This window comes from Bufo bufo, chromosome 6 (genome assembly GCF_905171765.1).
Source record: "Bufo bufo chromosome 6, aBufBuf1.1, whole genome shotgun sequence".
Classification (NCBI taxonomy): Eukaryota; Metazoa; Chordata; class Amphibia; order Anura; family Bufonidae; genus Bufo; species Bufo bufo.
Genome location: NC_053394.1, coordinates 299,567,936 through 299,628,201, shown reverse-complemented (window position 1 = coordinate 299,628,201; position 60,266 = coordinate 299,567,936). Strand labels below are relative to the sequence as shown.

The window sequence follows — 60,266 nt, the reverse complement described above, 5'->3', positions numbered from 1 at the left end:
AATGTTAGTGAATGGCGTTCATCACACCTTAGTCATAGCATAAGAGTTCCGCCAAGGATTCACGGTATGCTGCGGATTTCCAGACCCACGGCATGCCTTCTCTATAGCAGAAATGTCAGTTTCATCGCAGGTTACATTTATTGCAAAGCAATGAGTAAAATCCACAATCAAAGCCGTATGTAACACAAGTGGATTTTGGTACAGATATTCACCTGGATTTACCTGCAGAATAAATAGTGTGATCTCAGCCTAAAGGTGCTTTCCAGGTCTAAACATTCATGACCTAGTCTTAAGTTAAGCCATACACATTATACGTTTATCAGCCGAACCCACCAAAACCATCTGGTTTGGTTGGCTGACACTAATATGTGTTGGGATCTCCGACAGATGATGCTGGGGGAGACGAGGAATGGGATCCTTTTGTTCTCTCAGCAGATAAACTGCCACCAGAAGTGTCTGGCAGTGGCTTTCTCTGCTCTCCACATAGAAAACACATACACGTTTTGCCGAACGTGTATGTGTATGGGAAAGTAGAGAGAGAGATAGCTGACCGTTCGGCTGACAGCTATTGAATGGGTATGGCCGCCTTAAGGGTCCATTCACATGTCCGTAGTGCATTGCGGATCCGCAATACACCCAGCCGGCACCCCCATAGAAATGCCTATTCTTGTCCGCAAGAATAGGACATGTTCTATTTTTTTCCAGAGCCGTGGAGCGGAAGATCAGCAGTGCGCTCCGGAAATATGGATGCGTAGAGCACTTAGTGTGAATGGAGCCTTTTAGGGTGGGTCATCAATGTATAACTGAAATAGGATTGCCCCCAGAAGAGTGAAGGTGCCACTGCTGTCCTTCTGATTGGTGGAGGTTCGGAATGTTCTACCTGCATCAATTACACCTTGATGGCCTAATGACAGACCATTCATGTAAAAACTCCGGAAAACCATTTGAAACGTATCTGCTTCAGTCTAATATGAAGACTTTCCAAAGAGCCAGGTCTGTGAGCTGCAATTGGAGCACAAGCTGTAACCCCTTGCTTAAACACTACTCCACCTTTTTAGGCTGCTGATAGGACACAAAGCGGTGGTCTGCAGAGCATCAATAGTATGCATACTCCACTACTGTGAAGCCTAGAGTGGTCTGCATACATCGCCCTTATTGGCAAGAAAAGGGTAAACATTGAGCAAATTTGGTACTTATTCTTTTCTAATGTATATTTTACTCTGAAATAATCTGAACTTATAGAAACTGAAGTCTATTTTGTATGTTGTAAAATAGGACTATGAGAAAATGGTTGAAAAATACTAAAATATAAATATATCTATATAAAATAATGTATTCTCTCTTAATGGAACGCTAACCTTTCCTTGGTGTCTGTGTAAAGTCGATGTGTCTAGAAATGCTGGCTAATGGATTGAGCATATGCTATTTATAATGGGGCAAATAGATAACAAAAAGTATGCCTTATAGAACACTCGCACGTCTGCGTAGGTGAGGAGCAACACGGTAAGGTCGCCCCTGTCACACAGTGAATTGTGGACGTGTGCTGTCTGTGGCCTCCACACACCGTTCATGTATCCATTGAGTTTAAAGTGTGCATTCACACATCAGTGGTTCTCCATGGACAGTGTGTCTGTGTAGACACCACAGAGGTATGCCCCATTTTTGTCTGTGATTACAGTCCACAGGTCTGTGAAAACCATGAACACAACACAAATGGCATCTGTGTTTGGTCTGAGTCTTTCACAGATGGTTGCTAGGACATGCTCTGGAAATTTTCAGCCTGGCAGTGTCCGTGAAATACAAATGACACACGGACCAAACACAGATTCCTCATGGACATCTTCATGGATGAACCATTGACCATCTGGTCACAGATGTCATCACTGAGAAGAATATGTGAGAAAGGCCTCTTGGCTGCTACTCAAATGAGTACAAGCCTTAGATGGTTACACTCAAGTCCTTCCAACAGTAATATCCACAAAGAAAAAGCTGCACGCCAAGAAAATCCATTGAACAACGTTTCAGTTCCTCTATGGAACCCTTTTCCAGCAAATATCTGAGTTGCCAGTCCTTGTATATGTACTAGACCAATGCATTATAAATTGTCAATCAGTTACATAATTTATCACTAAAGTGATGTACTGCATACAACAAGTGCCTTGTGCATCGGCACCTATCAACCTTGTGGTCCTCCTGTTTGTGTCCTCAAGCATGAATATGTCCAGGAGGACACTCAAGTTCTTGTGTGTTGATGCACATGGCATTTCTTGTATGCACTGTATTACTTTATTTAGTGAAAAATGATATGATTGACAGCTTATAATACATGGGTCTGGTACATATGCAGAACTTAAACTAGCACCTTTGATAAATGCTTGAAATTGGTTCCATAAAGGAACTGAAACGTTGCTGTTTAATGCTTTGAATAAACTGGGATAGCAGTTAGAAGCACCAAAAAGGTGACCGAACTCTGTGTCCTCCCACCACATGCTTTTACTTACCAAGGATTCCGTCCCACACATTTACCGGGTGTGGGACATGAATGCCTTTTCTCTGGTGTCATCTGTCTAGCTGACTCCATGTTATCTGTATTGAGCTGGTTTGTTCTAATAAGATTACATCCATTTTTAGGAACTACAATTTGTGTATTTATGTATTCTTCTTGATTACTGTTGAGCGAAGTTAAATCAACTACCGAAGTTAGTCAACGAAGTCACGCGCGACTTTGCGAATAACTTACTTTGGCTCATTGGAGCCCATACATTCTAATACTGTACAGAGACAGATCTCTGTACATTATTATTCCAAAGTATTGAATGAAGTGACTTTGGATGAAGCGTTTGCTCAACACTATTCTTGATCTGTGGAGAACCTTCTATAAAACAGCCCGATGATTATTGGCTGACTGTAATGCTATTGTCCTAAATATATAACGCTACATAGGAAGCATATTGGACCTAAGTTTAAAGTCTCATTGACCTATCAGTGATTGTGAGCCAAAACCAGGAACGGAGCCTCCGCAGACATAAGGTATAATCGAAAGATCTGTTCCTGTTCTGTTTAGAGCTGGTTTTGGCTCACCTTCACTGATGGAAATCACTGACCGAACACTGACTGTGTGAATGAGGCTTAATCCTAAAGAGAATATGAACTATTACTTGTCTTTCTCTGCTTCATATGGACATTGACAGCACTGTAACAGGACAATTTAATACTTATGCAAACGATTTGGTATTTTCACAAAGAATTGGCCCCCGATGAACCAATAGTATTGGGGGAAACTCGTAGGAACCTGCTGGAAACGTATGACATGATTCCCATGGTTTGGTTCTAGGTCCTCCATTGATGATTCCTTATTGTCATAATTGTGTGTCTTTTTTTTAAATTATTTTTTAAATACATACACTCCTATGTCCTGGTATGGCACCATGTCTGTTGATATAAAAAGTGTTTTAGTGCTTTAACTACTATCTGGGGCTACCATTATGTGATCCATGTAGCTGAGGGTGAACCGATACTCAGGAGTGATGTATTCTATGATCTGCGTCTAGTACACCACTTATAGTCCTATCCTGTAGACAATATGTCTGATTGAAATATGGTTGTATTTTTACAGTGAATTCCGGCAGAAGAACAGACAGCTGGAGTTCTATGTATATTGCATAACCAGAAACCACCGTGCATCGGCATTCACTATAATGGGATCCGTCTGCTTTCCGGCATATATGCTGGCTTTTGGCCTGACAAAAAAAATGCTGCTTTTTGTCTGCCCAAAAGCTGGCATATATGCCCGATACAGTAACCAGAACAGAGTGCCGGAGTTCACAGTGCAGATGTGAACCCAGCCTTACCTGTCTCAGTAACGCGCCTTCACTAAGGCCTCATGCACACGACCGTTGTGTGCATCCGTGGCCGTTGTGCCGTTTTCCGTTTTTTTTCGCGGACCCATTGACTTTCAACGGGTCCGTGGAAAAATTGGAAAATGCACCGTTTTTCAGCCGCATCCGTGATCAGTGTTTCCTGTCGGTCAAAAAAATATGACCTGTCCTATCTTTTTGACGGACAACGGTTCACGGACCCATTCAACTTAATGGGTCCATGAAAGAACACGGATGCACACAAGATTGGCGTCCGTGATCCGTGGCCGTAGGTTACTTTCATACAGACGGATCCGAAGATCCGTCTGCATAAAAGCTTTTTCAGAGATGAGTTTTCACTTCGTGACAACTCATATCCGACAGTATATTCTAACACAGAGGCGTTCCCATAGTGATGGGGACGCTTCTAGTTAGAATATACTACGAACTGTGTACATGACTGCCCCCTGCTGCCTGGCAGCACCCGATCTCTTACATGGGGCTGTGATCCGCACAATTAACCCCTCAGGTGCTGCACCTGAGGGGTTAATTGTGCATATCATAGCCCCCTATAAGAGATCAGGGGCTGCCAGGCAGCAGGGGGCAGACCCTCCTCCCCAGTTTTAATTTCATTGGTGGCCAGTGCGGCCCCCCCCTCCCTCTATTGCAATATCATTGGTGGCCAGTGTGCGGCCTCCCCCGGCCCCCCCTCCCTTCCTTTATTGTATTATCATTGGTGGCCAGTGTGCGGCCTCCCCTCTCTCCCCCCCCCCCCCCCCCCCCCCCCAATCATTGGTGGCAGTAGGAGGAGCTCCCGGCCGGTCACAGACAGGGCAGCAGGTAAGTATGAAGCTTCTAATATTGTAATATTGCTAAGTAACCATGGCAACCAGGCCTGCAGTAGCGTCCTGGTTGCCATGGTTACCGATCGGAGCCCCAGCGATTAAACTGGGACTCCGATCGTAACTCTCCGCTGCCACCAATGATTGGGGGGAGAGGGGAGGCCGCACACTGGCCACCAATGATATTACAATAGAGGGAGGGGGGGGCCGGGGGAGGCCGCACACTGGCCACCAATGATAATACAATAGAGGGAGGGGCCGCACACTGGCCACCAATGATATTACAATAGAGGGAGGGGCCGCACACTGGCCACCAATGATATTACAATAGAGGGAGGGGCCGCACACTGGCCACCAATGATATTACAATAGAGGGAGGGGCCGCACACTGGCCACCAATGATAATACAATAGAGGGAGGGGCCGCACACTAGCCACCAATGATATTACAATAGAGGGAGGGGGGAGGCCGCACACTGGCCACCAATGATAATACAATAGAGGGGGGGGCTGTACACTGGCCACCAATGATAATACAATAAAGGGAGGGAGGCCGCACACTGGCCACCAATGATAATACAATGGAGGGGGGGTGGGGGCCTCACACTGGCCACCAATGATATTCAAACTGGGGAGGGAGGGGGGTCTGCCCCTGATCTCTTACGGGGGGCTATGATATGCACAAATAACCCCTCAGGTGCAGCACCTGAGGGGTTAATTGTGTGGATCACAGCCCCCCGTAAGAGATCGGGTGCTGCCAGGCAGCAGGGGGCAGTCATGTACACAGTTCGTAGTATATTCTAACTAGAAGCGTCCCCATCACTATGGGAACGCCTCTGTGTTAGAATATACTGTCGGATATGAGTTTCACGATCTAACTCATATCCGACAGTATATTCTAACATAGAGGCGTTCCCATGGTGATGGGGACGCTTCAAGTTAAAATATACCATCGGATTGGAGAAAATTCCGATCCGATGGTATAATAGGGACTCCTGACTTTACATTGAAAGTCAATGGGGGACGGATCCGTTTGCAATTGCACCATATTGTGTCAACGTCAAACGGATCCGTCCTCATTGACTTGCATTGTAATTCAGGATGGATCCGTTTGGCTCCGCACGGCCAGGCGGACACCAAAACGACTTTTTTTTCATGTCCGTAAGATCCTCCAAAAATCAAGGAAGACCCACGGCCGAAAAAATGGTCACGGACCAACGGAACCCCGTTTTGCGGACCGTGAAAAAATACGGTCGTGTGCATGAGGCCTAAGCCTGGACTTATACATTAAAGTAGTCTGAAACCACCGGTTTTCTAAGGGGGATAAGCCAGAGGAGTCTGGTGTCTGGTAGCGTCTTGACTCTCCTCTCCCCATTGTTTGAATGAGCCCAGTGTTCATTGCTATTGGGAGGGTTAGGAGAAATGGTTGACAGCTCAATGGGCGTTTGAACAACAGTTATCGGAAGTGTACAGAAGTGGCTGAAGGCATGGAAAAAGGTTACAATATGGATGTGTAGTACACATGTTTTACCAGAATTGATGTTTTTGCATTTGTGATTTTTCAACTCTGTAATTCGTTTTTTATATTGCATCTACTACTTCGGCTACTTTCACACTAGCGTTTTCCCTTTCCGGTATTCGAGTTCCGTCATAGGATCTCAATAGCGGGACAAAACTGAACTGAACAAAACTGAATGCTGCAAAATGCATTCTGTTCCGTTTAGTTGCGCTCCCATCGCGGACAGAATAACGCTGCAAGCAGCATTTTTCTGTCCGTGATGTGGTGCGGAGCAAGACGGATCCATCCTGGCACACAATGTAAGTCAACGGGGACGTATCCGTTTTCTCTGACACAATAGAAAACGGATCCGCCCCCCATTGACTTTCTATGGTGTTCTTGACGGATCCATCATGGCTATAGAAGACATAATACAATCGGATACATTCATGCTGGATGCATGCGGTTGTATTATTGTAATGGTTGTATTATTGTAACGGATGCGTTTTTGCAGATCCAAGACGGATCCGCAAAAAACGCTAGTGTGAAAGTAGCCTTAAAGGGTTACTGAGTTTTCACAAACCTTTTGATATTAAGATGGGCTCAGTGGAAAGTCTATGGCTTGTTTCAATTCAGTCTCCTGCACCGAGGAGACCGCATGTACTATGTGGGCGCTTATCTCTCCTGATTCTATGGATCAGTCTTGGCACTTGGACCCACATAGATCAAAACCTTTGATATGTCTCTATCAGTGATGGCCAGTTCGCAGTGTTCGCCAACGAACACATGGGGGCTGCCATCTTGACTCACAAGTCCGGCGATGCACAGGTAAGCCCTTACCTGTGCCGGGAGCCGGTCTGAAACAAATGCGGTCACCGGGAGCAGGCAGTTCCGAGAACAGCCCGATGAAGGCCCCCGGCGGCTGTTCTCGGAACTGCCTGCTCCCGGTGACTGCATTTGTTTCAGACCGGCTCCCGGCATCAGGCTGATATTTTTTTCAGTTTGTCTTTATTAAAAATATGGAATCCTTTTAACTGTACAGAGCTGACATGCTATGACAGGCTAATTGAAAATATGATTGTATTTTACTCAATTTTTTTGGGGGGGGGGGGGGGAAATCGTAAACAAAAATTGCCTCAGAAGGTGTACATAGCCTTTAAGTTCCTAGTCCACCCCTGCTGAAGATCTCCATGCTGTTCCTGCTTTTGGGACTGGGAAATCTGCTCTGTGAAGTGCCTGGGAGACACGATTGCAGCTAGGCTCCAGTCACCAGCTCAGGAGAAAACTGGTGGTGATGCGCTGACCAGCAGGGGTGCTGGGAGTCGGACCCCGCCACTCTGATATTGATGACCTAATCTGAGGATAGACTGTCAATAGCAAAATCTCAGACACCCCATTTAAAGGGAACCTGTCATCAATGTTATGCTGACCTCACTAAGGGCAGCATAAAATAGTGACAGAAATGCTGATTTCAGCGGTGTGCCACTCATCAGCTAAAAGTCAGTGGTTGCCGAGAACCAGCATCATAATCACTGCAGCCCAGGCCTTGAAAAGAGTCAAATCTACTATTATGGTTATTCATAATCTCCTGCTCTCCTCCCCCATCTGCTGATGACTGGCAGTTCTCTCCTAGAGAGAAAGGGAGAAAACTAGGTAGAAGACGGTCAGTCATCAGCAGGTGAGCATGGAGAGCAGGAATTCATGAATAACCATGACTCTTCTCAGGTGGCCGGACTCTTTTCCAGGCCCAGTCTGCAAGGATTGTGATGTTGGTTCTCAGCAACCACTTACTTTTAACTTCTAAATGACAGACCGCTGAAATCAACTCACCTGTCTACTTTATTCTGCTGTTAGTGTGGGCAGCGTAAAGCTGATAACGGGTTCCCTTTAAAGGGCTGTAATGTGAGCCTGGGCATGAGCCCTACACATTAGACTGTCCCCTGATGGGCAGAAGTCTGGGGTCCTTTGTTGTTCTTGGAGATGAGGCCCTACTGGAAGCGAAATTAATATGCTGAGGTTATCAAGGGATCGAGCTGGAAACCTGTGTTTTTGTGATCACAAACTGTATGGTGGCCATACAGTTGTAGCCAGAGGATACATATAATGGACATAGGGATCTGAGCTGTATGGATCCACAGTGGGGTGCCCATACTGGACCTGGTGGGTGGGGGATCCCTGCAGTGGATCAGGGACGAGTAAATGCCCCACATGGAGGCATAGTGCTGCCACCTGTGTGATTTCTTACACAATGTACAGTACTCCAGGGAAGGTGGATAAAGACGAGCACACTGTAGTATGTGGCCCCCTGCTGGGCACCAAGTGGACACGTCACCTTTACCCAAACGCTTGGATGTGAATTGTGAAACAGTGAACGGTCTAAACAACAGCCTTCTATTTCCTTCCCAGTAATGGCCGCAGGTTGTGCACACATTACAGCAATGCCAATACATGGCGTTTACATATAAAGAGCTGCTCGTCTAAACAGAGACTCGGTTCATTCTACCCCCGACACCAAATAAATGGCCACTCTCTGCTGATGCGACATTTTAGCAAAGGACTTTTATTGGTAGAAGGCGTCATCAGTCTCGCCTATCGGCGCCATCTCATTGGTTTAGGGTAGGCGGGGTGTTGACGTCACTCGCTTTGGTTCGCAAGGAGAACAGCAAACTCAAGTGGCTCTCAAACATCCAATCATGTTCTGACCAGAGGAGAGGTTTGTCCAATCAGAGAACTTGGCGCCAGATTCTGAGCGCGCGCTGTAACTAGTAGCTTGAGTTTGGCGCGCTGGGCTCAGTCTGCAGCCGGCGCTCTGTGTGGACTCTTCGTGTCGCCTTCTTTACAGTAAGTAGGAGAAAAACCCGGTTCTGTCCTGTAGCAATGTGTTTTACATTATTATGTTCTAGATCACAGCTCTAGACTGCAATGCATATGGAAAACGCCTATGTAGAGCAGCCTTTTGTATCCAATGTATTTACCGTGTCTTTAGGCTTCTGGACAGCGGTCTATTTAATACATTATCTTTGATGTGAATGTGTATAATGTATTACATTGGAATGTAGTTTATATACAGGGGGTATAAATGAAAACCGTGCATGATCAATGACCCCAATGCATGTACAAAATGTGCCGCATACCTTTACAACAGCACACTTGGCTGTATACAGCTGGTATATACTGTGCAGGTCCCATATGCTTTAGCATGGCTGTGCTAGTGACGGCCTCTCTGCCCTTCCCCCTCTTCCTGATAGTGATCAGCTGATCCTCAGCAAATAGACTTTTCTCCCACTCCAGCCAGACACATGGAGCCTGTATACATCTGCATAGGCGTATTTTATTTATATAGTGCCAGCAAATTCACATAATCTAGCTCACAATCTAGATTCCCCATCAGTGTAGGAGAATACTGGGTGAAGTCCATACAACCACCATCCAGGACCCCAGTGCTGACCACTGAGCCCCCATATAGGCCTCAAGATGTTTTGAGGTCCCTATTGCAGGACAATGTGGTATAGCGCAGCCTGCTGCTGTATTTCTTTTAAAGGCCTTCTGGGGAAAATGTATATTGTGGTGCCATATATATATTTTTAAAAATGTGGCAGTCTATCGGTGAAGTGTGGGCAGACATTGGTATACGTCCGTTTTTTTAAAGGGAGTTTTTCACCTAAACTGACAGAAATCCAGCGCCGTTCACAAGATTCGCCACGCCTGTGCACTTTGGTCACGATTATCGGCAGAGGCTATAAGAGCGTTTAATGCGCATGTACCAGCCCGTCCATAGAACTCTGGCCTTGTGCCTCTGCCCATAATGGGAATGAAGTGCGCAGGCATGGCGAATCTTGTGAATGGTGCTGGATTTCTGAGGAACCTAGGGCGGGCCAGAGGGGTGAAAGGGGAGGGGTGGTTTCATATGAAAAGTGACGAGGGGCCTGGCACCCGGCTGCATGAACCTTAAAGGCCCTTGGGCACCTTCCGAACCTAATTAACATATTGAATAAGTGTTTTTTTTTTTGCGAAAATAAGCGACGGACAGCTATGCGGTAAGTAGCATTCCAATATGGGGACTATAATGCAGATCATGGTGTTAGTGTTCTATTATGGTCAGTTTAGGTGAAAGACTCCCTTTAAATAAATCCAACCATTGGCTTAGGGCTCATTCACACGACTGTGTGAACAGGTCCGCATCCGTTCCACAATTTTGCAGAACGGTTGTAGACCCATTCATTTCAACGGGGCCGTAAAAGATGCGGTCAGCACACTGTGTACCATCCACATCTGTCGTCCCGTTCCACAGCCCCGCAAAAAAAAGAGCATGTCCTACTGTTGTCCACAATCGCGGACAAGAATAGGCATTTCTATCCTAGCGCCGGCCATGTGCGGCCCGACAAATGCAGATAACAGATTGACTATAATGGGGATGGGAGTGGAGCTCCGGCGCAGTTCGCGGTGAGAGGCCGCCAGACTAAAAAGTCGGACATGCAGTACTTTTAGTCTAGCGGCCTTTCGTCGTGCTGCTCCGGAGCTCTGCCCCTGTCCCCATTATAGTCAATGGGACGGAGCGACAAGACAGATCCGACAGGGTAAACAGCCTGTCGGATCTGTCCTGCCGCTAGTGTGAAAGTACCTTTAAGACATCTTAATTTGGAACTTTTACTTTTAGATTAGAAATTAAATTTCTGTTGTGATGCCGAAAGGGTTAAGCCTTGCTGCCTGCTTTCAGCCCCGGCTGTCTCGTTCATTATGTTAGAACTGCTCCCTGTCGAGGACTGGGCTCATTACATTAATGCGGCCTGAGGATCGCGCTGTTAAATACAGGCCATCGTTGTTGGCGACATGCGGCTTTCCAGCTGTGGAACCAAATTTTCCAGCATTTACAGAATGTTTTTCTTTTTAACATCACATCTTGTTATGACTTTTCCTTAAAATAGGTCTGGGGTTTCCCTTTCTATTAGTGTCTCAATGTTGCATGAATTTCAATTGGTCTAACCCCAATAATCACTGACTATAAAAAATATATATTTTTTTTATATATATCTATTTTTTTAGCCATGCCAAGCACACGGTCAAAGTCTCAAAGCTCCATTCAGTTCCCCAAGACAAAAACGGCCAAAAATCAATCCAAAGCCGGACTGCGAGTTCGTTCCAAATCGGAGATTATAGCTGCGGTGCCACCTGTGTCCAAGGAGTTGCCACTTAGCCCACGGAAGAGGCTTGGTAAGAATCTTTGAACCTGCTGATACTGGGGGTCAGTGGTCCACAACCTTTGGCTTCCAGCATGGCCAGTCGGGAAACATTTTAGCTTTATATCGGCTGTAGAGCTTTAGGTTTTGGACCACTGGTGGAATTTGTTTCTTTCCAGGCCAGCATCTTACATATTTTCTCCTCATTAGGTGACGATAATCTGTGTAACATCCCCGAGTCTCTACGATGTTCCCCACCTAAACAAAAGTGTAATGTGAATAGTCCACTTAGTCCAGCCAAAGGGAGGCGTCTTATTTTTGATGAGAACCAAGCTGCCGCCACTCCTTTGTCCCCTGTCAAGAAGCAAGAAGATTCTGTTGTGTTATCCCCTCAGAAAAGAGGTCAAGAAACCCCAACCAGCTCATCCCACCGTGGGCTGCATGCAAGGAAGAGTGTGGGTACCCGTCTGTTCAAACAAGAAGGTGAGAACCGTTTAGTGCTGGTATAAATACATCACCCCATTCAGCCAATGTGGGTTACTGTTTCAGTTCAGTAGCAGTTGCTTTTGCTCTTACTCCTGAACGTTTAGCAATGGTGCTCTACTAGTCCCTGCGGAACTGCTTTGATTATCCGAAGCTCATGCATATGTAAAGATGTTGCCCTCTGCCTCCTGGTATTAATTAGTAGAGCATCCACTTTTATATCCATTCAGTCAGTACGAGCCCCTTTCTCATTTGTTCACACTGCATGACCGTTCTGAATTGGGGTTTATGGTTGCGTTGCCACAAAACATCATGGAGATATTAATGCTTTTTATTTTCTTCTACTTACAGCCTCATGTTATCAGCAGGTCAAGTGTGCCCTTAACACTGCTGTGCCTGAACGTCTCCTGGCACGGGAGAAGGAGACATCGACCATACTTTCCTTCTTGAAGGCCCATGTGTCTTCGCAGAAGCCCGGCAGTCTCTACATCTCTGGTGCTCCAGGAACTGGCAAAACTGCCTGCTTGAGCAAGCTGCTGCAGGAGAGCAAGGTTTGGGCAAGCACATTTTGGCATTTTCATAGAATGTTTTAGATGTGAAGATTTGTAATTAATTTATGAAGATATAAACTTGGGTCCAGTTAGAAGAGAAATTGTGAATGAGTGGGGATAGTACCGTAATGTATATTAGTATGTGTATATTTGCTATGCGTGCACTCTGATTTTTCATGACTTGTATTTCAGGAAGTTCTTGGCGACGGCAAGACAGTTTATATCAATTGCATGTCCTTACGCAGCTCCCAGGCTATCTACCCTGCCATTGCTGAAGAGATCTCAGGGAGTGGAAAGTCTTCTCTTCCTGGGAAAGATGTGCTCAGGCAACTAGAAAAGCTGGTCACTTCCAAAGGTCCAATGATGTACGTATATCCAGCTACTATTACAGGGTCTTCCTATGTATGTGTGTGTGTGTGTGTGTGTGTATATATATATATATATATATATATATATATATATATATATATATATATATATATATATATATATATATATTCCGCAGCACTCCTTGAAATAAAAAATGTGCAGTTTATTCACACATGTCCGACAACGTTTCAGTTCTCTCACAGAACCTTTCTCAAGTCAAGTGAAATATATATATTTTTTTTTAAGTGAACCTGTCACCAGCATTTTGGGTATAGAGCTGAGGACATGGGCTGCTAGATGGCCACTAGCACATCCGCAATACCCAGTCCCCATAGCTCTGTGTGCTTTTATTGTGTAAAAAAAACGATTTGATACATATGCAAATTAACATAAGTCATATCTTACTTGTGTGACCAGAGAAGAGTCCTATTTTCAAGCTCTGACTCATCTCAGGTTGATTTGCATATGTATCAAATCTCTTTTTATACACCATAAAAGCACACAGAGCTATGGGGACTGGGTATTGCTGATGTGCTAGCGGCCATCTATCAACCCATGTCCTCAGCTCTATACCCAAAATCCAGATGACAGGTTCTCTTTAAAGGCTGGGAACGCTATAAAGTCTTTAAGCGTCTGCCAATGCAGTCCCTGCAAAGCTACATTTACTATGGGGTAATGATCACATACTGTCTCGGTGAATGACCACAGCAGAAGGCACAAATGCTTTTGTTTCTTTGGGGTGTTTGGTTTAGATTACAGATAGGCAATTTTGTTGAGTGCACCTGTGTTGCAAGATGGGTTTCTTACCAATTTCTCTTTTCCAGCCTTCTAGTGTTGGATGAGATGGATCAGCTGGACAGCAAAGGACATGATGTATTATACACAGTGTTTGAGTGGCCATGGCTGACTAACTCTAGAGTTGTGCTTATTGGTAAGTCGAGTCTTAAGGTTTCAGTCTTCATGTTGTATATGGTTTGTAAGCACTGCCCTCTTTAAACTCTCAAGTGTGATAATTTGTATGGTCTTTCCAGGGATTGCAAATGCCTTGGACTTGACTGACCGAATCTTGCCCAGACTTCAGGCCCGGCCCCAGTGCAAGCCGCAATTACTGAATTTCTCTCCTTATACCAAAGACCAGATTGCCACAATCCTACAAGACAGACTTACACAGGTAAGAAATTTGTGTTGCTTGCTGTGCCTATATGGATGTTCTTGTCACTCCACTAAGACTCCCCAAGCCTTTTCTTTGCATGTGTTTTTGCCACTTATGTCCCTCTGAATATATAATTATATATTCTATTATGCCAGGGCTCGACAAATCCCAGGTCGCCATGGCGACCGGGAATTTAGTCCTGGCGCTTGGGTATTTGTCAGCCCGTTTTCAAAAGTGCCCGGGCGATGGGTGCCCGGGAGCTGCCGTTCTGTCCGGAGGCAGCACCGTGTGAGTCAGCTCCGTCACAGCACACAATAGCAGAGACGCTGGCAGCAGGGAGGGGAGGGGCTGGGGAGGAGTGTAATCTGATCCTAGAGTGGAAGCTGCTTCTGCCAGCCCCTCCCCGCCCACCAACCAATCAGAGCTGAGGCAAGGCAAGCACTATCAGCTCTGAGTCACTGACACAAGTACAGGGAATCGAATGAGTCTCAGGTTAAGAATCTAAAGATCCGACTCAGTTAGTGACTCATTCGATTCTTTGAGTTAAAAGAACAGTCAGTCAGACTCTAGAACAGTTTACACTGAGGCTGTGGCTGATGCTTTCGCAGAAGTGATAAGATTAAGGGACCTGAGCAGAGAGATAAGAGAAGTGACAGGACACAGTTTAGATTACAGTTTGAATTAACCCTTTAGGATCAAATTGGCTTCTCAAGGAGATCTATATGTTAAAGGCATCCCTTCTTCTGTCTCATTCAGTAGCTATAGAACTAAGGCTACTTTCACACTTGCGGCAGGATGGATCTGGCAGGCTGTTCACCCTGTCGGATCCGTCCTTCCGCTGTTTCGCCGGACCACCGCTCCGTCCCCATTGACTATAATGGGGGCAGAGCTCTGGCGCAGCACGGCAGTGCATGGTGAAAGGCCGCCGGACTAAAAGTACTGCATGTCCAACTTTTTAGTCCGGCGGCCTCTCACCGCGAACTGCCGTGCTGCGCCGGAGCTCCACCCCCGTCCCCATTATAGTCAATAGGGTCCGGGGACGGAGCGGCGGTATATGTAACATGGTATACAGCATTATTGGGGGGGGGCTCTATGGAGAAGTGGGGGGGGGGGGGCACCTACTAGGGGCTTTATGACGCGGCTCTGCCTGGCTCCTAACTTTTTTAGCTGGCTCCTAGATTTCAAGGAAATTTGTCAAGCCCTGTATTATGCTACAGTTCCAGCACCATTTTATGTTATGGTGCTCTGTGTAACCCTCAACCAGGCTAAGCCTTTTGGCCAAAATCTGATTACTGCATATTTGATTCCTTGAAAGAGTTGAGATAATTAAGTGAAACAGGATCTTAATCACAGTTAGGGCTCATGCACACAAACGTATTTTCTTTCTACTTCCGTTCCATGTGGGTTTTTTTTTTTTTTTTGCCCGACCATATGCGGAACCATTCACTTGAATGGATCCGCAAAAACAACGGAAGGTACTCCGTGTGCATTCCTACTCAGTTTCACATAAAAGTAGTGCATTTCCTATTGTCTTCATATCACGGTCTGAGGCTACATTCAAGTCAATGGGTCCACAAAAAATACAGAACGCACACGGAACACATCCGTATCTTGCTGATCCATGATGTAGATGCTATGCCCAGCCCATATTGCTCGTGTTTGGTGATTAATAAGTTACTGTTTCCAATCCGCAAAAACGGATGACATACGGATATGTTTTGTGAAGGAACGGAAGAACAGTTAATCAGAGGGAACAAAACTCAGATATGGAACAGATCTGTGAAAACTGACCGCAAAACAGTCATGTGCATGAGCCTTTAAGGAGCACCCGTTTCACTTAATTATGAGGAGCATGCCTCAGACCATCGTACAATTCAAGGGGGCCATTTTTAATTACCATATTATGTTATGGTCATTCTGAATATTCTGCTTTTATGCTGCTTCAGGCCTCTGCACAGCCAGTTCTGGATAATGCTGCCATTCAGTTTTGTGCCAGGAAAGTGTCTTCGGTTTCTGGGGATGCTCGGAAAGCATTGGACATCTGCAGGTAATATATGCTTCCTCTTTTATTATGGATACACATGGTGTTTTTGCTGTGTGATTAGATACAAAAAATGAATGGGGGTCATTTATCAAACTGGTGTAAAGTAGAACTGCCTTAGTTGCCCATAGCAACCAATCAGGTTCCACCTTTCATTTTTGACAGCTCCTTTGGAAAATAAAAGGTGGAACCTGATTGGTTGCTATGGGCAACTAAAGCAGTTCCACTTTACACCAGTTTGATAAATGACCCCTAAATGCATTAGTTGTAAAATGTGTTTTACATCTAATAAGTATGTGTTTCTCACCTGCAGGCGAGCTGTAGAAATGGTGGAGTCAGATGTCAGGAGCCAGACTGTCCTGAAGCCAAGATCTGAATGTAAGTAGAGTGTTATCTTGCTGTGTATGTAGCATAGTAACTGGACAGGATCCTGCCCTCTTCCTCCGCTTGTTCTTCTGTGCTACACTTGTCACCTGCATGAATGTGGCTAAAAAGCTGGAATCTGGGATAAACTGTGCTCCAAAGATATTTTATTGCTTTGTCTTCTGTAGTAGATCTTGAAAACTTTATTGAATTGCATTTATTTGCACACTTGTAACATTGTCTTTTTCTTAGGTTCTTCACCAGCTAAAGAAGCAGTGTCTACACCAGTGCCAAAAAAAGTTAGCTTGCCACACATTTCCCGGGTTATCTCTGATGTGTATGGTGACAAAATGTCCGCAGGCAGTGGAGAAGATGAGACCTTTCCTCTGCAGCAGAAACTTGTAGTGTGTTCCCTTCTGCTGCTCACACAACATAGCAAAATAAAGGAGGTCACCATGGGAAAGGTGAGTACATCTTAGACCGCCCAATGCAGTTATATAGTGCCAATAATAATTATAATGCTTTTACTACTCCTACTTTGCACTTTATCTAGACTCTATCTTGATCTTGCAGCTTTATGAGACTTACAGTAAGGTATGCCGAAAACAGCAGATGGCGATGGTTGGCCAGTCAGAATGTCTGTCCCTGTGCCAGCTTCTGGAGACTAGAGGGATTTTGGGTCTCAAAAAAGCGAAGGAAGCCCGCCTCTCAAAGGTGAGTGTTTCAGAAAGTGGTTCCTGTGTGTTCATTTCTGTGCAGTGTTTATTTTTGTAGGTATGTTGACTTCTGATAGCTGTACAGCTTTTATATTGGTTAAAATATTTCCGCTTTTGCATTTTCAGGTGTCTTTAAAGATAGAGGAACGTGACATAGAGCACGCATTCAAGGACAAGGTTTTAATGGGAAAAGTCTTACATGCCGGCATTTAAATTCTGTTTTATCTTTTTAAATATTTAATGTATTTTGTGTGAATCTTCTTAAAGGCAATTTTAGTTTAATTGAATATTTATTGTACAGTTATAAGAGCAATGCAACATTAAGTATACTTTTTATGTGATGTGACAAATAACAATGTTAGCAGAATCTCATGTATTAGCTGCTAAAGCAATCTGCAAAATTTATTGTTTACTGTATACATGTCACATGTTAGTCTGCTCTGGATTCATTATCACAGTGACACTTAGATGTTGCATAGTATTAATAAAACCAACAAAAGAAACATTACCTGTTCATACCCTTTGCCTGGCTTTTCTGGGAGTACGAAGTTGATGATCTATCTTCAGGATAGATCATCAAGATCTGTTGACTGGTGTCCAACACTCCCTGCCGATCAGTTGTTTGAAGAGGCCCCGGTGCTCCAGTGACTACTGTGGCCTCCACAGCTTAACAAGCACTATCTATTGGATAGCGACTGTGCTTGGTATGGCAACTCAGGCCATTCAGTTGAATAGGAATGAGCTGCACGTAGGACATGTGACCAATGAACTTGATGTCACTGGCCTAGGAAGAGGTTGTGGCACTCATTGGAGGAGGGCCTGTGGACTTTTCAAACAGCAAATTGGCAGAGCTGGTGGCATATGGACCCTGACCAAACAGTTACTGATGATGTAACTCCCAGAAAATCCTTTTGTAACTGAGTGTGGTAGAGCTGTAATACCAGGCATGACACGTGGACAGGAGTGATGTTTCTGCAAATCTTCTTGATTTCAACCCTTTTATGACACATTGATCTAAATTGTTTTTAGACTTGTACTTACCGTTGTAATTAGTACATAAATGCTGTTGGTTTGCCGCGTCATGTGGCAGATGTTAATGGGTGTTTTAGTATCTGTGAGGTACGTCCTGGATTTACAGATGCAGAGTCTGCATTTATTTAAGAGTGTATTATACCTGCCATTTTTTTTAAATAAACGTGAAACATTTGTCTACATATTGTTTATATTTTCTGAAGGCTGCGACAAGAACTTATAATCATGTTATATTGTGGCCTTGTGATAAAATAAAAATTCCCCTGACATTCTGCAGTAAGGCATAATGACTAATTGAAAACAGAATGTTCTAAATCTTTGCTAATTTTTTTGTAAAGGTAAAACTCGTTAATTTCTAAAGATAAGTTGTTTTCCCTTAGTCCTAACAGCAGCACAGATGGGGTTAACCACCCCCCGTGGACTGGTAGGACCAGTGGAATGTTTAATGAGCCCAAGCATAACTCAATTTAACAATTAAGTATCCCCTTTAAAAGGAGGGAGTCAACCCCACTGTGTTTATAGCAAGAAAAAACGACTTACTAGGGTGGGATATTTGTGTGCTGCTGTTAGGACTAAGGGAAAACATTTATTGCTAGAAAGTAACGATTCCCTTACGTCCTACCAGCAGCACAGATGGGGAGATGGCAAGAAGAAACCCCTAGGGAAGGCCTTCCTGCCTGGCAGAACTAAGAATAGTCTGCCCAAAGGCCGGAAACTCAGCTAGTCTGGTATCTAGTCTATAATGGGAGATGAATGTCGATTCAGAGCTCGAGGAGGCAGCTTTACAAATTATGTCGAGAGGCAAAAGACTCCTCTCTGCAAAAGTAGCCACAGCAAGAGTGGGCCTTCACAAACTCCAGAGATTGGGAAACAAAGGTTTCCCTAATAGCCTCCTTAATCCACCGACTGATGGAAGGTTTGGATGCCTTACAGCCTTTTAATTTACTGGCAAACAGGATTAGAAGATTTTCATCTTTCCTGAACTTCTTTGATCTATCCATATAGATCCGGAGACATCTTGAGACATCTAGCAGGTTCCTCGGAGGAGGTGGAAGATGTAGACCGAATCGGGAGGGAAATCACCTGGTTGATCTGGAAGGAACTCTAGGGCTAAAATACGAGAGGGAATCTAAGAAGGACACGGTCATGTAAAATGACCATATAGGGCTCATGTGCTGAGAGAGCTTGAAGCTCAGAGATCCTCTTAGCTGAAGTCACTTCAAGGAGAAACACATGAATTATGAAGCCTAGATATCTTACTGAAGTCAACGGGCTCACGTTCTACTTCTGCCAGTTGACGATCCAACCTAGGCAGAACAGAAAGGAGATTGCTACCTGAAGATGTTGAGTTAGGACCGTTAGAGAAGAGGCTTTCAAAAGCCAGTCGTATAGATAAGGAATGATGGTCAGTCCTTGAAGTCTCAAAGCCGCCACCACCTTAAGTGTGAGGGGCAGAAGAAATGCCAAAGGGAAGGGCAATAAACTGAAGATGCCTGACGACCCTGGAAACCTGGACCGTGATCCTGAGATACGTCCTGGAAGCAGGATGGATCGGGCTGTGCAGATATGCATCCTTAAGGTCCAGGGTTGCCATCACGTCCCCAGGGTTGAGGAGTTTCCATACGAATCTTCACCTTCCTTATGGACCGATTTTGAAATACCTCAGATCGATAATCATCCGGAGATCTCCTGAAGCTTTGGGAACCAGAAAAACTGGTGAATAGATCCCTAGGCCCCGTTCTCCTGCCGGAACCTCCTCCAGAGCCCCCTTGCAGATGAAGGACTCCAGGATCGCCTGCCTGGTAGCTTGTAGAAGGTTGGTCTTGACAAACCTGTCCGTATAATCCCGTCTTAGGGTGCACTCTGCTTTCCTGTCAAGGGGATCCTGCAGACTAGACCCATTGTCTGCAGGGACCAGAGTGCGCTTGGACAACTTGGCAATAGCCATGTCCACCTTGGGAATGGACCCCCATGAATCCACCAAGGGTTTAGCCATCGGGAACATGGATTTAAACTTGTTAAAACCGGACCTTTCTCCGTTTTTTTTTTTTTTCCACTCTGTACGCATGACAGAGAGGAGGGTCTCATCCGCTTTGAAGACACGAGGTGCCCGACTAGTGGGATCGGAAGGCTCCCCAGGGTCAACATCATAGTCCCCCAACCTGATGGACTTGAGCAATTTCTGTGTCTTTTCAAGGGGGAAAAAACATGACGTTAGCTCCTCCTCATCCGAGGAGGAAGAACCTAAGGTGACCACAGAAGGTCTCTCCACCGGGACAGGTCTCCATAGGGGCCTGGGCAGGCATAGGAAGCCTTTTCATCCAGCAGGCCTATGACTCCCTTAATAGAGCCATCCACATAAGTCTTCACCCACTGATACATCTCCTGTATCGTAGGTTCACTAGAAAGCTGAACCCTCGAAGGACAGCTGTCACATCTGGAGTAGGGACAGCTGTCCTCCAGCAGGGCGCTACAATCGTAGCAGGCTAGATGCTTCCTCTTGGAACGCTCTTTCCTGCCTTCCGAATCCCGAGGAGACGACATCACTGCTGGAGAAAAAGGACAAATAAGACCTTTTGTAAATTTCCTATGTCATGAGAAAGGTAGAAAAAATTGACCGGAGGCAGCTGCAAATAAGGACTGGAGGAAAAAGACACCAAGTGGAACAACACCAAGCTCAGGACTCTGGTAGCTAGCTTGAAAAGCATGTGCAGCCAGAGACCGAACTGGTGCACACGGCTTCCTTAAATAGGGGAAGGCTCAGCCAACCCGCCCCCAGAGGAAAAATCTATAGATGGTAACATAGTACATAAGGCCGAAAAAAGACATTTGTCCATCCAGTTCGGCCTGTCATCCTGCAAGTTGATCCAGAGGAAGGCAAAAAAAACCCTGTGAGGTAGAAGCCAATTTTCCTCACTTTAGGGGAATAAAAAATTCCTTCCCGACTCCAATCATGCAATCAGAATAACTCCCTGGATCAACGACCCCTCTCTAGTAGCTATAGCCTGTAATATTATTACGCTCCAGAAATACTTCCAGGCCCCTCTTGAATTCCTTTATTGTACTCACCATCGCCACCTCCTCAGGCAGAGAGTTCCATAGTCTCACTGCTCTTACCATAAAGAACCCTTTTCTATGTTTGTGTACAAACCTTCTTTCCTCCAAACGCAGAGGATGTCCCCTCGTCACAGTCCTGGGGATAAATAGATGATTGGATAGATCTTTGTACTGTCCCCTGATATATTTATACATAGTAATTAGATCTCCCCTCAGTCGTCTTTTTTCTAACGTGAATAACCCTAATTTTGATAATCTTTCAGGGTACTGTAGTTGCCCCATTCTAGTTATTACTTTAGTTGCCCTCCTCTGGACCCTCTCCAGCTCTACTATGTCTGCCTTGTTCACTGGAGCCCAGAACTGTACACAGTACTCCATGTGTGGTCTGACTAATGATTTGTAAAGTAGTAGGAATATGTTCTCATCACGGGCATCTATGCCCCTTTTGATGCAACTCATTATCTTATTGGCCTTGGCAGCAGCTGCCTGACACTGTTTTTTGCAGCTTAGTTTGCTGTTTATTAAAATTCCTAGATCCTTTTCCATGTCAGTGTTACCGAGTGTTTTACCATTTAGAATGTACGGGTGACTTGCATTATTCCTTCCCATGTGCATAACTTTACATTTGTCAGTGTTAAACCTCATCTGCCACTTATCTGCCCAAGCCTCCAATCTATCCAGATCCCTCTATAGTAGTATACTGTCCTCTTCAGTGTTAATTACTTTACACAGTTTAGTGTCATCTGCGAAAATTGATACTTTACTATGCAAGCCTTCTACAAGATCATTAATAAATATATTGAAGAGAATAGGGCCCAATACTGACCCCTGAGGTACTCCACTAGTGACAGTGACCCAATCTGAGTATGTACCGTTAATAACCACCCTCTGTTTTCTATCATTGAGCCAGTTACTTACCCACATACAGATGTTTTCCCCCAGTCCAAGCATTCTCATTTTATATACTAACCTTTTATGTGGTACAGTGTCAAATGCTTTGGAGAAGTCCAGGTACACGACATCCATTGATTCGCCGCTGTCAAGTCTAGAACTTACCTCCTCATAGAAACTGATTAAATTAGTTTGACATGACCGATCCCTCATGAAGCCATGCTGATATGGCGTTATTTGCTTATTTCCGTTAAGATGCTCTAACATAGCATCTCTCAGAAAACCTTCAAACAGTTTACCCACAACAGATGTTAAACTTACCGGCCTATAGTTTCCAGGCTCTGTTTTTGGACCCTTTTTGAATATTGGCACCACATTTGCCATGCGCCAATCCTGTGGGACATTCCCTGTCAGTATAGAGTCCGCAAATATCATAAATAAGGGTCTGGCTATGACATTACTTAATTCCCTTAGGATACGGGGGTGTATGCCATCCGGTCCTGGCGATTTTGTCTATTTTAATCTTTTTAAGTCGCTGTTGTACTTCTTCCTGGGTCAGACAGGACACTTTTAACGGCGAATTTATTTCAACATATGTGCTTCTCCTTCTCTGATCGCCCCAATTCCTGTCAGGGAAGCGATCAGAGAAGGACCCTGATCAGAAACTTTAGTATGTCCAAAATAAAGATGTTTCACCCCCCCCCCCCGAATGATGATATGTGGGCGGGTGGTGCAGGGGGGGTGTCGCAGGCGGTGGGGAGGTGCGGCAGGCGGGATCGCGATCCCCCGTCCGCCTCTTTCAATGATTGTTGGCGTCTAGTGGGTATACCAGGGTGCCAGCACATTGCTGGCACCCTGGTATAAACGGCTGACATCTGCGATGCGATGTCAGCCGTTTAACCCTTTCCGCAGGGATCAGAAACTTTAGTATGTCCAAAATAAAGATGTTTCACCCCCCTGCACCCCTGAATGATGATATGTGGGCGGGTGGTGCAGGGGGGGTGTCGCAGGCGGTGGGGAGGTGCGGCAGGCGGGATCGCGATCCCCCGTCCGCCTCTTTCAATGATCGTTGGCGTCTAGTGGGTATACCAGGGTGCCAGCACATTGCTGGCACCCTGGTATAAACGGCTGACATCTGTGATGCGATGTCAGCCGTTTAACCCTTTCCATACAGCGGTCCGTACGGACCGCTGTATGGAAAAGGTTAACAGCACAGGGAGCTCCCTCCCTCTCCCATCAGGGGGCTGCTGTGCCTTTGCAGCCCCCCGATGGGAGAGGCAGAGAGCCCCCCTCAGCCCTGTGCTTACCCTTCCCCGTCTGCGCAGTTCTGACCAGTACTGAGCAGACGGGGAAGGTTCCCATGGCAACAGGACGCCTCTCAGGCGTCCTGCTGTCCATGGTGCTGAACAGATCTATGCTAAAAGGCATAGATCTGTTCAGACAAGTGTAAAATACAGTACAGTGCAATATATATTGTTCTGTACTGTATTATACAGACATCAGACCCACTGGATCTTTAAGAACCAAGTGGGTCTGGGTCAAAAAAAAAGTTAAAAAAGTAAAGTTTCAAAAAAACACATTTATCACTGAATAAAAATAAAATACACTACACATATTAGGTATCGCCGCGTCCGTAACGACCTGATCTATAAAACAGTCATGTTACTTTCGCCGCACGGTGAACGCCAAAAAAATAAAAACTATGAGGAAATTGAAATTTTGCCCACCTTACTTCCCAAAAAAGGTAATAAAAGTGATCAAAAAAGTCGCATGTACGCCAAAAAAGTACCAATCAAACCGTCAACTCATCCCGCAAAAAATGAGCCCTTACATGAGACAATGTCCCAAAAAATAAAAAAACTATGGGTCTAAAACATGATTTTTTTTTTGTTTCAAAAATGATATTGTGTAAAACCCTGATAAATTATAAAAAGGTAGACATATTAGGTATTGCCATGTTCGTAAGAACCTGATCTATAAAAATACCACATGACCTAACCCCTCAGGTGAACACTGTAAAAAAATTAAATAAAAACGGTGTCAAAAAAGCAATTTTTTTGTTACCTTACATCACAAAAAGTGTAATAGCAAGCGATCAAAAAGTCATATGCACCCCAAAATAGTACCAATCTAACAGTCATCTCATCCTGCAAAAATGATACCCAACCTGAGACAATCGCCAAAAAACTGAAAGAACTATGGCTCTCAGACAATGGAGACACTAAAACGTGTTTTTTTTGTGTCAAAAATATTATTGTGTAAAACCTAAATAAAAAAAAAAGTATACATATTAGGTATCGTCACGTCCGTAAGAACCTGCTCTATAAAAATAGCACATGATCTAACCTGTCAGATGAACGTTGTAAATAATAAAAACAGTGCCAAAGCAGCTATTTTTTGGCAAATTTTCCATTTTAATTCATTTTTTCCCATAACAAAGCAAGGGTTAACAGCCAAACAAAACTCAATATTTATTGCCCTGATTCTTTAGTTTATAGAAATGCCCCATATGTGGTCGTAAACTGCTGTATGGCCACACGGCAGGGCGCAGAAGGAAAGGAGCGCCATATGGTTTTTGGAAGGCAGTTTTTGCTGGACTGGTTTTTTGACACCATGTCCCATTTGAAGCCCCCCCCCCCCCCCCCCCCGATGCACCCCTAGAGTATAAACTCCAAAAAAATGACCCCATTTTGGAAACTACACCCATCATGGTATTCAAAACTGATTTTACAAACTTTGTTAACCCTTTAAGTGTTCCACAAGTGTTAATGGCAAATGGAGAGGAAATTTCTGAATTTCTATTTTTTGTTACTTTGCCTCACAAAAAGTGTAATATAGAGCAACCAAAAATCATATGTACCCTAAAATAGTACCAACAAAACTGCCACCTTATCCCGTAGTTTCCAAAATGGGGCCACTTTTTTGGAGTTTCTAACCTAGGGGTGCATCAGGTGGGCTTCAAATGGGACATGGTGTCTAAAAACAATCCAGCAAAATCTGCCTTCCAGAAACCATATGGCATTCCTTTCCTTCTGCGCCCTGCCGTGTGCCCGTACAGCAGTTTACGACCACATATGGGGTGTTTCTGTAAACTACAGAATCAGGGCCATAAATAAAGTTTTGTTTGGCTGTTAACCCTTGCTTTGTTACTGGAAAAAAAATATTAAAATGGCAAATCTGCCGAAAAAGTGAAATTTTGAAATTGAATCTCTATTTTCCATTAATTCTTGTGGAACACCTAAAGGGTTAACAACTTTTGTAAAATCAGTTTTGAATACCTTGAGGGGTGTAGTTTCTTAGATGGGGTCACTTTTATGGAGTTTCTACTCTAGGGGTGCATCAGGGGGCTTCAAATGGGACATGGTGTCAAAAAAAAACAGTCCAGCAAAACCTGCCTTCCAAAAACCGTATGGCATTCCTTTCCTTCTGCGCCCTGCCGTGTGCCCGTACAGCGGTTTACGACCACATATGGGGTGCTTCTGTAAACTACAGAATCAGGGCCATAAATAATGAGTTTTGTTTGGCTGTTAACCCTTGCTTTGTAACTGGAAAAAAAATATTAAAATGGAAAATCTGCCAAAAATGTGAAATTTTTAAATTGTGTCTCTATTTTCCATTAAATCTTGTGCAACACCTAAAGGGTTAACAAAGTTTGTAAAATCAGTTTTGAATACTTTGAGGGGTGTAGTTTCTCAGATGGGGTCACTTTTATGGAGTTTCTACTCTAGGGGTGCATCAGGGGGCTTCAAATGGGACATGGTGTAAATAAACCAGTCCATAAAAATCAGCCTTCCAAAAACCAAACGGCGCACCTTTCACTCTACGCCCCGCTGTGTGGCCGTACAGTAGTTTGCGGCCACATATTGGGTGTTTCTGTAAACGGCAGAGTCAGGGCAATAAAGATACAGTCTTGTTTGGCTGTTAACCCTTGCTTTGTTAGTGGAAAAAATGGGTTAAAAGGAAAAATTTGACAAAAAAAATGAAATTCTCAAATTTCCTCCCCATTTGCCAATAACTCTTGTGCAACACCTAAAGGGTTAACAATGTATGCAAAATCAGTTTTGAATACCTTGAGGGGTGTAGTTTCTTAGATGGGGTCATTTTTGGGTGGTTTCTATTATGTAAGCCTCGCAAAGTGACTTCAGACCTGAACTGGTCCCTAAAAATTGAGTTTTTGTAAATTTCGGAAAAATTTCAAGATTTGCTTCTAAACTTCTAAGCCTTATAACATCCCCAAAAAATAAAATATCATTCCCAAAATAATTCAAGCATGAAGTAGACATATGGGGAATGTAAAGTCATCACAATTTTTTGGGGTATTACAGAAGTAGAGAAACTGAAACTTTTAAATTTGCAAATTTTTCCAAATTTTTGGTAAATTAGGTATTTTTTTGTGCAAAAAAAATAATTTTTTTGACTTCATTTTACCAGTGTCATGAAGTACAATATGTGACGAAAAAACAATCTCAGAATGGCCTGGATAAGTCAAAGCGTTTTAAAGTTATTAGCACTTAAAGTGACACTGGTCAGATTTCCAAAAAATGGCCTGGTCCTTAAGGTGAAAATGAGCCCGGTCCTGAAGGGGTTAAAGGGCTGACACCTTCAGATTTATACTTTTTAACATTTATATAATTGAAGAACATTTTAGGGTTAGTTTTACTCTCTTTGGCAATTAATCTCTCGGTCTCTAATTTGGCCGCTTTTATTTGTTTTTTACATGTTGTTTTTTTCCTTATAGTTTTTCAGTGCTTCCGTGCTACCCTCCTGTTTTAGTGTTTTATATGCTTTCTTTTTGTCATTTATTGCTTTCTTTACAGTTCTGTTTATCCACATTGGTTTCTTTTGTTCCTTAACCTTTTATTACCATACGGTATGTACCTCTCACAATGAGATTTTAGGATGTTTTTAAAGATATCCCATTTTGTGGTTGTATTTTTATTTTTGAGGACTTTGTCCCAGTTAGTTAGGCCTATGGCCTCTCTTAGTTGGCTAAATTTAGCTTTTTTGAAGTTTGGTATTTTTGTTCCTCCCTGTAGAAACGCTCTTTTCAATGATAATTGGAAGGTTATTACTTTATGGTCACTATTTCCCAGGTGTCCCCCAACCTGCACATCTGTTGTTCTGTCAGGTCTATTGGTTAATATTAAGTCCAGTATGGCCGTCCCTCTAGTCGGGTCCTGAACCAGTTGGGAGAGATAATTGTCTTTGGTTATTTCCAAAAATCTGTTTCCTTTATGAGATATACAAGTTTCAGTTTCCCAGTCTATATCTGGGTAGTTGAAGTCCCCCATAATAACCACCTCATTATGATTTGCCTATCTTGTTTAGTAGTAGATTTTCTGTGGACTCTGGTATATTAGGTGGTTTATAGTAGACTCCTATTAGTAATTTATTGTTGTTTTTAGCTCCATGTATCTCTACCCACATTGACTCCACATGTTCATGTCCCTCACTTATATCTTCACCGAGTGTGGGCTTTAGACAGGACTTTACATAAAGGCAGACCCCTCCCCGGTTTTGACGATCCTTTCTAAACAGACTGTAACCTTGTACATTAACCGCCCAGTCATAGCTATCATCCAGCCATGTCTCAGTTATTCCCACTATGTCATAGTCCTCCTCACACATCACTAATTCCAGTTCACCAGTTTTATTAGTCAGGCTTCTGGCATTAGTATACATACATTTGAGAGGTTTATGTATATTTTTTACCCTACACCTTTCCTTCTTAACTGTTCTAGTCCCTCCTTCCATTCCTCCCCCAGTCCCACTACCTTGCCCCCGGTCTCTATCTGCACTATCTTCCCCTTCTATAGTGTAATTACCCTCCCCCCCAGTCCCTAGTTTAAACACTCCTCCAACCTTCTAGCCATCTTCTTCCCTAACACAGGTGCCCCTTCCCCATTGAGGTGCAGCCCGTCCCTACGATAGAGCCTGTAGCCGACAGAGAAGTCGGCCCAGTTCTCCAGGAACCCAAACCCCTCCATCCTACACCAGTTCTTGAGCCACTTGTTAATTTCCCTAATCTCCCGCTGCCTTTCTTGTGTGGCCCGTGGTACAGGTAGTATTTCGGAAAATACTACCTTTGAGGTCCTTGCCCTAAGCTTTTGACCTAAATCCCTGAAATCATTTTTAAGGACTCTCCACCTACCTCTAACTTTGTCATTGGTTCCGATATGGACCATGACCGCTGGATCTTCTCCAGCCCCTCCCAGTAATCTGTCAACCCGATCCGCGATGTGTCGAACTCGAGCACCAGGAAGACAGCACACTGTTCTGCGATCACGGTCTTTGTGACAGATTTCCCTATCTGTTCCCCTAATAATTGAGTCTCCCACTACCAGCACCTGTCTGGCCTGCCCTGCTCTCCTGGTCCCCTGCTTACCGGAGCTGACATTCCCCTGACTGGCAGAGGAAGTGTCCGGCTGCGGCAGTGCCGTCCCTGGACTGATATCCCCCTCATCTGCCAAACGTGCAAACTTGTTGGGGTGTGTCAGATCAGGGCTAGCCTCCCTGGCACTCTTGCCTCTACCCCGCTTTCTAACTGTTACCCAGCTAGCTACCTCACTTTCCTCAGCCTCCTCTCTGTCACCCTCCCCCTCATCTACCCCAAAGAGTGCTTGCTCGGTGAGAAGCAAACTTTTTTGCAAATTGTCAATGCCTCTCAGTGTTGCAACTTGCCCATTTAGAGACTCGATTAGCGATTCCAAACGGGTAATTTGCTCACATCTTGAACAAAGATATTCACCCTCGAACGTCTGTTCCAGGACTGCATACATCATGCAAGATGTGCACTGGACTGCGTTGTCAATTGTGCAACACATACTAAATGGGGATTACACCACAAAAGCAAAAAATACAATACAATGTAGTAATAAGATACAGGCCAATTGCTAATTGAAGTCCCTGAATCTAAAGTCACTTAATCTTAAGTCACACACTTACGCAACCACACTTAATCAACCACGCGTCGCGGTCAAACTCGCGTTATATATCTCCTTATATAAATATAAATGCAGCTCACTACACCAGCCTGGTTTGTTTCCTCTCTAGAAAATCCCTATAGAAACAGAGGTCACTGAAAATCCTGCTGTCCGCATCCGTTGCTCCGTTTCGAGGCCCCGCAAAAAAAATATAGCATGTCCTATTGTCTGTTTTGCGGACAAGAATAGGCATGTCTACAATGGGCTTTCCGTTCCGCAAATTGCGGGAGGCACACAGGCGGCTTCCGTTTTTTGCGGACTGCAAAAAAAAACGGCACGGCCGTGTGCATGAGGCCTTAGATGAACAGTTCCTGTCTTGTTCCAAACATGACATTGAGGCCAAAAGATTTCAGTGCCTCTGAAAGTTTTATACCTTTTGGCAGACCTGTGACTCCACACAGTCCTGTCTCTAAGCATCAGCTGAATTTACCACAAGAGGACTCCAGTCAATGTTTTCTCCATTATCGGATCATTTAAATGAATTGTTGGGAGGAAGATGTTGTTTTAGTGAATTTATCTATTGGTGTGGGAAATGCATCGATGATGTCCTCATTTGAAGGGGGATGTCATCGGATATCTGTGTAATATTTATTTCCCACCCTCAATAATAATGAGGATTTGAAAATCACCTACAGTGTAGATTCTCACTGCTGCTGTAGCAATAATGAGGATTATGCCCAAGATTTATGAAGAATTGCCTATTACAGCGGTGTTATTCTCTATACACCTAGAAAAGCAGATTTTACTGTATTTTCACCATATAGGACGCACTTCTCCCCCCCCCCTCCAAAGTGGGGGGGAAATGGCAGTGTGTCTTATGGGGCGAATGCTGCCATTTACACTGATACACCGCCGACTGCTCTGTGCAGCATCGCGGCAGCGGTGTATCAGTGGGGAGGGAGGGGGGCTGGGGGCCAGCATCTGGTGCTGTAATGGCTGCGGGGCGAAAAATACGATAATTTCACAACAATATTTAAATCAAAGCAAATTATATCTTAGGAAGGAGTGTTTTGTTACCACCATCTATACTGTAGATTATTATCCAGTCAGTAGTATAATCTAAAAATACCTTCCCATTTCTGTTTTGTAACTAAAAGAGCAGATACTTTAGGCAACTAATAAGAACCTAGCTGCCTGTATAGTGTTACATATAGATTCAATACTTGGCTGAATAATGAATGATCATGACCCCTACCGAACAGCTGTGAAATCTGTGTCCTCCTTCAGCTTACCAAGAACATTGATGTACTTTATGTAGCTGCTGTGTTTGAAACACAAGGTACTTAAAGGGGTTGCCCCATGAAAAACTTTCTACACTTCTCAAACTAGCACCTGGATCTGAATAATTGCATGTGATAAAAAATTTAGCATAGCCATGTATCTGTATAGCTCCACGTGCATTTATATATTTTTTTTTAATTTACTTGACCTGGTCACTAAAAAGGCTGCACATGCTCAGTTTAATCCTTCAGCTGCCTTATGAGCTGTGATAGGGAGAGCTGAGACACGCCCCTTTAAGTTGCAGCAGAAAAGACGCTCCCATGAGCTTACAGCTTGATATAAATCTAGCAGAGAAATGAATGGGGAGATCTCTGGAGGTGGATAATATGAAACAGTTCAGTCATCTGTAGCAATTACAAGTCCACACCAGGAGCTCTGATTAAGGCCTCTTGCACACGGCCGTTCTGGGTCTGTTCCGTGCATTAGGGACCACAATTTGCGGTCCCTAATGCACGGGAAATGTCTGTGCAGCGGCCGGAACAGATCGAGACCCATTCAACTTGAATGGGTCCGTGATCCGTCCGCACAGCAAAAAAATAGAATAAGTTCTATTTTTTTGTGGAGCAGATGCACGGACATAAACGCCACGGAAGCACTCCGTGGGGTTCCGATCCGTGCTTCTGTTCCACATTTCCATGATTGCGGACCCATTCAAGTGGGTCCGCATCCGTGATGCGGAGTGCACACGGGCCGGTGCCCGTGTATTGCGGACCCACCGTATGCGGGCCACAACACGGCCATGGGCACACAGCGTTCGTGTGCAAAGAGGCCTTACCCAGCACTGACCGTCTTTCAAACTTGCAGACTTGTGTGTTCTTTTTGCCTCATTGTGCCAATATTGTATGTGAGTGAGCAATAGAAGTCATAATCACAAGTCGCTGGTACAAAACCTTTTTGTTTCTTTTCTTTCTTTACTTCGTTCTAATATAAAATGGTACATCATGAGGGACGCTGAGACAGACATCGTTCACACCTCCTCCCCTCCACGAGATGTTTCAGGAGAACGCCCCCTTACTCATGCATGCAGGTAGAGAGGGAGGTGGGGTATTTATAGCATCAACAGCTGATACATATATACAAACCATATCCTTTATATAAAATACATAGCCATAAATAATCCTAAAACATGAAAGTGATCAATCATATAAATGAACTAAAGCTACAGATTTCATTTAACCCTTTAGGTATTAAAGACTGCAGTTTCACTATCCAAAAGGTCTCCCTTTGTAACAATTTCCTACTGTTATCCTCCTCCATTGTCTCCACTTTTTACTATCTCCACTTTTTACTACCTCCAGAACCTGCCACCTGAGATCTGACACCTGATCGTAAAAATGTTGGGCAACCGTAGTTTCACCTCCACTGTATCCATCTTCCTTCCTAATGCTGGACTTATGCTCATTGATTCTAATTCTTATAGCCTGAGATGTTTGCCGAATATATATCTTACCACATGGGCATTCTAAGTAGTATATGACATTGTGTCTTACACATTGCAAAATCTTTAATTTGTATCCTGTCTCCCTGTGTGGGGTGCACTACAGTGTCACCTTTAATTATAGCACTACAATTCCCACAGGTCAGGCAGGGGAAAGTACCCCTCCTCTGGGTTGCAAGGAAACTCTGTCTTTTCCCCACGCCTCCACAATGGCACCACCTGGAGGTTGGCCCGCCTTCTCAGGGACAGGAAACAATAGTGAGATCAGCAAATAAAGGGCCCCCTCCCTCTTACCTCTCCAGTTGTTTCCTGTCCCTCAGAAGGTCGGGATCGTGGATCAGCAGCTCGCACGGCCTTTGGGTTTGTAATCCCGGCTCTGCAGGAGGAGGGGTCGCGGGACACAGTAAGGCCTGTTCCTCCCCCTCTAGGTGTAAATCCGGCATCACCCCAGGCTTTTCATCCCGTGTCCCGGGTAGGGATCGGCGGATGTGGGCAAGAGCCTGGGAACGCTCCCGCGAGACTCCCCGTGTGCCGTATTGACATAGAGTTGAGATGTCCGCACGGGGGCTGTGACGTCACTCGCTGGACCAGGAAGTAAAGCTGCCGGCGTCCTCATGCAGGCTGACTCTGAGTCCCCCAGGAAACCCACAGATACTCCCAGGCCTTCAAGCCCGGTAAGCCTCCTCCCTATGTTTTATTGAGGGTTTTTTTAAGGCAATTTTTGTGTTTTTTTCTGTTGCTACAGACACCCAGGTTTCTCTTTGGTGGCGTTTCCAAAAAAATAAAAAAAGATTACCAAATTCTCCTAGGGGAAACAGGCGAGTCACAGACGTTTTCTCCCTGTCCCCTCTAGACCGACCCCTGAAAGTGGACGCCTTGTCAACATTAGCTATCACTACTGCCAGGAGAATAAGAGAAATCCAGGCTTTTTCTATTCTACCTCCCTATCTTACTGTTTTAGAAGAGAGGATTATATTAAAACATGCTCCTGAATTCCTTTCTAAGGTAGTGACCAGGTTCCACTGTCAGCAGGAAATCACTCTTCCCTTCTTTTGTTCCTAGGCGACATTGGATAAGGAAAATTTTTTCCACAACCTAGATGTTAGAAGGTGCGTTCTGCAGTATTTGGAGGCAACCAATAATCTGAGAAAATCAAACCAGTTACTCGTGCAATATCTGGGTCTTCATCAAGGCAAAGCAGCTAGCAAGACTTCCATCTCCAGATGGATCAAGGCCTGCATTATTCTAGCCTGAGACTGAGGGAGTTGCTCCTCCTCCTTTGTTGAAAGCTCACTCCACCAGAGCATTGGAACATCCTGGGCTGAAGGCGCCTCGGCCTCACTGGAAGAGATTTGTCAGGCAGCCACATGGTCCAACCCTTGTACCTTCTTTAAACATTACAAGCTGGACATTTCTACCAATAGGGACTTATCCTTTGGCCGCAGGGTCCTATCTGCGGTTTCCCACCCTAGTTATGTCTCCTATGTTATTCCTTCAGGTGGTGCCGTTGTGGAGGCGTGGGGAAAAGACAAAAATTACTCTTACCGGTAATTGGATTTTCCTTTAGCCTCCACAACGGAACAGGGATTCCCACCCAAAAAAAAAAAAAGAGATAGATATATATGTATATATATATTCAATTTTTTGGTTATATAGTTAGTCGTTTTGGTGGTGCATTGTTGATTCTCAGTTTGAAAAACCTTGTTTTTGTATAACAAGTGACATTACCTTTATTATTTATGTTTATTCCTTATTATTAAAATTGTTTTGTTTCACTTCTATTCTGAGTTAATAACTGAAGAGGGAGGGGGCCCTTTATTTGCTGATCTCACTATTGTTTCCTGTCCCTGAGAGGCGGGCTAACCTCCAGGTGGTGCCGTTGTGGAGGCGTGGGGAAAAGACAGAGTTTCCTTGCAACCCAGAGGAGGAAGCCGGTCAGGACAGGTGGAATTTTTGTTGAAAAGAAAATCACTGCCAAGTATCATTAATTAACAAATTAAACCCACCCCTACATAGGATTCCCCGCCCTGGCAGGAAGTGCTTTTTTTTTTCTGTCTTGTGAGCTTAGGACAGGCTAGACTCCCAAGCTGGAGGAGTCTCTTACATCTTCTTAAATTTACTGCCTTTTTTTCCTTTTGAAATACCTGCTGAGGTGCCCTTGGGCATCTCCTCCTGAGTCCAGGCCCCTGTGTTCATGTAGGTTCCATTTCGGCATCAGGTTTTTTCTCCGCCGATAAAGCTTCAGGCGGCCGGCGCTCCTGCTGCGTCCCGGAAGTAGGTCATCTGACGACTTCCGGACGGGCACGCGGCGCTTGCAGCCGCTAGTATTTTCTTCACCTCCTGTCCTCGATGCACGTCTGAGGACAGGAGGCAGGGGCATCCAGTCTTTCCTCTGCCGGCCTCTCCTAGTCCTGTCTCTATGTCCGAAGAGGTTATTTCGGTCGAGGATGATTCCTCTTCTGAGGGTTCAGCTTTTCGTTTTCCAGCCGAAAAGATGTTGAGAAAGGGGAAGCTCCAGAGTCCACTTTCAGGGGGCCAAGGGCCTTTAAAGTGGACGAGTCTCTAAGGAAACTAATTAAAACGGAGTGGAAACACCCTTAAAAGGGTCCGGTTCTCACTAAGAGATTAAAATGAATGTTTCCCCTGCAGGAAAAAGAGTGATCTTTGAATACCACCTCCGAAAGTCGATATGGCGATATCTAAACTTTCTAAGAGGACCCTCGTACCATCCGATGATGGCAGTAATCTCCAGGACCCCCTGGACAGACGAGCGGAATGCACCCTTAGACGCAATTCTGCTGCCTCAGCATCGGTTGCTATCGCATCAAGTGAGGTAGCGAATTTTATACACGCCCTCGTCCTTCGGATTCAATCTGATTTAGAATCTGGTGTGGCCAGAAATGATGTCCTGGACCAATTCAAGACCCTCCTTGGTATCGATTTCCCATGTGATGCTGCAACCCAACATCTTAAACTAGCAGCCAAGACTATGGCTCTTTCTTCCGCCAGTAGACGCCCCCTTTGGCTCAGACCGTAGGTGGCAGATAACTCCTCAAAGTTCAATCTGTGTTGTCTCCCATATGAGCCTGGAAGATTGTTTAGGTCAGAGCTCGATCGCTTGATGGAGAGCCTGGCTGACAAGAAGGGGAAGTCCCTTCGACAACAGACCTTTCGAAGCCGAGGAAGAGCTAGAGGAGGGGGATATCAGAGTTTGTCCAGGTCCCAGAAACGCTCTGAGAGCCGCAGACGCGGTAGAGGTCGTGGGAAGGACCGCAAGGCTGACCCATGACTCATCAGCCTTCTATAAGTCATCCTCCCCTAACCCCTTCAGTTCTGCTGCACGTGCACTATCCCCCAATCCTCCTCCAGTTGGAGCATGTTTAAGTTTGTTCAGAAATTTTTGGCTTCAAGAAACTCCAGATCCCTGGGTTTTGGATGTAGTGACATCCGGGTACAAAATCGAGTTTATTTCCCTCCCTCAGAAGAAGTTTATCCTGACAAAACCCCTTGCTCACGACAAGCAGCTAGTCTTGGAGGACTCTGTTCTCCAGTATGTCCAAAAGAGAGCTCTAGAGGAGGTCCCCCCTCGCGAACAGGGTCGAGGGGTCTATTCCCCGTTTTTTCTGGTCCAAAAGCCGTCCAGCGAGTGGCGGATGATTATCAACCTACGCTATCTAAATTTATCAAGCAAAAGCACTTCCAGATGAAGACCATACGCTCAGTAATCAATATTCTGAATCCCGGAGACCTTATGGTCACATAGATCTGAAGGACGCGTACCTTCATCTTCCCGTCCATCCAGCACACAAGAAGTATCTGAGAGTTGCTGTATAAAAGGTGTGGTGAAGCACTACCAGTTTGCTGTACTGCCTTTTGGCATCTCCTCCTCCCCCCACACCTTCACCAAGGTTGTGGCTCCGGTTGTCGCCCAGCTCAGGCTTTAAAGACTAGAGATCGTCCCATACTTAGACGACTGGCTTTTAAAAGCCGGCACTCTAGATGTCTTGCAATCTCATCTTCAGCTGGCTCTTCAAACTCTTCAACTCCTAGGCTGGCTTATAAATTGGGACAAGTCAGAAAGTCTTCCTTCCACCACAAGGAAATTTCTGGGGTTTGTGATCAATTCCAATCACATGACTCTTTCACTTTCTCTGGAAGGGAAAGATCGTGTAATAAGAGCAGCGGAGTTCCTTCTGGTACCCAGGCGAGTTTCAATCAGAACTCTTATGAAGATGTTAGGCCACATGTCAGCATTAGAGATGTCTCGAACATAAAATTTTCCGTTCGCGAACGGCGAACGCAAATTTTCTCAAATGTTCGCGAGCCGGGCGAACCGCCATAGACTTCAATAGGCAGGCGAATTTTAAAACCCACAGGGACTCTTTCTGGCCACAATAGTGATGGAAAAGTTGTTTCAAGGGGACTAAAACCTGGACTGTGGCATGCCGGAGGGGGATCCATGGCAAAACTCCCATGGAAAATTACATAGTTGACGCAGAGTCTGGTTTTAATCCATAAAGGGCATAAATCACCTAACATTCCTAAATTGTTTGGAATAACGTGCTTTAAAGCATCAGGTATGATGTTGTATCGATCAGGTAGTGTAAGGGTTACGCCCGCTTCACAGTGACAGACCAAACTCCCCGTTTAACGCACCGCAAACAGTCCATTTGCACAACCGCAAACTCCCCATTTGCACAAGGTTGGATACCAAGCTAGCCATGTCCCGTTCCTTGTCCTCACTGATGTCATTGAAGGTCTCTTCCTCCACCCAGCCATGTACAACCCCGAAAGGTGACGAGCCCCCTGGGACGCCTGCTGTGGTTGGTCTTTCACCTCCTCAAAGCCACCTTCCTCCTCTGACTCCTCTTCATCAGACTCCTCTCTCTGCGTTGCCTCTCTCTTTGTTATTATAAGGTATGTTAAGTAGTACTATTCTTATCAGTTTAATCCCTGTTACGTCCCCTATCAGGGGACGTGTATATGGAATCGATTTTAGGAACCGGGAGATGGAAAAAGATGCTTGGTCGGTCCTCCTACGTCCAATTTGGGGCACTGCGCGTGCAATCTACTGTGCCACCAGATAGGAGCGGTGTGTTAAGTAGTACTATTCTTATCAGTTTAATCCCTGTTACGTCCCCTATTAGGGGACGTGTATATGGAATCGATTTTAGGAACCGGGAGATGGAAAAAGATGCTTGGTCGGTCCTCCTACGTCCAATTTGGGGCACTGCGCGTGCAATCTACTGTGCCACCAGATAGGAGCGGTGTGTTAAGTAGTACTATTCCTATCAGTTTAATCCCTGTTACGTCCACTAGTATTATTATTATTATGTGTGTTAAGTAGTACTATTCCTATCAGTTTAATCCCTGTTACGTCCCCTATCAGGGGACGTGTATGGAATAGATTGACACACTCATGACATAAATTTTAGACCTCTATGCGTCAATCTTGGTGTAGTGATGACTGTGCTCGTGCGCACGTTTGGGAGATTGCAGGCGATGGGGGTTTTTCAAAGCCTATGGTCGTGCTGAGGTAGTTCAGTGACAGTTAAGTGACCCAGAAAACAATGATTCTGCAGTGTGGGCCCATTGTTGGCCTAGTAGGATTTAATGATCACCTTAGATGATCACAAAGAAAATTTATGTTTTTTCTATGCAAAATTATCCAGCCGATCGCTTTTGGTCTGTTCACAATGAAGCAACGAGCTTATTATCTGGGGTGTGCCAACATTGCCATTGCCAACACACTTATAGAGGTGGTCGCTTCATTGTGATACGCAAGCCCCTTGACCACAACAAGGTAACGATCACGAAGGGGAATTGACACATGTATGTGCCTTTTTTTTTGTTTGGTTTTTGAAGCCACAGTGCAGCACCAGAGGCCAGAAAAATTAGGTATTGTTGCAGCCGCTGATACAGTACGGCCAGAAAAATTTATGTTTCCCAGGCAGAAAGTGCCCTAAAACATTGCGGCTTGAACCCTAGTTGGTGGCGGATAAGTCACGCAAGTCATCCGGCATTCAGAGATAAAATACAGCAGCGTGTGGACAATTTTTAGCCCAAGGCAGCTCGTCTCATCAGGCCTTTTTTAGTCAAATGTATCGCCCTCTGTCAGTCCCTTCGGGATCCATCCCTCATTCATCTTAATAAAGGTGAGGTAATCTAGACTTTTTTGACCTGAGTGACTTCTCTTCTCAGTGACAATACCTCCTGCAGCACTGAAGGTCCTTTCTGACAGGACGCTTGAAGCGGGGCAGGCCAGAAGTTCTATCGCAAATTGGGATAGCTCAGGCCACAGGTCAAGCCTGCACACCCAGTAGTCAAGGGGTTCATCGCTCCTCAGAGTGTCGATATCTGCAGTTAAGGCGAGGTAGTCTGCTACCTGTCGGTCGAGTCGTTCTCTGAGGGTGGACCCCGAAGAGCTGTGGCGATGCGTAGGACTTAAAAAGCTCTGCATGTCCTCCATCAACAACACGTCTGTAAAGCGTCCTGTCCTTGCCGGTCGTGGGAGGAGGAGGATTACTTTCACCTCTTCCCCTGTTAGATTCCCGTTGTGCTGTGACATCACCCTTATACGCTGTGTAAAGCATACTTTTTAATTTATTTTGGAACTGCTGCATCCTTTCCGACTTGCAGTAATTCGGTAACATTTCAGGCACTTTCTGCTTATACCGGGGGTCTAGTAGCGTGGCCACCCAGTACAGGTCGTTCTCCTTCAGCCTTTTTATACGAGGATCCCTCAACAGGCACGACAGCATGAAAGACCCCATTTGCACAAGGTTGGATGCCGAGCTACTCATGTCCCATTCCTCGTCCTCAGTGATCTCACTGAAGGTATGTTCTTCCCCCCATCCACGTACAACACCACGGGTACCAGATAGGTGACAACGAGCACCCTGGGATGCCTGTTGTGGTTGGTCTTCTTCCTCCTCCTCAAAAGCCACATTCCTCCTCTGACTCCTCTTCCTCACAATCCTATTCCAGCGTTGCCGCAGGTCCAGCAAAGCGATGCTGATAAGGCTGTTTCTGGTGGTGATGGTGACCACAACTCTTCCTCTTCACGCTCATCTACGACCTGATCCAGCACTCTTCGCAGGGCATGCTCCAGGAAGAAAACAAATGGTATGATGTCGCTGATGGTGCCTTCGGTGCGACTGACTAGGTTTGTCACCTCCTCAAAAGGGCGCATGAGCGTCCAGTAACGTGGCAAAAAAATTCCCAGCTCCGCAGAGGCTGTCCTAGCACCCCGGTCATACAAATACTCGTTGACGGCTTTTTCTTGTTGGAGCAGGCGGTCGAACATTAGGAGTGTTGAATTCCAACGTGTCGGGCTGTCGCAAATCAAGCTCCTCACTGGCATGTTGTTTCGCCGCTGGATATCTGAAAAGTGCGCCATGGCCGTGTAGGAACGCCTGAAATGGCCACACACCTTCCTGGCCTGCTTCAGGACGTCCTGTAAGCCTGGGTACTTATGCACAAAGCGTTGTACGATCAGATTACACACATGTGCCATGCACGGCACATGTGTCAACTTGCCCAAATTCAATGCCGCCAACAAATTGCTTCCGTTGTCACACACCACTTTGCCGATCTCCAGTTGGTGCGGAGTCAGCCACTGATCCACCTGTGCGTTCAGGGCGGAAAGGAGTGCTGGTCCGGTGTGACTCTCTGCTTTCAGGCAAGTCAACCCCAAGACGGCGTGACACTGTCGTATCCGCGATGTGGAATAGCCCCTGGGGAGCTGGGGGGGGCCGTTGATGTGGAGCAAGACGCAGCAGCAGAAGAAGACTTAGCCGAGGAGGTTATGGAAGAGGATGGAGTAGAGGAGGTGGCAGCAGGCCTGCCTGCAAGTCGTGGCGGTGTCACCAACTCCTCTGCAGAGCCACGCATTCCATGCTTGGCAGCCGTCAGCAGGTTTACCCAATGCGCAGTGTAGGTGATATACCTGCCCTGACTGTGCTTTGTAGACCAGGTATCAGTGGTCAGATGGACCCTTGCCCCAACACTGTGTGCCAGACATGCCATTACTTCCTTTTGCACAATCGAGTACAGGTTGGGGATTGCCTTTTGTGCAAAGAAATTTCGGCCGGGTACCTTCCACTGCGGTGTCCCAATAGCTACAAATTTTTGGAACGCCTCAGACTCCACCAGCTTGTATGGTAAAAGCTGGCGGGCTAAGAGTTCAGACAAACCAGCTGTCAGACGCCGGGCAAGGGGGTGACTTTGTGACATTGGCTTCTTACGCTCAAACATGTCCTTGACAGACACCTGACTGTGGGCAGATGAGCAGGAACTGCTCAAGGCGAGAGACGGAGTGGCGGATGGTTGAGAGGGGGCAAGGAGGACAGCAGTGGTTGACGTGGCTGAAGATGTTGGACCAGGAGGAGGATGGCGGCTTTGAGTTTGTGTTGATCCCATAGGCGTTTGTGATGTGTGATCATGTGCCTTTGCAAAGCAGTTGTACCTAGGTGGGTGTTGGACTTCCCACGACTCAGTTTCTTTTGGCACAGGTTGCAAATGGCATCGCTGTTGTCAGAGGCAGACGCACAAAAAAAATGCCACACTGCTGAGCTCTTCAATGACGGCATTCTTGATTGGCGTGCTGTCTGGCTGACCCCGGGTGCCGATGCATGCTGTCTGACTGTGCCACTAGCTCCTTGCTACGACCTCCCCCTGCTTCCAACTCGTCTCCTCCTCCTCTCTGTCTCCCCATCAGAACTTTCCACCTGTTCTTCTTCTCTTCGAGCGGGCACCCACGTGACATCCACAGACACATCGTCATCATCAACCGCTTCACTTGTATCTGACAAATCAGCAAAGGAAGCAGCAGCGGGTACAACATCATCATCATCACACCGTACGTCCATGTGTGTAATGCTGCCTGACTGACTGCTATTTATTCACAGTCAAAATTGTTGTTTTTCTTTAAATGGAATCAAATGTGACACCAGATATGAGTTGCGCTGAAGTGACACTATGGACTTGCAGCTGGGCCTTAAACACACAAACACGTGTGTGCAACTGACTGCTGTTTATTCACAGTCAAAATTGTTGTTTTTCTTTAAATGGAATCGAATGTGACACTAGATATGAATGGCGCTGAAGTGACACTATGCGCTTGCAGCTGGGCCTTAAATACACAAACACGTGTGTGCAACTGACTGCTATTTATTCACAGTCAAAATTGTTGGTTTTCTTTAAATGGAATCGAATGTGACACCAGATATGAGTTGCGCTGAACTGACACTATGCGCTTGCAGCTGGACCTTAAACACACAAACACGTGTGTGCAACTGACTGCTATTTATTCACAGTCAAAATTGTTGTTTTTCTTTAAATGGAATCGAATGTGACACCAGATATGAGTTGCGCTGAAGTGACACTATGCGCTTGCAGCTGGGCCTTAAACACACAAACATGTGTGTGCAACTGACTGCTATTTATTCACAGTCAAAATTGTTTTTTGTTTTTTTTATGGAATCGAATGTGACACCAGATATGAATAGCGCTGAAGTGACACTATGCGCTTGCAGCTGGGCCTTAAACACACAAACACGTGTGTGCAACTGACTGCTATTTATTCACAGTCAAAATTGTTGTTTTTCTTTAAATGGAATCGAATGTGACACCAGATATGAATGGCGCTGAAGTGACACTATGCGCTTGCAGCTGGGCCTTAAACACACAAACACGTGTGTGCAACTGACTGCTATTTATTCAGTCAAAATTGTTGTTTTTCTTTAAATGGAATCGAATGTGACACCAGATATGAGTTGCGCTGGTGACACTCTGCACTTGCAGGGCATGAAACACACGCACGTGCCGGCAACTGACTGCTATTATATTACAGTAAAAAAATAAAAGTTTTTTTTTTTTAAATGCAAGCTACTGTGACACTAGATATGAGTGGTGGCACTGGGCAAGTGGGCACAGTATACGCTGTGAGCCTGACACACATGCTGGCAGGCAGGCAACTGCAATTAGATTACACAGGGGGAAAAAAAGCAGACTGATGTTCTAGCCCTAAAAATGGCTTTTTGGGGTGCTGTCCTTACAGCAGAGATCAGATGAGTCTTTCAGGACTGTAGTGGACACTGAATACACTAGCCTAGCTATCGATTTTCCTATTAAATCAGAAGCAGCTACACTGTCCCTCCTCTCACTAAGAATGCAGCTTCCGAATGAATCTAAAATGGATGCTGTCCAGGAGGTGGGAGGGTCTGGGAGGGAGGGTACGCTGCTGATTGGCTGGAATGTGTCTGCTGACTGTGAGGTACAGGGTCATTAGGAACCCAGCTATAAGTTGAATTCGCAATGCGATTAATATAACCTGTATTAATCGCATTGCGATTACAACTTAGTCAAATTTGTGACACTGCAGCTTCCGAATGAATCTCAAATGGATGCTGTCCAGGAGGTGGGAGGGAGGGTATGATGCTGATTGGCTGGAATGTGTCTGGTGACTGTGAGGTACAGGGTCAAAGTTTACACAATGATGACGAATAGGGGGCGGACCGAACATCGCATATGTTCGCCCGCCGCGGCGAACGCGAACAAGCGATGTTCGCCGGGAACTATTCACCGGCGAATAGTTCGGGACATCTCTAGTCAGCATCTGCAGAGGCAGTTCCTTGGGCCTTGTGGCATCTACATCCCCTCCAAGAGGAAGTGTTAGCGGTTTAGAATCGCAATTCCAAGGGTTTGAACAAGACGCGCACTCCCTGTCCACCGAAGTCTGTTCTTCACTCGGGTGTTGGAAGAACCTATCAGATGGGAGGTCCTTGATTCAACCTCGTTGGATCACATTGACCACGGATGCCTCCCTTCTAGGTTGGGGAGCCCATCTGGAGGAGAATCCAGTGCTAGGTACTTGGAGTCCTCACGAGAAACTTCTCTCTTCCAATATGAGAGCGTGGAGAGCAGTCTGTCTAGCTCTCAATCACTTTGCTCCTCTTATCCGCAACAGAGCGGTGAGAGTTCTTACCGACAATACGACAGTAGTCGCCTACATCAACAGACAGTGAGGCACAGGATCCTAACTACTCAGAGAAGTGGGTTTAATTCTTTCCTGGGCAGAGACCAACCTATCCCACCTAACGGCGGTTCATATCAGGGGAGATTTCAACATAGTTGCATATCGTCTTAGTCAAGGCCTTCCAGTTCCAGGCGAGTGGTCGCTGAACAAGGACATATTCACCAGGATAACCCAGCGCTGGGGAACTCCAGAGACCGATTTGATGGCAACTCGACTAAACGCCAAGGTGAACAGGTTCTGCTCCTGTCACTTTTTTGTTGGCCATTACCTCGGCCAAAAGGATTGGAGAACTCCAGGCCCTGGGGGCCTCTGAGCCATATATATTGTTTCTTCAGGACAAGGTCCTGCTAAGATTCCTTCCGACTTTTGTACCAAAAGTTCAGTCTTTCTGGAATACCAATCAGACAATATCCTTACCAGTTTTTTGTCCTTCCCCATCATCTCCAGAAGAAGAAATGTTGTATACCTTGGACATCCCTAGAGTCCTAAGAATTTATCTGGACAGAACTGTGGGCTTCAGAAGATCCAAAAATCTCCTGTTATATGCCGGTAAAACAAAGGTCTGAAAGCCTCTAAACCTTCCTTGAGCAGGTGGGTTAAAGAGGCTATCCGGGTAGCTTTCCTATCTCATGATTTGGCTCCTCCATCCTTTGTGACTGCCCATTCCACCAGGGCAGTCTCCACTTCCTATGCCGAAAAGAAGCTGATTCCGCTAGACCAGATCTGTGCTTCCGGGAGCTCCCAGAGCACCTTTATTAGACATTATCGCCTAGATTCTAGGCAGTCTGAGGGAGTGGCATTTGGGCAGTCTATTCTAAGTGCCGCTGTTTCTTAAAAAAAAAAAAGGAGAGAAAGGGGTCCCTCCCAATTTGTGTGCTGTACTCCTTGCTAGGTCCCCACTTGTGCTGCTGGTTAGATTGACAGGGAAACGTAAATTTTTTACGTAAATTTGTTTTCCCTTAGTTCTAACAGCAGCACACAAATTTCCCACCCCATCTCGATTATTATTTCTACTTGCTAAAAAGCACCTCCTGCAAGGGCGGGTAATCCTATATAGGGGTGGGTTTAATTAGTTAATTAATGATACTTGGCAGTAATTTTCTTTTCAACAAAAATTCTGCCTGTCCTGACCGGATTCACAGGGGAGGAATCCCCACTTGTGCTGCTGTTAGGAGTAAGGGAAAACAAATTTACGTTAAAAATTAACGTTTAAATTTTTTGTTAGGGCATATGTCACATATAATCAGCATGTTATTCAGAGAGGCACCTTTTTTATAGGCAAAAAAGGGGGTTATCGACAAACATTCTCCCAAATTTTTGATCATGTCTAAATTCCTCCCAATATTTCAGAATGACCTTTTTTATTAGTTTAGAATGTCGATCATATTTGGAAACATACACAAATTGTTTCTTTTGCTTATCCCTCTGTTTAACCTGTCTGTTTTTTTACCAACCTCTATTCCAATTTCAGTCATCTCTTTCATATTTTAACCCCTCTGTATGAATTTATTGACCATCAATAAGTGATTTTTTTTTACATATTCTTAATCTGTGCTAGATATCCTTCTGGCTCCTAGGGATACTAGAACAAATGTGAGGGACGTGGTGGCTGGAATGAAGTAGGTTATTTCGATCTGTGGTTTCTGTGAATAGTGTGGTCTCAAATCCTCCCTCTACGCGCCGTAATTCCACATCCAAAAAATGAATAACATTTTCATCATCTCAGTGTAAATTTGATGGCATTATGACATTTGTTTAAATGGTCTAATAACAAGGACAGGTGCACCACGCCAAGGTTTCTCAAGTAGCTCGGGTCCTAACACTCACCTACCTGAGCCGTATGGGCAATACCAGGGGCCAATGGGCGAATTACAGGAGTGTAAGGACTGACTCACAGACCACTCACCAGTTAACTCCAGCATCTACCATGCCAGCAATGGGAGGAGGGAGGAGTCTGCAAGTCCCACTCAAGACTGGCAGGTATGGCCCAGGCTTTACAGGTGCACCTAAATGTAACCTGTAGATGGAAAACAGGCACATTTAAATTGGAGTTTATACACCTCCATATACAAGCAAACTAACAGAAATAGCGTGGTGTTCAACAGGCAGGAAATGCTCAAACCCATATGCAGTTATGCACATTTATACAGGGGAGAAAATCCTGCACTTGTGCTAGGTGAGTGTTAGGACCCAAGCTACTTGAGAAACCTTGGCACGGTGCTCGGGCTCAGACATGTCCTCATGTAGGACATGTTGGCTAATCTCTCAATTTTAACACCAGTTTTGAGGGCTTAGTAAGATCGCAGAGTGCACCTATCCTTGTTATTAGATTGTTATACTGTTTATCACATCCACACCATTGCTATCTTGTGTAGGATGTCTCTTGTGGTCCGCTGCAGGCACCCTCCACTGTATGCATTTTTGCTTGGGATCGCCATTAGCAACGGGCCACAAGTGCAGGATTTGCTCCCCTGTATATATGTGCATAACTGCATATGGGTTTGAGCATTTCCTGCCTGTTGAACACCACGCTATTTCTGTTAATTTGTTTAAATGGGTAACAAACTGTAGAAGGGAAGATTCATCACCCCTCCATAGCATGAACACGTTGTCCACATAGCAAAGCCACGTGGACGATGTGTCCAAACCACCCACACAGAATACATGCCGTGGCACCAAATCAGAAACCATATGTCCTACCACAATCCGAGGGGTTCCAGTGCACATCCATGAATCCCGGAGGGAAAGCAAAAACCATCTATCCCTGGGCTAGATGATGATGTGGTATTGAAGGACAGGGTGGGCGCAAAGAACTGTTCCTGATATTGCCCTATAGGAGGGTGCTATTCTGGCCCCGATAGCCTAACCACAGACAACCCGCCCTGATAAGGACGACCCCGTCCGGAACCTTACTCTATATAAAAATGGCCCTAGTAAGCCCCTAGGCCCCTGACTTCCAGGTGATCACTATATAGATCTATGTGTTTTTGACTCATTATAAAAGTATAAATGAAAAAAGAGGTTTGTCCAGCCTTTTCTTTGCGAAATTCCAGTAGCACTTTATTTCATACAAAACTTAAAACATCCAGGTACAGGTAGTATTGGTCTACGCGTTTCAGGCAACAAAACAATTACAGCCCTTACTCATGGCCATTGAACAGGCATTGAATCTTCACTTATGTAGCAGGAAGGAACCGCACCAGACCAATCAAGGTGGTCATGCAGCCACTCCCTCCTAGACAGGTGTATAACCAATTAAAACTCTAGACAAACTTAAAATAATCTCATGCTTAACATGTAGAATATATGGGAACAGAAGTTTAGTACTGAAGGATCAGATCCAACCTTTTGTTTAGCCCTAAGGGTTGGCGGCTTTCCAATCTAAAAATCCAAAAGGATTCGCTATTCAGAAGTTTTCTTCTTCTGTCGCCGCCTCTTGCTGGCTTATTGACCCTTTCAATGCCTTGCACAAGCATATCCGATGTAGCCCCACCATGAACAACCGCAAAGTGAAGACTAGCCGCAGAAACATTGCGGCTTTCATAAGTATATCGCACCCCTCTGTGTATCACACATATCGATAGCATACCTATAGTCGTAGCCAAAAGTTTTGAGAATTACATAAATATTGGAAAAGTTGCTGCTTAAGTTTTTATAACAGCAATTTGCATATACTCCAGAATGTTATGAAGAGTGATCAGATGAATTGCATAGTCCTTCTTTGCCATGAAAATTAACTTAATCCCAAAAAAACCTTTCCACTGCATTTCATTGCTGTCATTAAAGGACCTGCTGAGATCATTTCAGTAATCGTCTTGTTAAGAATGTTGACGAGCACAAGGCTGGAGATCATTATGTCAGGCTGATTGGGTTAAAATGGCAGACTTGACATGTTAAAAGGAGGGTGATGCTTGAAATCATTGTTCTTCCATTGTTAACCATGGTGACCTGCAAAGAAACGCGTGCAGCCATCATTGCATTGCATAAAAATGGCTTCACAGGCAGGGATATTGTGGCTACTAAGATTGCACCTCAATCAACAATTTATAGGATCATCAAGAACTTCAAGGAAAGAGGTTCAATTCTTGTTAAGAAGGCTTCAGGGCGTCCAAGAAAGTCCAGCAAGTGCCAGGATCCTCTCCTAAAGAGGATTCAGCTGCGGGATCGGAGTGCCACCAGTGCAGAGCTTGCTCAGGAATGGCAGCAGGCAGGTGTGAGCGCATCTGCACGCACAGTGAGGCGAAGACTTTTGGAAGATGGCCTGGTGTCAAGAAGGGCAGCAAAGAAGCCACTTCTCTCCAAAAAAAACATCAGGGACAGATTGATCTTTTGCAGAAAGTATGGTGAATGGACTGCTGAGGACTGGGGCAAAGTCATATTCTCCAATGAAGCCTCTTTCCGATTGTTTGGGGCTTCTGGAAAAGAAGCGCCCCGCAGCTGCAAGTAAAAATCACTATCAAACCGAAAAGGAAATCATCTGGTTATTTAACCTAGCATTGTGCTTAAACTGTTCACATACACATTCAAGTCCCTCCTCCTGCGGTATATTTGTATATAAACTCTGGACGTCCAATGGGCACAGGTACTTAACATCGCTGCTGTTTATTCCATCGATCCTATCCCAAAAAATCATTTGTCAAACCTACCTACAATCTGTTGCAAAAAAGAGTCCAGATAGATCGCAAGAGGCTGCAGCGGCGAGCCTAATTACACACTAATCCAGTGCCATATATCCATGGCCCTACATTACGGTAGAGAAGATGGGAGAAAATAAGGGGGAATTTATCATGAGGGAAATATTTGAAGTCTGCGTTGGAGTACGTTACACTAAAGTCATTAATGACACACATTAATTGTTAAATTTGGAGCATCTTAATACCTAACACTTTTGTCTTCAATGCTACTCCAGTTTTGCTACTCCAGTCCAAAATCTCAGTTGATAAATCTGGAGTGAAACTCGTTAACATAGATATGCTCACTTTCCCACCAAAAAGTTGCTAAATATTTGTGCAAGTGACCCCTCAAAGATTGCAGATGCTATTTAGCAACTTTTTGAAGCCAGAATTCTAGAGTACAGGACGTGATAATTACCCTCAAGCGTTTATCATCAAATCAAGAATTAGCAAAAGGCTAGTGATAATTGTAAAATGTGTGCAAATTCAAAATGTAAACAAGTAATGTGCTGGCAAAGCTATGTTTATAATAGTACTCTCATGTGACCAGAGGGTGGCAGTAAAGTCCTGTTTTTCAGAACCAGAGCTTTTGTTCCCGGAGGGTCAGCATGGGGATCTGTGCTGCTAATCCATGTCCTGGGATAAAGTCTTTCCTGCTGCCTCTCATTGTCAACACAGTGTCACGATGCTTACTTAGCTGGTTTCTATTGTGCCAGTGGGCAAGGGCATGATTTCAGCATGATAGAAATTTTTTAATGTGTGTACATGATTGGCCTCATTTGGAAGACTTTGCTTGGTGTAATGTTTTTCTTTTCTTTTCCCAGTTTGTTGGCAGCAGCTGATGTGGGAAGAAATTGAATGCATTTTTTAACATGCCATGCACCATCACAATCTCCATGTTGCCTGACACATTGCCATGTAGATCAAGCCTAAATCGGTTATGTAGTCTCTTGCTTTGGAGGACCTCCTTTTTCCAGACAACTCACCGTTCTAAGTTCAGTATTGTACCGCTAAACGACTTTGTGGAGCAAAAAGTCACATCTAAGGTTTTAGACTTTTTATTTTACGTACTTGATGAGGAGGCGTGGCCTAAGTATGATTTTGTGCCAAAATTTCTGCCATAAAAGTCTGAAAGAACAAAAGACAACTAACTTTTAGACAGAGGGGCAGATATACTAAGACTCTAAATAAGGCTACATTCACACGACCATGTGTTTTGCGGTCCGCAAGAAAAAATGGATGACGTTCCATATGGCATCTGTTTTTTTTGCGGATCCATTATATCAATGCCTATCCTTGTACACAAAACAGACAAGAATAGTACATGTTCTATTTTTTTTTGCGGGGCTACGGAACGGCATACAGATGCGGATAGCCTATGGTGTGCTGTTCGCATTTTTTGCAGACCCATTAAAAAAATGAATGGGTCTGCATCCTATCCGCCAAAAAAACGGAACGGACACGGAAGCAAAATACGTTCGTGTGAATGTAGCCTAAATTTGGCGCATTTCCAGGCAGTCCATGCACCAGAGGTTCAAATCTAGACCAGCTATGAGCCGGCATGGATTAGAACAATTATTTACATCAGTTTCAGGCGTAAATGATAGTAAATCTGATGGGCTGCGGGAGTCCACTCCCCTCCAGCTAAGCCCTGACCACATTCGTGTCACTTTTAAAAAGTGGTGCGAAAACTTCAAAGTCACAAATTATGGCACATGCCATAATTTTTGACTTTACATCCCAGTAGTGGCGTAAACACCTTAATAAATGCCCCTAACAGAGTCTATAGATGCACCAGATTCAGTGAAGACTGGGAACTTATATGGCCCTGGAAAAAGAATAAAATAAAACTGGCCCCTATGTTGTAGGCAGGACCAAATTGACAGAAGGCATGGCAACACAGGTAGTTGGTGTTAGCAGTACCATAATGAAGCTCAAAATACCATCCCTGCAGAACCAAATACACCAGGGCAGCACAAAATACTTCCCCAGGAGCTGCCCTTCTGTGGTGTCTGGCAACAGCTGCAATGTTCTGACCTCTTCCTCTCTAATTAAGATATGGAGAAAGATGCAGGTCACACCACTAACCAAGCCCTACCTTCAGCATGTGGCCTGGACTGCCCCAGTAGTGTGCCCCCCAAGTTGCCAAGGAAAAAAATAAAAATTCTGTTTCAGCATGAAGGTGTAGACTTCGAGCCACTTCCAGCCTGTGTTCTGCGACTCCTTCACCCCTGCACCATTTGTACACTGTGTAGTGGGCTGTGGCCTATGAGGTTAAATGGCAGGACAGAGAACTATGGGCTGAGGATGCTGATACAGTTAAATTCAGAATGGCTGCTGGCCATGTACATATGTATTTGATGCTCTCAGCATTAATTAACACCAGGAACGTCATATCATTTTGCACCTGGACACCAGCAGTGAGGAAGGCTCAGGCGGCCCCTGTGCATAGGCCCACCAGAAAAGTAGACTATGGCCACTCCACCCCTGACCAGATTTATCATAGAGCTTGAGCTACTTTGATAATTCTGCCTCAATTAAAGACTGTCTCTCAAGGCTAACCTTTCTAAATCATAGTAAATCTAGACTGCAACTAAACGTTTCCTCTAATTGTTGATTAGTCCTTTACATCAGCTTTTTAGCTAATTTCTTCATAGAAAACAGTTTCAACTCTGTTATGTTGGTGGGTTTCCTCCCATAAACTGGTCAATTCAGACACTACCACATACTGTATTTTTCACTTTATAAGACGCATCCGATGATAAGACGCACCCAGGTTTAAGGAGGAAAATAAGAAAAAAATATTTTTCATCAGATGTTAAATCAGATCCTCAGATCAGACCCCCATAAATATCAGGACATCAGATCAGGCCCCCATAAATATCTGGACATCAAATCTGACCCCTTTATCAGGACATCACATCAGCCCACATTGTCAGACCCCCATCAGACCTTATATCAGCCCACATAGTGAGACCCCCATAAGACCTCAGATCAGATTAAAATAAAAACCATCTCTTACCTGTCCTGCGCCGCGGCTCCTCTCCACCTCTGGCAGAAGTCGCGCTGCCCTGTCTTCCCGGCCTGCGCTGCTCTGTCACCTGACTGCGTGCAGTCTCAGGTCATAGTGCGCGCACTACGTCCTGACACTGTACACGGTCAGGACAGTGCAGCGCCGGCCCCAGGAATGAAGACTGGGAGGGTTAGTATTACAAGCGCTTGCAGCGCTTCACTCCCTACTCCCGGCACTTAAAGCATACTAGTGAGCGCTTCCATAATGGAAGCGCTCACTAGTATTCGCTTTATAAGACGCACAGCAATTTCCCCCCCACTTTTGGGGGGGGGGGAAAGTGTGTCTTATAAAGCGAAAAATACGGTATTTCTTTTGGATTAAGGTCAGGACTTTGTCTTGGTCATATCAAAACTTTAACTTTATTCTTCAACCATTCTTTGAACGACTTGCCTGCCTAAGGTGATTGTCTTGCTGCACAACCCACATTCTCTTGAGATTCCGCTCACGGACAGATATTCTGACATTTGTCTTTAGAATTTGCTGGTATGATGATGGCAACCCACCCTGGCCCAAGCCATGATACTACCAACACTGTGTTTTTCACAGATGGGTTGAGGTTTTTATGCTGGAATGCAGTGTTTTCCTTTCTCCAAAAATCTCATCCATCCACAAAACATTGTCCCATTAGCCTTCTGGCTTGTCCAGGTGGTCATTAGCAAACAGCAGCGGCTTTTTCCTTACAATCCTGCCATGTTCACCATTGTTGTTCAGTGTCCTCCTGAATGTGGACTTATGAACATTAATGTCAGTGATCTTTGCTGGTCGACTACTCCTGGGAAGGGTAATAATGGTTTTGAATCTCCTCTATTTGAACAGAATCTGTCTGACTGTGGATTGGTGGGGTCCAAACCTTTTAGAGATGGTTTTGTAACCTTTTCCAGCCCGATGAGCATAGTCAACTTTTCTACTGAGGTCCTCGGAAATCTCCTTTGTTCAGGCCATGATGCACTCCGGCAAACACGTTGTGAAGACTTTAATAGATCCCTGTTTTTTAAATAAAGCAGGTCACCCACTCACAATGATTGTCATCCCATTGATTGAAAACACCCGACTCTAATTTCACCTTCAAATTATTTTCTAATACTAAAGGTTTACATACTTTTGCCACTCACAGACGTGAAATTGGATTATTTTCTAAATAAATGGCCAGGTCTAAGTTGTGTGAAAATCTAATTTAGTTTTAGGTTAAATGTATGCAGAAATATGGAAAATTCTTAAGGGTTTACAAACTTTCAAACACTACTGTATATTTTTATGTTATAGAAACATATAGAGGGGTTGTGCTTCTAAGGTATCACACAAAATAACATCTAATCTGATAGCAAGGGTACTGTGTCCTTATCATTATCATTGACGTATTTCTAGCATACAGTATGCCACCAATGTCCAGTTGTTGGGGTTTTTACCATTGTTACACAGAACGTTAGAATGAAGTCAGTGATGCTAGGATATCACTGTGCTGTTTCATCTCTTGCCGACTGGGTGTATGAACATGTGGCCTACGTGGAGTCATCTCATCCAGAGTGCAACTGCATTTTGTTAGCATCACTGTTGCTTCATTCTAGAAGTTGTTGGGGGACGCTGTGTTTGTGTGTGTGTATGCACTATATATTATTATTATTTTTAAGCACCATTAACTGCTTCTCGACATCCAAGATGTTTGAATACATCTCAAAAGGCTTCATTCTAGAAGTTGTTGGGGGACGCTGTGTTTGTGTGTGTATGCACTATATATTATTATTTTTAAGCACCATTAACCGCTTTTCAACATCCACTATGTTTGAAGACATCTCAAAACATTGGAAACATTTAACCCCTCAGATGGGGGAACCGTTGGTTGTTTCTAATACACTGGGTCTCTGAAGAAACCCATGGTATTAGAGTTGCAGTTCTTGTCGAGGCCTGCAGGTGGCGGGGCTCCATAGGAAAAGACTGAATTCATCATAATCTTCTGTGTAAAATCACAGTAGGATATGAGAAATGCAGTCTGTTCAAGACCCTTAGGAGGGATTTAAAAAAGTTTAATTTATTTTTTATTTTTATATATATATATATATATTTATATATAGTAAGACAAAATGGGAGGCAGCACCGATGTAGGTATGAGATGACCGGGTGCACGCTCTAAGGGCTAAAGCTTACCCAAATATAATATGCAAAAAAGAGCAGCACTCCAACGCAGGATAAAATAAAATCCAAGTAAAAGGCTCAATTGTAGATTTCCAATTCCACCCCTCTCTGAATTTTTTTCCAGCTCCCCACTACATCCTATGCAATATTAAATGGTGCCATTAGAATGTACAACTTGTTCCACCCTAATACGGCCATGTGAATGGAAAGGTAAAAAAGCTATGGCTCTGGGAATGCAGGGAGTGAAAAATGAAAATGCAGAAACTAAAAAGTGCTGCTTCAGGAAAGGGTTACCGTAATTCCAAAAAGGGGTATAATATACATCAAACAAAAGAAGTACAATAGGCATGAACTAAGAGGAGAAGACCCTGCCCACGAGGGCTTACAATGTACAAAGAAAGGGGGAAGGACACAGTAGGTGAGGGTAGAAGCTGCTCATATGGGACTGTTGTGGCAGCAGGGTTGTTGTAGGTTGTAAAACCTAGTTATGTGCGTTCAGCCATTGTATACATGGCGTTCTCTAAGCTATAATTCACCTATAACATTACGTTCCACAATCACATAGACGTAAGTGTAATCTCAATGGCAGTTCTTTTGATTCTAAAAAGAAAAATGCAAAAAGAAAAACCACTGATGGGTTAAACATACCTAAGAGTCTACATCTCCAACCTAAAATAGGTCACACACATAGAGAAACACAGATACTCATCCTCCTCCTGGTGATTTCAGGATAGACTTGCTGGTACACTGATTGTGGGAACAAGCTGCTGCCATTGGTCTGTCAGATAACAACATACAGTAAGGCTAGTATTTTTCTATTGTCTGGCACCTGACGACAGTCATGACAGTTTGGAAAGTGTGAAAAATAGAGCAAAATACAGTTCGACAGTACAAAAAATGTTAAGATCCAAATTATGAGTTAAAAGGACAAGGGATTCACGACTGGTGGGAAAATACTGGTTCAACAGCGGCTGGAAGGGTAAATCTTGACTGTCATATCTGAATCTGAGGGGCAAAAGATTGTGTGCCTAACTATTTATCTAGATTATACTCCAGAGCTGTATTTTCAGTGTTTCTGGTTGCCTTTGCTTAGGAAGTGTACTGGCTTACCTTAAAGAGACCAGCCCTGTATGGAGACTTACTAGAAGTGCTCCTTGGAATGGCGACTTATTGGCAGTGCTCCATGGGAAAACCATATGCAAAGGGGTATCTCCCACTGAAAAAGAACCATCTCACTAGTGCCTCCTTGTGGAAGTTGCTCTCTACGAGTCAAAACCAACTTTTTAAGAAACCTTGAGACATGACAAGGAAAAATAGCCAGGCCAAATATCCATCTGTATTTAGTTGTTTTTGGGTGCCTGCCCCTTGGTACCTCTTTGCATACCGGTTGCCTTTGGAAACAGACTGCAAACCTGTTTTCAGATTGGTCTTTAAATGGTGTTCTAAGGGTCGCTGCAATTCCCACTGAAATTTGTGATTGTCATGGGAGATTGAGCACTAGTCAAGGAGGTCTAGTTGCTATAAAACCAGATTATGCCAAGAGCCACTTTTGCAATGATTGCCAGTAGTGGCTTCATGCACTGGATGTCTGCCTCGTAGACCTGACCACCTTGTCTGAGGCTGCATCTCTTGTTGACTGCAAATTTCAGGAGGAGATGTGGTATGAGACAAGGTGGTCCAACTGAGGAATAACTCAGACAGTATTGCAGTGCTGTCCAAGTGTGGCTTTGGGTTTTATGCAGCTGCCTCGACAGCTAGACCCCAGGTGATACTGCACCTGTTCCTGACTGGGCAGAGCTGAGCGGCTGTTGCAGTGTGCTGATGTGCATTCTGACAGTGTCTCTGGTGACCACATAAGCAGCATGATGTATGTCTCTGATAATGCTGGATTTTTTTATGATTTAAAATAATCATTTATGAAGGCAGCTGACATTTTGTAATGTATTTTTTTTACTAGGAGTTATAAACTAGCTGTGACGAATACCGTACTCCGACTGACATAGAGCCAGCGAGATACGGTATGGTCACTGGTTACCAAGGCGTGACTTTACACCTTCCTGGAGGAGCAGGTAAGGTCAACTTGATACAGTTTACACAGACACCTCCTGTCCACACGGGCACAGAGAACCTTTCCACTGCCCCAGTGAAACAGCGCGTTATCAGCCCGGGTATACTGGCACCAATTTCTTGTTTGATATAAGCCCTGTCCGCTAACGGGATTATATAGGGTAAGAAACCAACCCGCGGTAGCATATTACTAGGCCAAAACACTGATGTGGGGATTCGTGATCGAGATATAAGATAGCACAAGATTAAATTATGTATTTAATCGCCTTAAGGCAGGCATGTCCAAAGTGCGGCCCACCAGCTGTTGCAAAACTACAACTCCCAGCATGCCCTAATAGCTGTAAGCTATCCAGGCATGCTGGGAGTTGTAGTTTTGCAACAGCTGGAGGGCCGCACTTTGGACATGCCTGCCTTAAGGGCTCACTAGAAATAACACTATACACACAGAAAATATATACAGTGGACTGAGGTTACAAATACAGATGATAGGGTGCAACAGGGTTAAGCAGAACAATAAGTCAGTTTACCAGGTATATGAGTCCTGTGGGTTGTGATGAGTTCTTAGCTGTGGTCACATGGGTAGCAGTGATGTCAGCTGGTTGCAGGTCCCTCTAAACACATGGCACGATGTGACCCCCCTTCAGAGAAAAGAAGGCACAAGCCTTTTAACCGGTAGCCGGCCCCTCCCCTCCCGGCCTCTGGGAGGGGTCCACTGGCAGCACATGAGCCACAAAACCTATTAGGGCTCCTGGCTCCAGACCAGAATGTCGCAGGGAGGTGGTTCTGGAACCAATGGATCCACCTGGGTTCCGGCTACGAGTAGAGTCCAAGCATGGTACCGTTATTTGGTTTCTGTGGGGAGATATGTATATCTCCCCTTCCTGGCATCCCACCACCAAACTATGACCACAGGCTTGTTCATCGTGGCCAGAGGGACACAAATATGTATCTGATGGACGGGCGATTCATAATTCCTTATGAATCGCCGTTTCCATGATGTCTGATAATGTTAATTGAACTGGGGAATGGCCTAGACCTCCTGCAGAGAGGTTTTTCCTGTTCCATTATCTGGGTTCCTGGCTGGCTGAATGGAGGTGAGAAATTGTAAACAAAGGTGGCCTGCAAGAAGTTCTTTGCCAGTTGGCTGGGCTTTGAAGCAGGGCCCCCCTGTGGAGTTCACTACCTCTGCTATCTGACAGCTGATGGCTGGTGTCGGAACATGGCTGACATAAAATAATAATCCATATTCCTCACACTAGCTGGGCGTTGTTAGGGGCAGTGCTGGAGCTGTGGCAGAGGAAGGAGAAGAGCATCATGGGTTTGGTTGGATACAGCAACAGGAAGTACTACCTACAGGATGGAAACAAATAAGAAGTATTAGTTTACATGGTGAAAATGGGCCAGGAGAGTCCAAAATTTAAAGAAAAAAAAGCACAGGGAAAGAGGTACATGAGGTAAGAAACTACAAGAACATATCTGTTAAAAACCATAGTAATCCTGGAAAAGCCCTTTTAGAGTGCTACAAACTGATAGTGTGTCTCCTTGTCAAAGGAGAAGTAATAGTAAAGGTAATATATTGAAAATGAGTTAGGCCTCATGCACACGTCCGTTTTGTGCATCGGGGGCTGCAACTTGTGGTCCCCAATGCACGGGCACCACCCGTGCGGCTGCCGCAGACCGATCCACACCCATTTAACTTGAATGGGTTCGTGATGCGGTGCACAAACGGCCGGGGACTGTATATTGTAAACCCGCTGTTTGCAACGGCCGTGTTCATGAGGCCCTATTGTTATACATGGTTCCAGGATGGTGTTTCCATCCGATTCGGGTGTATTCACATGCGGAATACAGTTATATTGCACCTGTAAAACCTGCCATGTGTATATAGACCATAGAATCTGCTGCTTAGGAGACGTCCAACATTCTGCTAATTCATGACCATACAGCTGAATCTGTATGGATTCTGACAGCCCCAAAGTGTAACTGCCCTCTGGGTGAAATTGGCCTTTAAGTCTGCATTTTGGTATTTTAAGAATGGTAGTGTCTGTGCATTGAGAGCGATGTGTGGATAAGCATAGTTGCCCTAATTGACATTTGCTTGCATGGATACAGGGAATGATTAAGGAGGGGGGAGCAAGCAGATTCTGAGCATTTTGGATAAGATATTAATGTCTATTCACTATGCTGTAATAACCCTGACAATGCTCCAGTGACAACCACACACTTATTTGTAGCCAGTTATACATATGCACATATTTTCTCTGTGTGTGGCACGTTATTCACACTCCTCCCAACACTTACAGTCCAAAATACACATTCATGTCAACCATTCCTACGGCAGGCTGAAAGTAATTTGGTCTGACAGCTGTGGAGTCACACATACTAAGGAGGAGGAGATATATTATATGTGTAGACAGGAAGGAAAGGCAAAGGAATTTTGTTGAAATGTAGAAAGAAATATGTTAGAGAGAGATGACAACCATGTCTTCAGCTCCTGGGCAAGTGTGCCCTCTAGTGGTAGCAAAGAAAACCAATGTGTTCATATCCTGTCAAATGCTGAGCGTTTAAAAAGGACCTGTAACCCCTCCTAACATGTTTGTTTTAACAATTACTTGCATCCCTCATATAAGAAAAAATCTGGAGCATCTATTCTTATCAATCTATTCCTTTATTATCCCTGCTAGAAGTTATGAATGAATAACTAGAAGTTTGCAGTGAAGGTCCAGCTGGGTATTACCAATAGGGGATGGGGTGGGGTCCCTGCAAAGTCTGACATTATTCAATCAGTGCTGCCAGTGTCAGACTGTGCAGGGACATCCCTTCAACTGGTGACACCCATCTGGACCTTCTTTGCAGACTGCCAGTAATTCATTCAGAACTTCTAGCAGGAATAATAATGGGACTGCAAAATATAGAATCATAAAAATAGATGCTCCATAATTATTACTACATGGGAAATGTACGTAGGTACTAACGTCGACATGTCAGGAGAGGTGACAGGTCCTATTTAAGGCAGCTGCTTTGTTGCTTGTGTCTTGTGAATTCTAAGGAAATGAGGACCCTGGACATTTCTCTGTGCATCAAGGCATCAGTCACTCTCAGATCATACAACCGAGCAGTAAAATCAAACATAACTGATGAAATATTTGAAAGTGGAGGTCAGCTCTTCACCACCAAAACCTCTCACACATTAGGAGACCATAGGTATCTGGTATCCATGGGGTTTTGGAAACAATGGTGCACATCCCAACAAAAATTTCGTTTTATCCAAATCCGGCAAAGAGGCCCTGTCCTGGTCCTGTGTATTTGCCATACAATAACAATTCTTAAGCTCTTTTTTAAATTGGTGAGTCGTTTCTTTCATCTCTCTGTTATTACCCTTGAAAATGTATCAATAAATCACTAACCTGGTGTTACATCTGCTTTGTCTCAGAGTGTGTTTTACATACTCTGACACAGTCCAATCAGTGACAGAGTATGGGGAATGGTGACCTCCAGTCAGTTTATTCCCACATTCTCAGGAGGAATAACAGAAGAACGTCCTCCAGTATAAGTATTTAAAACATGTCAGGTCTCTTTAAAGGGATTCTGTCTTGAGATTTTACCCCTATAACCTAAACATATGCCCATGTCCGTACTAATAACACGAATCCTAAGCTGGCCTTATTAAACCTGCTTGTGGCTCTATTAGCCCAAAAAACAGGTTTTTATAACCTGTCAATCACCTACCTAAGGTGCCCAAGGGGACGTCCGTTAATACAGGGTGCCCGGCCGCACCCATCGCCGTCTGGTGCCCAGCACCGCCTTCCCAGTCTTAATCGCCGCCCTCCTGTCTACAGTGCCGCCTTCCTCACCTCAGCGCCGCCTCCGCAATCCTCCCGTCCCTCTGCCAGATCCCGCGCGTGCGCACTAGGCTCAGCCTGATGCGCCCGTGCGGACTCCTGGCAGCGGCTTCATTAAGCGAAGTGCGCATGCGCATCAGGCCCGCACATGTGCACTTTGCTCAACGAAGCCTCTGCCAGGAGTCCGCACGGGCGCATCAGGCTGAGCCTAGTGCGCACGCGCGGGATCTGGCAGAGGGACGGGAGGATTGCGGAGGCGGCGCTGAGGTGAGGAAGGCGGCACTGTAGACAGGAGGGCGGCGATTAAGACTGGGAAGGCCTTGCTGGGCACCAGACGGCGATGGGCACCCTGTATTAACGGACGTCCCCTTGGGGACCTTAGGTAGGTGATTGACAGGTTATAAAAACCAGTTTTTTGGGCTAATAGAGCCACAAGCAGGTTTAATAAGGCCAGCTTAGGATTCATGTTATTAGTACGGACATGGGCATATGTTTAGGTTATAGGGGTAAAATCTCATGACAGAATCCCTTTAACATGACCAGATGTGATTGCCTTGTCTCCTGTGTGCAGATTGTACCTGAATACTAGCTTTTTACAAGAACACCATTTCCCTTTAACACCGCAGGTTCCCCACTTTCAGATTCTGCTTTTTGTGGTTCACATAGAACAGGAAACTAGCAGCGTCGCCGAAACATCCTTATTTACCAGTGGTGGGTTATAGTCTCATGCAGCACCCATCGCGTGCCACCCACGGGTGCTTGGGAAAACCCCCCTCTCTATGTTGTGCCATATCCCCACCCACTGAAGTCATTGCGATAGGGAGAGCATATGAGGACAGCACAGTTCGGAGGGGGTGGGGGGTGTACTAATCTCTCCTTTCATCTTTCTATTCCCTTTTCTTATTTTCCCCTGATACATCCTTCTTCCCTCAGCCTTTACTCTTAAGTTTGGTCTTCAGTCTATTAAATGTTCTTATGAAGCCTGTGATTGTGACTTTGCTTCCTTCATCAGCTTCACTTTCTATTCTTTATCTGATTTTATCTTCTGCTGTCCCCCGCCTTCTGATTTCTCCATGCTAACTTTTACTTCTGATCCATCAAGGCATGAATAGGTGGTGTCAAATGCCCTCTGTATTATCAGGGTAAGGTAGAGGACCATGCAAGCTGCTGGCACAGGGATGGGCTCTGAGATGTGCGTGGGTAGTGCAGGCGCCTGGCATTTTGTGACGTTCGTTGGCATGCTACAAATTGACCTTTTCTCTCAATTCATCTCAAATGGCAGCGCGGTTCATGCAGAAAGAAGAAAATATAGGGAAGTGACATTATCTAGTGAAAAACCCAAACTTCTTCCACTCGTGAGTCTGCCTGGGAAGTCTGAGAGACAGGCTGTAGTGGAGAGGGTGGAGGAGATATATGTAAGACGGACAGATAGGAAGATTTTAGAACATTGGTCTTTACACCCATGGCAGTCTGAGACAGGGCATGCTGAGTTATGTAGTGTCATAGCCAGCGAACCACATTGCCTTAACTGTCTGGGACTGCAGTGGTTAAACACCCGTTATACACCTGATCGCCCCAGCTGCCTTTGTGTCCCCCTCTGTGTGCACCGTGCCGCCTCATGTTACACCTTGTGCAGGCAGCTCTATTTGGGGGATGCAGGGAGGAGGTGAAAGGGTGTTCTACGTGAGTAGGATCTGCAGAATAAGCCAAAT

At 44.9% G+C, this 60,266-nt stretch overlaps 1 protein-coding gene across 1 annotated transcript; it reads left to right on the top strand.

Moving 5' to 3' along the window:
• The first annotated feature begins 8,989 nt into the window (after positions 1-8,989).
• On the top strand, positions 8,990-17,609 carry CDC6 (cell division cycle 6). Its single transcript, XM_040434579.1, has 12 exons — positions 8,990-9,037; positions 11,240-11,407; positions 11,584-11,856; positions 12,208-12,407; positions 12,600-12,772; positions 13,601-13,707; positions 13,808-13,947; positions 15,876-15,976; positions 16,284-16,348; positions 16,586-16,797; positions 16,907-17,047; positions 17,176-17,609. Exons 2-12 carry the CDS (start codon positions 11,242-11,244, stop codon positions 17,260-17,262), a joined length of 1,665 nt encoding a protein of 554 aa, XP_040290513.1. The 5' UTR covers positions 8,990-9,037; positions 11,240-11,241; the 3' UTR covers positions 17,263-17,609.
• Positions 17,610-60,266: the final 42,657 nt, after the last annotated feature.

Bases quoted from the DNA above. Each gene is read 5' to 3' on its own strand.
- CDC6 (XM_040434579.1), top strand. From the start codon at position 11,242: ATGCCAAGCACACGGTCAAAGTCTCAAAGCTCCATTCAGTTCCCCAAG. The intron at 12,408-12,599 runs GTTTGGGCAAGC...CTTGTATTTCAG, and splicing joins AGCTGCTGCAGGAGAGCAAG to GAAGTTCTTGGCGACGGCAA. The intron at 17,048-17,175 runs GTGAGTGTTTCA...TTGCATTTTCAG, and splicing joins AGGAAGCCCGCCTCTCAAAG to GTGTCTTTAAAGATAGAGGA.